Below are 70,609 nucleotides of genomic sequence, written 5' to 3' on the forward strand. Positions count from 1 at the left end.
TCTCTCCAGCCCTAGCCTTTTATTTTTTCAGTGTCAGGGATTTATCCCAGGGTCATGGGCATGCTAGGTAAATTTTAGTCAAGTTCTGAGCCATTCTTAGTTTTTTTTTCTTTTTGAATTTTACTTTATGTATGTGTGTGGGGTGTGTACAGGCATGCACATGCCATAGTGAGCATGCAGAGATTGAGGGCAAGTTGAGGGAGTTTGTTTTTTTCCTTCCATCTGGGTTTCAGAGATCAAATTCAGGTTATTGGTCTTGGTGACAGGTGCCTGTAGCCACTAAGCCATCTCACTGGCCTTGTCCTCAGTTTTTTGAGACAAGTTCTTGAATGTAATTCAGGCTGACCTTGTCCTATTGATCTTGTTGTCTCTACCTCTGTAGTGCCAGGATTACTGGTTAAAAACACCTCACTCAGCGAGGCATTTTGTTTGTTTCTTTTTGTTTTCAGACAGGTTGTTTCTCTACTGTAGCCCAGGTTAACTTAGAGCTCACTATGAAGTCTAGGCTGGATTAGAACTTTGGCAATACTCAGAAATCAGTCTCTTGAGTGATGAGATTACAGGTATGAGTCACCAGGGCTGATTCTTGAGCCAGACACTTAATAAATTTTATTATGTGTGCATGTATGATATATGTATATGTAGGTGTGCACATGTTATAATATATATATGAAGGTAAGAATATGACTTTTGTGGAATCAGTGGTTTCCTTCTGTCTTTCATGATGAGTTCCAGATATTGAACTCGTGTCACTGGGCTTGTGCTGTGCTGTCAGGCTTGCATTTGATACAAATGACTTTACCTGCTGAGACAGGCAATTTTACTTTGTATGAGATTCTGAAATTTTTATACCCTTTCTGGGATGGGTGAACTGTTGCTTAGCCTATTTTAGAGGTTCTTAGGACCATTCTGATAGAATTGAGGGCAATGAATCACAGACTCCTCCAGTGCAGGCTTTTTGGCCTCCTTATGGTTTTAGTCCCACATACCCATATTTACACAGAATGCAGGAAAACAAGTTACATACAGGCCCTTGTACTCTTTTGTTTATTGAGACTGGATCTCATGAAGCCCAAGTCCTCCCAACCAAAACAAACAAACAAACAAACAACCCTCCAAAAACCAAAAAACAAGAAGAAAAACCTGGGCATGGTGCCACACTCAAGAGCAATGGTTCTTAACCTTCCTAATGCTGTGACCCTTTAATACAGTTGCTCATGTTGTGTGACCCGCAACCATAAAATTATTTTCATTGCTACTTTATTACTGTAATTTTGCTACTGTTGCAACCCACAGGATAAGAACCATAGCTCAAAAGAGAGGTAGGAGGATCAGGAGTTCAAGGTCATCCTCTATTACAAAGTAAGTTTGAGACCAGCCTGGCTATATGAAACCCTGTTTCAAAAACAACTGCAACTAAACAAAAATAAAATACACTGAGAAAATGCAGTTTAAAACAAACAAACAGAATCATTAAATAAAAGCCTCTACTTTCCTTTGTTTGTTTGTTTTTACATACAGGGTTTCCTAGCTGTTCTGGAACTCACTCTGTAAACCAGGCTGGCCTCAAACTCACAGAGATCCACCTGCCTCTGCCTCCCGAGTGCTGGGATTAAAAAAGACGTACACCACCACTGCCTGGCTTTCCTTTATTTATTTATTTATTTATTTATTTATTTATTTAAAAATAATCTATTCTTATTTCACGTGCATTCATGTTTTGCTTATATATATGTCTGTTTGAAGGTGTCAGATCCCCTGAAACTGGAGTTAACCGGCAGTTATGAGCTGCCATGTGGGTGCTGGGAATTGAATCCAGGTCCTCTAGAAGAGTAACCACTACTCTTAACTGCTGAGCCATCTTTCTAGCCCCAACTTTATTTTTGTTTCTTTTGAGACAGGGTTTCTCTGTGTAGCTTTGTGCCTTTCCTGGATCTCACTTTGTAGCCCAGGCTGGCCTCGAACTCACAAAGATCCACCTGGCTCTACCTCCTGAGTGCTGGGATTAAAGGTATGTGCCACCACCACCACCTAGACTCCAACTTTATTTTTAACTGCTAGGTTTCTTTAGTGTTTATCAAAGTCTGCAGATCTATTCTCAGACCTATTTCAGTGAATTACCTTTATGTCAAATTTCCATCCTTCATTTTTAATTTAGAGATATGGTGCTTATGTTTCTCAGGCTGGTGTCCACCTTGGTAGATATGACCTTGAACTTCTGATCTTCCTACCTCTACCTCCCTAGGACTGGACTGTCTTCATCTCTTGCTTCTACCCTAGTATTCAAGATCCTAGGTGACAGTTGAGGGTCCCCATATGTGTTTTTATGCCCTGGAGTTGAAGTGGCATCTGAATGACTTCACCTACTCCATCATTCTCTTCAGTATAAGGACTAGAATCTTGGATTTCATTTGAATGTCATCATTTGGACCTTCATTTCTGAATTGTGTGGCTACATGGAGCTGAGGTGGCCTTTGCTGTCTGCTGAGCTTCACTGTCATGGCCCTGAGGTAGAATAAGGTAGAAAAGAGCAATTATTAGACATTGATTTGTTGATTTATTTGGCGATTTACTTAAAGCACTGCTTGTACTGCCTATTTGCCAAGCATGACTTCACTTGCTACCTAGAACAGAATGACCTGGAGAAATAGCTGAAACAATGGGTTGTTGCCCTCAACAACCTGCTGACTGCCACAAAGGCTTCTGTAAACTCTGCTTGTTTGCTCACTCCACCTTGTGGTTTTAGAGTATAAAATGAGAATACAAACTAGACCCAACATTGAAGCCTTTCAGGAAGATATCCTGGCTTTGCTTCACTGGTGACATCTCTCTTCCATTCTCATTGGTGTCAGTGTGCTTATTCCAGACATTCCAGCAACATCCTCATTGTACTTCTCATTCCTGAAGTGCTGTTGGCTTATTGTGTGTTTAGTCCTAGGTAGAGACTCATATCTGAATGATTACCTGAATTTCCTCACCTCTGTCTTGTGCTTCTCTGTGTTAGGACCCTGGAGCCAATGTGAAAGACAACTACACCTGGGCCTTCATGCACTACCATAGTTTGCTTATCCAGAGACAGCCAATGTTGTAGCCCAGACCTAATGTCTCTATTTTAGTGCAGCTACAAACACCTGAGGTGACAATTGACTGTCCCACCTAGAAGTCCTTGATTTCATTCGGTGTAGGCATACAGAGATTTTATGTCAGTTGAACTCCTCAGATTAGGCCATGAATCTCAGCACCAATGTTGGCAGCAGAACTAAGGTAATGTACTGGAGAAATGGCTTAATAGCTAGGTGTGCCTGCTGGTCTTGCAAAGGACCTGAGTTCTCAGCATCCACATCAGGCAGCTCACAGCTCCAGGGGATTTGACACCCTCTTCTGGCCTCCAAGGGCATCTGCATGTGCACATACAGATACATACACATAAATAAAAAAATATGTATTTAAAAAGAACTAAGGTGATGGATGACTCTCCTTAGCATATCTGTCATTTTTTTTCCCATGTGGGTTCCCACAGCTGAGGTGACCCTTAATTCATGAGAATATCAAATCTCCCATCAATTGACTATGCTCACTTGGTCCCTCATGATTGTGCTTCAGTATAGACATTCAGAGCTAAGGTGACCTGTGAATATGTTTACTGAGGATCACATGCCCCTTACCCATTGTAGGTTCATGGAGCTTACAGCCGAATGTCTTCATCAGGCCCCTCATCTCTGTCCCTTATATAATACTAAGAGGTAAGGTGATAGCACTAGAGCCTTGGCTTCTGTTCCAGTGCACATGCATGCACACGCACACACACACACACACACTCACACACAGAGTAGGATCAGGTTGGTCTCCTCAGTCCTTCCTCCTGCTCACTCACAGTCATTCCCATGTCCCTTTTGTGCTTCTTGTTCCCTGTGCTGCCCCTGTATAGGAACCTCTGCTTCAAAGAGGCCATGCTAGCAGGTTCCCTGTTCCCAAGCTCTGTTACATCTCTTGCAGTCTATAAAAGTTGGGGTGCAGTCTGAGCGTTTGTAACAGTACTCTAAGCACAAAGAGCCTCTACACGGTCAGGACCATCTTCTTGTGTCATTGTCTGCTTTCCCTTTCCTCAAAACTTTAATATCATCTGCTGGCTTTGAAGACCCAGTACTATCCATCAAAGTGGTTGAGGATTTAAAAAGCTCTTTTCCAGGAGCAGGCATGAGGCTGGTGCCCCTTGATGATATGTAGAAGGAGGTGTGGAGGCATCTTTAGGGAAAGCTGGGCAAGATTCTGCCATTTTGGGGTTGACCGGCTTTATATCATCACTAGCCTTTTGTAAAACCTTGTCCACTCATTATAGCCACATGGCTGCTGTTCCAGGAGTCAAGAGAAAGCCTCTCTGTATCATGGGGGTAAAGCGAAACTATGTGGCCCTTTGTCTAAGCATGACAAAGTGATAGTCACGACAGTCATAGAAATGACTGTGTGGAGGTGGTATTGAGGTTTTCCTTGCACTTTGTGCCCTGTCTCCAAGAAGGTATTCTTGTTGTATCTGCTTTTTCATGGGCTGTGTAGTAAAAGTGGTGAGGCTAGGCTGGAAAGTCTCTACAGCTCAGCTCAGCTCAGAGCTCTGAGTCTCAGAGGACAATGGGGGCTTGCTGGTACTTACATTCGCCCTGCTAGCTCTCAGGCCCAACCTCAGTGGTACCATCAGCTCACCCATCTCAGCCTTTGCTGTGATTCCTGCTCTAGAAGACTATAGGTACTAGGAGGATGTAGGATGAAGGCCTGCCCCTGGGCTAAAGTCTGGCCTCCAGCCCTGTCCATGGAGCCCTGCTGCCTGCTCTGGAGCATCTTGGTTAGAAGTGTAATTGTCATACCTGAAAAGAATGAAAATATTTTTTTTTAAGCTGAGGATTGAACCCAGGGCCTTGTGCTTGCTAGGCAAGCACTCTACCACTGAGCTAAATCCCCAACCCAAAAATATTCTTTAGGCTAGGTGTGTACACACCCTTAATCCCAATAATTCGGAGGCAGAGGCAGGTGGATCTCTGTGAGTTTGAAGCCAGCCTGGTCTACAAAGCAAGTTTCAGGACAGCCAGGGCTATATAGTGAGACCTGTCTCTCTCCCCCCACCTCTCTCTCTCTCTCTCACACATACACACAGAATTCTAAACAGACACTTGTATCCCCTATTTTGGGGATACAAAAAGACTGAAACAAGGCACCTAGGGAATAGGAATTTTCCCCAGGAATCTCATGCTGGGAAAAGAAAAATGTTGAATTCCAATGTCAGCCAGAGGGAGATCTTGTCTTCAGGAAAGTTTGTCAGACAACCTTGCAAGAGGAGACTGAAACCCAGACAATGATAGGTTAGCGATGAGTGGGACTACACCTTGACCAGGACTGCTTATGTGTGTCTTCTATTTAGACATTAACCTCATGTCAGGACCCTAAATACAGACTTTGCAAAGGGGTCACTGGATCTGTTTGTGGCCACATTGAATAAATCTTTTTCACTATTAACTTGGCTTTTAATTGGCTTATTGAGGACAGATATCTGACCCTGGCTCATTAGGGCTGCCAGGGGCACAGGCTCTGACTCTAAGGTAAATAACAAGAAGGACCCTTAAGAGTCTGTGATTTGTCTCTATCTCCTATCAAGTGCTTTCCCCCACTATTTGGTGCGCAGGTGAAGCTCTCCTTTCACAACCTGGAGGTACCACTTCTACTTAAAACAGGGAACACTGTAAACACTCCAGTATGGGGGTGGGTGGAGGTGCTGCTGTGACAAACTTATAAGGGCCCACATCAACCTTTCTTTTGTGTGAACTATAGCCTATCATGTTAGATTGTGAAGTCAAGCTCCCAGCAATGGGATGAGATGTGATGACCAACTATATCAGGGTTAAAAGACAGAGGACATGTGTGCTCCCTAGTCCAATTTGGGTTCTGGTACACTCTTTTTGCAAAAAGAAACTGCCTTGTGAGATTATGTGACACCAAGATAGGCAAGAACAAACTTGTCAATGTTCAAGTTTCTTTTACCTTCATCCTTTTTTTTTTTTCCTTGCAGGTTTCTGGGAAGGATCTTTAGCTCATCCTTTAGGTCTGAGACCCTGCCTGCCATCATCACCCTAACCAGACTGTATTGCCATCCTGGATAGGAAAGCAGGGAGGGGTGTGGGTGCCCAGTTCTCAATAGCAGGCTAGTGAGAGGTCTTGAAGGTTCAAACAAGCCCTGGATAGGTGGCAATAGAGATAACATGCCTGTAGCCTCAGCTACTTGGGAAGCTGAGGCAGAATTGTTTGAGCTCAGACTGCTTTAATATAGCAAGAACTCTGTTTGAAAACAAAGTTGCCTTCCCAAGTAGGGGACAGAGGGGCCAAGTCCAAGTTGTTTTTCTTCCTATTAGCCTCCTGCTGACTGCCCGAGGGCCTCCTAGTCCTGTAACAGTAGGTCCTGCATGATTTAGATGCATGTTTTTGGCGCTCTGCTAGGAGCAGACTGTGCCTCAACTGCCCATTCTCTGGGTCACTGGTTTGCTTACTGTATAGACCCTCTGCCCTTTGATCATTGGTCCTGTCACCCTTATCTGTTAGAACTAAGGCATGGTGGTGGTGCTTCCTACTATATCCCCAGGACTCAACTAAGAGCATGGGCTCAACAGGCTGCTATGCTCAGGGCCATTGTCTTTGTTGGGTACATTGGCAGTGTGTTGAACCAAATTGCTGTTTCCCAGGCAAAAGGATACCTGAGGGTGTAGTTAGCTGCTATCATACCAGAATAAGATGGGCATCCATTCCAATGTGACAGGTACCCTAAGAGGCAGAAGCTAGACAGCCACAAACCAGGAATTTCTGGAATCCACTGATGCTGGAAGAGACAGAGGGGTCTCCCCTAGAGCCTCCTGAGGAAGCACTGCCTCATCATATCTTGATTTTGAGTTTCAAGTATCCAGCAGGGTGACACTGAACTTCCACTGTTGGAAGCATCTTATTGGTGGTACTGTGTTATGGTTACTGGAGGTAGGTAACTGGCAGCTCAAACAAGCACAGAATTCTGTTTCTTTAGCTGCTGCTTAGGCCAGTTGCCTGGGTAAAGTAACACTTCTATTCCCTCTTCCTTGCTTTCAATGTTAGTCATAAAACTTATAAACCCAACTCTTTCCTAAATAGTGAGTGGATCAGGGACAGGGTCTGGGTAAAGCTAGCTAGTTTGCTAAGATACATAATGATAAAGTGGTAGAGGTATTTATGTAGAAGGTAAAAGGGTGATTTGCCCTTGTACTTCAGGCTAGTCTCAATGACAAACACCCATGGAAGTGATACCAAGTGATGGGAACAGATACAGGGGAGAGGCTAGAAAGACTGGAGGTCAGACCCAGACTCCTGGCTGAACCACTGTGGGACACCTCAGAAGTAAGGATGATGAGAGGCAGAAAAGGAGGGGGAAGCATGGAGAAGGTGGTGGGCTAGGAATTCAGAAGGTAACATGGTATGATGGCTAATCTTGGTTGTCTTTAACTCAATTACTCCTATAATTAACTAAATCCAAGAAGCTGGACATATTACTGAGGGATTTTTCTTGGTTAGATTATTTGAGGCAGAAGACCCACTCAAAATCCAGATCATTTGAGGTCAGAAGGCCCACCCTAAATCTGACCACACCTCCTGGTGGCAGCCCATATAAAAGGTCATGTACAAAGGAAACTTGCTTTTTGCCTGCCTGCCTGCCCTCACTCTTGCTGGCAAGTTCATCTTTCTTATTCATGAACCATTTCTTTGCTGGTGTTAGAACTTATTTCTTTGGGATTGTAACCTAGACTGAAAACTGGGACTCCAGCACAAGATTGGGGCTGTTCAGATATCCAGTCTCACAGACTGAACAACTACTGGATCCTTGGCCTTTCTATCAGGAGACAGCATTGTTGGACTACTTGGATTTCCCTACCCCAACCTTGTTATTAAATCCTCAAATAGTTTTACCTGTCCCCCTTGTCATTTCCTCCCTGCCATCTAGGACCATGAAGGAGAGACTTATTATTTCCCCACTCCCCATGTATATTAGTCAGAGTTCTATAAAGGAGCAGAACTGATAAATGACAAGGGGGACAGGTAAACTGAAGATTTAATGGCAAGGTTGGGGTAGGGAAATCCTAGCTGCTACTTCTGTCTTCCTTTGGTGAGAAGGCTGCCTGTGAGTGGGATGAAGATGACCATGGAGTATGTAGTTGGTGAGGGGACATCTAGGGATTCAAAATGTTGATAGGCAGTATGATATCTCTTCCAGCTGGTGAGGGGGAAATGTCAAGTGGCACTGATGCTGGTGTGGCCATGGGCAGGTCCTCTCACATGGGTATCCTTGAGCACTTTCTTGAGTTTTGAGGAGTTTGCCCATAGACACTAGGGAGTATAGCTTGGTCATTATCCCTCTGAGGCTCAAGGGTCTTCCCCATCGTTCCTAACTCCTGTCTTGAGGAGTCTAGAGACAGATTGATAGACTCTATTGTTCTTCCTTTTGCAGGGGCTGGGGTGAGCAGAAGAGGTGATTCAGGTCTAGTGGAGAGATGGGTGGCTCAGATAGGGCCAGTGGTGGCCCTGAAAGCATTACAGTGAGTTTTGAGCACTTGGTAGTTGAGGAATGTAGCTGGGCTCAGTGGCGGTGGTGGCAGTAGCAGCAGTGATGGCTATGGCAGCGGCAGCAGCAGCATAGGATAGAGCGGTGGCCTGAGCCCAGGGACTGGAATGTGTGGCTAAAGCCTATGGTCCCAAAGTCCCTCCAATATGGGGTCAATAGTCCTAATATAGGGTTAGGTGGTGGGAAGGACAGACACAGAAAGGGTGGACAAAAGGGGCAGAGTGCAGACGGTGTAAGTTCCCAAGGCTCAGAGCTTGTGAGGGTTCACCCACTTGTAGGTACCCTCATACTGGAAGCCCACTCTCTTCATCAGCTCATCTGCCTCTGTAGGGCCGCGGCTGGGAGGCAAAGGGAGACATAAGTGACCCTTGTCCCTGGTAATCCCCACTGCCCTGCTTCATTTGGCTTGACTCCCTTAGGTCCCATCCTTCCCTTACCTGCCATAAACATAGGGGATGGGCTGGGGCTTCTCTCGATCAATCCTGTGGAGTAGTGGTGTGAAGATACGCCAGGCTTCCCTGAGTTCATCACTGAAGGGATACAGTGTAGGATGGAGTAGAGTCACATAGGGAGGGAGGGAGGGAGAAGGCCACCTGTCTTGTCTGACTGTATTAGGCTGGGGGGGGGGTCCCTCACCTGCGGACAAAGTGCATCTGGCTCCCACAGAAGACATCCAGGATGAGGCGTTCATAGGCATCAGGGAGCTTCACATTCTGCAGGGTTGGGGAAAGGGGAATGTTGCTGATACCACTGTACTCAGCCACCCAGGGCCTCCCTTAGGACCTTGCCCAGATGGTCCTCCCTGTGGGAACCTTGTATCTGTTGCCATAGGTCAAGTCCAGCTCTGACTCCTCAGGGTTGAAGAACATGCCAGGCTTCTTGGTCATCATCTTGGTGTATACAGCCTCATTGGGCTGCACACGGATCACCAGCTCATTACGCTTGCACTGCTGGTGGAAGATGTCGCCTGCCACATCGCGGAACTGCAGTCTCACCTCAGCCTTACGCTCATTCAGGGCTTTGCCACAGCGCAGGATGAAGGGTACCCCTGTGGGGCAGGGCTAGCCTCAGGGATTGGCTTTCCTACAGTCTTGTGCTGTGTGTGTGTGGGGGGGGGGAAGGGAGAGCAGATCCCCTGTGCCTATGTACATGTGTGAATGTGTACATGAGGAATAAGTATGACTAGGGTGGTGTCTCACTTGTGCCATCCCTCCTTCTCCAGCATCCCTTACCACTTAGCACCATGTATATGACCATGGTAATAAGTGTATTTTTGAGGGTATATCTATTTAGTCCTGCCATTCTGGGTCCCAGAGGTGTCACCTACCATCCCACCGCTCATTCTCCACATAGAGGACAGCTGCTGCAAAGGTGGCAGTGGTGGACCCACGGGGTACTGTGGGGTCATCTAAGTACCCGTTGGTAGCTTCTCCTTCTCCATTGGGGTTCCCCACATACTGGCCAAGGACCACATTGCTTGTTTCCACTTCTGAGATACATTTCAACACTTTGACCTAGGAGAAAACCAATGTAGAGTGGGCTCCTCAGTGTAGGGAAACAGACATGAGCCCAGTGACTTGTTATAGAGTGGCCTGGCATGGGGCACAGCTCCTGGGGACCTGGTGGACATACCTCTCTACCTACCTTCTCATCACGGACATCATCTGAATCTGTGGAGGCAGGCTTTTCCATGGCCACCAGACACAACATCTGCAGGAGGTGGTTCTGCATAACGTCTCTAGTATGAGAAGAGGCAGATATTCTGGCCAAGTGCCACTTCCAGGGTAGCAACAAGGAGATGACCAAGTTCTAGGGGCCCTTGGGTTACTAAACAAGGCTTTCTAGTGACAAGCTGAGAAACCCTGCTTCCTTATCCAGTGTCTTTCAGGTCTCCTTAGGAGGAAGTAGACACTGACCCTGGAAACCCTTTGGGGTTTAGCTGAATGGGTTGAATACTAGCTCTCAGGGTATGAGGATGAACCAACTTGGAGTGGGATATGGGTTCTTACCTGATGATCCCAAATTCATCAAAGTAGCCCCCACGACCCTCAGTACCAAAAGGCTCTTTAAATGTGAGGATCACACAGGCAATGTTGTCTCGGTTCCAGATAGGGCCAAAGATCCTGTTGGCAAATCTGTGGGAGGTACAGGAAAGAGGCTAGCATGGGAGACATTATGGAAGGGCCCTTAGGTGGATCTACACTTGGGATTCCATAGTATAGTGGTTGTAATCTGAGTCAAGCTAGAGCCTAGCACCCTGGCCAGCATCTTTCAGGAATCTGTCTTTGGGGCAGTGGGGCAGGTGGGGTTCCTCATATTGCCACCCTTGCCCTGGTCCTCTTCCACCCTGTCCCCTTTGCACCTTAGCACCATGAGGTTCTGGACCATCTCCTTGCCCAGGTAGTGGTCAATTCGGTAGATCTGGTCCTCACGGAACAGAGAGGAGATGTGGTTTGACAGCTGGTTGGAGCTCTGCAGGTCTTTCCCGAAGGGCTTCTCCACTATGATGCGGTTCCAGCCTCTGCTGGGAGCCCCCAGTCATGTTATTTCCCAAACCTTTCCCCAGGAATAGGCCCAGGGCCATGTCACCCTAACCCTCACCACAGGTAGCAGGGCTTTCATCTATTCTGTATTCTCAGGTGACCCACGGAAGCTCTGCTGACTGCCATCAATCCTTACCCTGGACAGACAGCATCTTAGAAGCCTTCTTGTCAACATGCTGAGGACTGGATCAGTTTCTGGGATTTGCCTACCTTGGTACTAGAGTAGCATGACTGGTACATTCTTGGGTGGCTTTGTTTCCCTCTTTCCCCATGCTAGATCCTCAGTGGGTCAGAAGTAGCCCAGCAGCCAACAGGGAAGTAGGCATATAGGACATCAAGGACATAATTTCCTTACTAGTTTTACTTTAATTAGTTTGAGATAGGGTCTCATGTATCCAAGGTTGGCCTAGAATTTGCTATGTAGCCAAGGATGACCCTGATTTTGTACCTCCACTTCCTAAGAGCTGAGATCACAGACATGTACCATCATGTCTGGCTTTCCTCATTGGTTTTATATCCCTGTCTGTCTGTCTATCTATCTATCTATCTATCTATCTATCTATCTAATGTATGTGAGTGCTCTGTCTTTATGTACATCTACATGCCCAGAAGAGGGCATCAGATCTCATTACAGATGGTTGTGAGCCACCATGTGGTTGCTGGGAATTGAACTCAGGACCTCTGAAAGAGGAATCAGTGAATCAGTGCTCTTAACCACTGAGCCATCTCTCTAGCCCTTGGTTTTATATTCTTGAGATGAAGTCTTACTATATTACTCAGGTTGGCTTGGAACTCCTGGGCTCAAATGTAGTCCTGCATCATCCTTTGAGTATCTGGGACTATAGTCATGGCCCAATGCAACTGACTTCTATTGCTTTTGTTTTTTTTTAAACTAGCCTTTTTTCTTTTTGAGACAGGTTCTTACTATGAAGAATCGGCTAACTTTAAATTCACTATGTAGCCCATTGCCAGCCTTGACTACATAGTGATTCTTTTGCCTCCTGACTACTGAGATTACAAGTGTGCCACTATACTCTGCTTAAATTTTTTTGTTGTTGTTTGAGACAGTCTCACTCTGTATTTCAGGCTAGCCTTGAACTCCAAGTACTCCTCTTGTCTTAGTTTCCACAGTGCTGGGATTATATGTGTGAGTCACCTTGCCCAGATTTCCACTGATTTAAAAGAGCAGGTTCCTTTCTTTGCATTTCATAACAGAACACTAAAGTTGTTTTCTAAATGCAAAATCAGGAGCAAGACAAAGATGGTGTTCAGTTTGCAGTGGTCTCTTATGAAACAACACTGCCTCCTGGTGGGCCTGCTGGGGAGGGAGGGAGTGGGGGAAGGGAAAAGAAAGGGAGGGAGGGAGAGAGGGGAAGAGGGAGAGAGGGAGAGAGGGAGAGAGGGAGAGGGGGAGAGGGGGAGAGGGGGAGAGAGAGAGAGAGAGAGAGAGAGAGAGAGAGAGAGAGAGAGAGAGAGAGAGAGAGAGAGAGAAATGCCTCACATGAGCAGTTCTGTGGAGCAACACTGTCATCTTGTGGTCATGGTGGGAACTGTTGCAAGGGGTCACTATTTTGTAGTTGAGAGCCTTGGAGGTAATAGCAAAGGTTGTTAGAAAACTCTAGTATTTATAGCTTGTTCCCTTTTTTGGAATGCTAATCCATCTAGACAACAAACCAGGCATTCAGAGTAGCAGAAGCAAGAGCAAACAGGAAGAGAGAGAGAAAGATAGGCCTTACGTCTGACTCATGCAGGTCTCTTGAATGTTCTTGGTGACAGCTTCGTAGACTGTAGGGGGCAAGGCCAGGTAGAATAGGCGGTTGGCCTGTATCCCCTGGTGCAGGGCATTCATATGGCTGTTGAGGTGCTTGTAGGAGGCTGGATCATCATACTGGCCAGCCACATAGGAGTTACGGGCAAAGAACTCCTCCAGCTTGGGTCTTTCCTCTGGGGTGGCCTGGGAGACAGAAAAATGTCAGCTTCTACTTTTCTCTCAGAATCTACACTTGTTCTGCTCTAAAGGAGAGAAGGATCTCATTTTTTCTATAATGCCTTGTTCCTAAGTTGTGTTTCCCTTGAGTCAACTGTCCTGGCTCCACAAGTATAAGAGTTTCCTTCATCCTGGTAACTTTGTGTACCCATGGGCAGGGGGCTGAGGCACACAGCAGGATACTTTACGCATGTAGGGCAAATCATTGGTATACTTTCCATATCCTCAGGGCCCTCATACCTAGAACAGAAATCTGATTTCAGAAATTCTGACCTGAGAGAAAAGAATGTTGGAGAAAGATGTCTCTCCAAAATAATCACAGCAAACTATAGGTGCTGAGAAATGCCAACATAGCATATTTACTAGGGGGAAGAGGTACTTGGAGGAGTCCTTCCAGCTGCTGGCATGACTCAGTGTGGCACCAGAGCACAGCAGGATGGAGCCAGAGAGGCTGGGTCAGAGTGGAGTTGGGAAACAGATCTGAGGCTGAATCGACCATCTATTTTTGTCTTTGCCCAGAGGTCATAGAAAAGGTGGCACAAATAGGTGGATATAGCTTTTGAGTGGTTGGTAAAAGAGAGTAAGGATGTGAGGTGTCAGGGCTTGAGTGTTCTGGGTGGCCCTGCATCTCAGCCAGTCAAATGAAAAGTGGGGAAGGAAGTGTTGCTTATGATGGGAATGGGACATGTCTCCTCATGGGCTGCCTGGAGCTAGTCTTGCTGTGGGATAAAGGAAATGGCAGAACAATGCTCTGGGATATTCCAATGTCACTCACTTTAAAGAAGGGCTCACTCTGCTTGCGGATGTCATCCACTGTGAGACGGGAGCGGGCATAGCCCACAATGAAGGTGTCTTCAGGTAGAAGGCCATCCCGGAACAGCCACCTGAAGGTACAAGGCTGTTTTCAGGCTAGGTAGGGAAGGTCAATGCCTGTCCCTTGTAGAGAGGTTTTTTTTGGGGGGGGGGGGTAGTATAGAGATATACCTACCAGATGGTTGGATAGATCTTCTTCTTGGCCAGGTCACCCTGTAGCAGAGGAAACACATGGTCAGAAAGAGCTGATATGACCTAGGTCATTCACCACCATGGTGATCTGGGTGTCCTCATGTATCATCAGAGGAGCTCAGAGATTCAAGCCTGACCCAGCCTTGTACCAATACAGGTGAGTAGATGAGTCTGCTGGGTTCAAGATGAAAATGCAGACACTGAGTTCATTAGAACTTAAGGATGATAAAGGCAGCACAGACAACAAAAACACAACCTGTGATATAGGACATATGTCACATTAGCATAAAAGGGGTTATAAAGTAGTGAGATGGTCATTCAATTAATGAAGTCAGAAAAATTGGTTACTTTCCTTGTTGCTGTGACAAAATACCTGACAGAAAGTAACTTAAGGGATGAAGGGTTCATTCAAGCTCACAGTTTAAGGGTACAGTCTGACATGTCAGGGAAGGTGATGTCATGGTGATAGGGCTGTGAAGTACATTGTGTCAACAGTCAAGAAGCAGAGAGATGAATATGGACACTCAGCTCACTTTCTTTTGTTTTCTTTTTGTTTAGTCAGGGAACCAACCAATAGGGTGTGCCATGAACATTCATGGTAGATTTTTCTTCCTCAGTTAAATCTTTCCAGAAACATGATTATAGATGCACCTCTGGGTGTCTATGAGGGGATTCTTAATGCCTGCTATTGCTTCTTTAGTTAGTCTTAAACCCTTGCCAGTATCATAAGACAAGAAAATGAAAATGGTATAAGGTTTAGAAAAAAACCTGTCATTAGATGATAGCTTGTTTATTTAAAAATACATCAAATCAACCTACAGACTAATTATTAGAGTTAATGAGAATTTAGCCAAGTTGCTAGATTAAAGAAAAAGATAGGAGTAGGTAGAGATGTTTTAGTATATAAAGTAATAATCATAAGCCAGCATTGTACTGCAGCCTGTAATCCTAGTACTCTAGAAGTAGAGGTAGGAGGATAAGGACTTCAGGGTTATCCTTGGATACATAGTGAGTTCAAGGCCTGCACAGAGAAAGGGGAGATAGAAGAGGAGAGAGTGATATGAAAATACGAAGGGCATGTATGACACTCTAGGTTCAATCTCCAATATTACGAAACAAAGAAAAGAAGGAAGAAAGGAAAATTAGTAGGCAAGCATGGCACTATGGCCTTAGTGGTAGGGTATGTGCTTTGCATGTACAGGGCCCAGAGTATAATCCCTGGCACCAAAAAGACAAGCTGCAGCCTTAGAGATAACATTCACTAAATTTATCTGTATTCAGAATATCTAAATAGCTCCTATGACACACTTTATAAAACAATCTAACTGAAATGGGTGAAGGTTTGGCCAGATGTTTCACCAGAAAGAAAATGAATGGCCATTAAATAATACATGGAAAGTGTTCAAGATCATCAGGTGTCAGAAAATACAAATTAGACAAGACATCACTTCATACTCACTAGAATAGTTGTAATCCGAATGATAATAATTGGACATGTTGGTACATACTTATAATTCAACCACTTGGGAGGTAGAGGCAGGAGGAACTTCATGAGTAAAGGCTAACCTGGGCAACATAGTGAGTTCCAGGCTAACCTGAGCTACATGGCACCCTATGTCAAATAGAACTCCCTCCCCACAAAAAGCCAAACTGTTGGTGTGGAACTCATAGACTGTGGGTAGAAATGTGCAATGGTTAAATCTAAAACAGCTTGGCAGCCTCTTATCATGAGAAACACCTACACTTATGACTCACCATTCCTCTACTAGGTTTTACCCCAGAGAAAAAAAAGCAGGCAGCCAGCCACTCAAAGATCTGTGCATGAATGGTCATGGCAGCTTTAATTTAAAATAGGCTGGACCCAGGTGGTGGTAGGGCACACATTTAATCCTAGCACTTGGGAGACAGAGGCAGGCGAATCTCTATGAGTCTGAGGCCAGCCTAGTCTACAGAGTGGGTTCCAGGATAGCAGCCAGGGTTACACAGAGAAACTGTATCTCAAAAAACCAAAAAGAAATCTCAAATATATTATACTAAACCACAGAATCTAGACACAAGAGACTAGATATTCATGGATTCACTTAAAAGTCCCAGAGAGGGCAACATGGGTCTATTATGACAGAATTCAAGTGAGTGGTTGCCTGGGAAGATAGTAGACTGGCTAGTAGGGGTACCCAAGAATTGTGTGGGGAGACAGAAATGTCCTAGATTAGGCCATCAGCAGTACAGATACCATTTATGCATTGCAATGTGTATGAAGAAAATAGGATAAAAATAATTGAGCAGAGGGTGGAGGGGAGGTTTGACATTACTCCTGGGGAAACAATGACTGCAAAGTGGGAGACTTCTTGGGTGCAGATGTTGCTGTAGTTTTGAGATAGGATCTGGCTATATGAGCCATATTTCCAGCCTGTTTTTGAAGATGGGAGAAATTTACAAGGGTGTGCCAAATTTGTGAAAAGTTATCCAACTGCACCCTTAAGGTCTGTGTTCTTTTTGATATATATTCCAATAAATACTAGAAACATCTGGGGCTAAGAATATAGCTCAGTGGTAAAGTGCTTAGTAAGCATGAGGCAGTGGGTTTGATCCCTAGCACTGCAAAACTAACAAACCAAACAGCTCCCCACAAAAACACTATATATATTAACAGATACAAGTTAACTGCTTTTATTTATTAACATCAAGTAGTTGGCAAAATAAGCAATTTAAAACAATACCATTTACAAAAGTTAATATTATAAAGAACCTAGAAACAAATTCAATAGAATACATGTGTGGGTTTACAGAGAAAATGATCCAACTCCATTAAAGATGACCTATATAAGACTCCATGCTCCTCTCTAAGCCAATGTGCACACCCAGTTCAGTCTCCCAGTAGCCATCAACAGCCCAACATGCTTTCATTTTGTACCCTGCCAAACAAGTTCTAAGGAGGAGGAGCTGAAATGGCTACCAAGCTCCTGAAGAATAGAGTAGGGTGAATGCCCTTTCATCTCAAACCCTATCATTAGGACCATGGGGTGGGTGTGAACCAAAGCTACACAGGGTACTGCTACTCCATGGGAAGAGGTGAGCAAGTGGCACAGGAGTGGGGCACTGGTCCCATCTGTATCCCAACTCACTCTCTATAGAAAAAGCAACTCTGAGTATTAAGGACCTGAATATTTATGTAAAAATAATTTGTTGAAAAATTTACTCCAGGCATACCTAATTAAAATTTCAAAACACCATTCCATCTAACAAAGTATTTTGACAATAATTTCCCAGGCGTTTGGGATGAGTGGCATTAATTTCCTAGGTGTTTGGGATGAGTTTGTAGATGGAGTTGGTCTGGGTGGCATGAACTTTGCCAAGTTTAAACAAGCTATGAAGAACAGAGCCAGAACAATACTCCTTACCTGGGCCCACTGTGACCTGGGAAGATGTTGGGCACCATGGACCAGAGACCTCCAAAAAATGAAGTGAACTGCTGTTCCCTTTAGCACAATAACCAATAAGCAACTTCCTGCCATCATAAGTGAACTAGTATACAACATAGCCCATGCTGACTAGCTCTTTAAAATGAAGAGGCTGGGCTGGAGAGGTGGCTTGGTGATTAAGAGCACTGGCTATTCTTTTGGAGGTTTCTGGTTTGATTTCCAGGACACATATGGTGGCTCACAACTATCTGTAACTCTAGTTTCAGGGGATCTGACACCCTCTTATGACCTCTGAGGGCACCAGGCATGCAAGTTGTGCAGACATACATGCAGGAAAAATACCCATATACATAAAATAAACAAAATCAAAACACTGAAGAGGTAATACAATCTTAGATACAAACTTCAAAAATGACTTAGCCAGATACAGTAGTGTATACCTGTAATCCCAGAATTTGGGAGGTTGGGACAGGAGAATAACAAGTTTAAGGCCAGCCTGAGAAACATAGTGAGCCCCTGTTTAAAAAAAATGGGGGCAGAGCCTCAGGGAGAGGCTCAGGCTAAGGCTCAGTGGTAGCATGCTTAGCATGCAGGAAGCCTTGAGGTATGTTCCCAGCAACGCATTAATAAACAAAAGAGATTGAACTATGTGGCTGCATTGATGAATCCATTTCTATAGAAAATGGCGGTGCTGGGTAAGGATGGTTATGGGCACTCAGGGATTTCCAGTGGCTTAAATGTTTGTCTTCAGAGGTTTGCTGAGTGACAGGTCCATCCAAGGAAGCAGGTGTATGCAGGTCATTTCCAGGTTCTACTGAGTTCCCAAAATGTCCACAGGGGGCTGATACCAAACTTTGGCAACCTGTTTTGGCCTGAGGGAGCAATTCCCTCCACTTAGTGCCCATGTCTGTCAACTGTTCAGGATTAAAGTCCTGAGCACTGTGGAGTGGGTTCACATGATAACAGCCACTTCTGGGAGCCCGAACCCAGTGGCCACCTTGTAGCCCCATGCTATGATGACTATCTTTGGGAAAATGTCTAAGACTTGCCAGCTGGGCTCCTATTGCTCTACAGCCTCCTCATTTGTCACTCCCTCAAGTGATACCTAGCATGGCCACCTGAGTGGCCTACTTACTGTCCTCTAAGTCACTTTGCTGGGCAAAGTTTTTACCCTGTTGTGCCAGATGGCTGCCCTTACAGGTTCCACAAAGGTCAGCTTAGATAAATCCATGCTGGGCCAGAATCTCCCCCGAGGATGGCTCTTGGTTCCTCAGAGTACTCTCAATGCCTGCCTCTGGCATCTCCCATCAGTGGGATGTGGGTTATTGCTCATGTCAGAGGGCTTTGTCCTGGGCTCACACACTCCAGAAAGGGCTGGCTTGCTGGGAAAACAATGAGAGCCCTGGCCTTCAGACCTTTCTAAGCAGGCAGTGTTTGCTTTTGATCAAATTCCAACAGACTGGGAGGAATCAGGACAGACTCCAGCCAATGTATTGGTGGTAAGGGACAGTCTTGCTGAGTCACAGTTGCCCAACACCCAGAGCTGTTTGTTCTTGTTTCCTTTGGGATTAACCAGACATAGAACCCGTTCTCCTTGTTTTAGCTCAGTTCCTGCAACCGACAGTCTGCCTGCCTTCAAGTTACTCAAGGGAGGTGAGGTAGGACTAAGGACAGTGGGGGTGGGAGGCAGCCATTCTTCTCAGGGATGGGGGTAACCCTGCCTTTCCTGCTGGCTTCATGACTCTCACTGAACTCCTCTTAAATAGGGAACATGAAAAGAACTAAAACCTAAATTTACCATGTGTGGGAGTGGGAACAATTAGAGAGGTAGCTGGAAATCTCTCATTTTTGCCACCCCCTCACATTGCCCAAGGATCATGGCAGGGGAAGGAGCTACCTAAGGACATGTAGTGACTTAGGAGAATTAGGGCATGATTAAGATCTCCAGCCAAGCCGGGCGGTGGTGGTGCACGCCTTTAATCCCAGCACTCGGGAAAAGCCAGGCAGATCTCTGTGAGTTTGAGGCCAGCCTGGACTACCAAGTGAGTTCCAGGAAAAGGCGCAAAGCTTCACAGAGAAACCCTGTCTTGAAAAACAAAAACAAACAAACAAAAACAACAAAAAAAGATCTCCAGCCACAACTATCTAGCCAGATAAGGGCAAAGAAATCTGAGTACCAACTGATCTATGGTCAGCTGAGGTTTGACCTCTTGTTTTATAAACCCAAATCATACCCAAGGGTCATTGGGGATGAGGGACCCACCTAGCTTCCCAAGGTGGAGTTCTGGGCTGTGACTGAGGATCAGCTGGCTTCCAATCACTGGAATGAGATAGGGGGAAATGTGAGGTAGGTTTGGGCTAAAAAAAAAAAATCTAACAAAAGGCCTCCTTCCTATACCCTGGGGCTCCATGAGTCACCAGGCTTTTAGAGAATGCCAAGGTCATCATGACACAGCAAGACTCTTACCAGGCCAAGGGAAAAGTCAATTCTGAAATGACTCAAAAAGAGGGATGGGCTTGGACTGCCAGGTCACTCCTCAAACAGGCCTGTCAGTGGGATGGCCATCACATAGTCTAGGTGGGGAAACCGATGTAGAGATGAGCTCTGTAGTGAGCCCATCTGCCCATCAGCCCATGTGGACTCCGAGGCCTACTCCTTTTCTTTTGCAAAAGGGGAAAGAGTCACTTTCCAGCCTCACCAAGGTCCTATTGGCTGGGGAGATGCCCTTTTTAGGTCCACAGTTCCTTCCCCCTACTGGTCCATAAGTACAGGGTTTTCTGGAGTGGGACAGTAAGGATTTCTGTTTCCTTCCTTGAGTGGGAATCCTGAGAAGAGGGGTAGCTACAGTGAGGTGGCACAAGAACATCCTAGGTAGGAAGCTGGGTACATGGGTAAAGACTGGGTAAGGACCTGGGGAGGAAGAAGGGGCAGAGGACAGCTACTTGGGCTCAGCTTGCCCTAGTATGTTCCAGTTTCCTAGGTTTGGGGCCTGCTAGCCACTGGATTCCTTTTAGTTTCTAGATCACACTGAACTTGTTTCCAACTTAGAGGACAATTGCCCTCTTATTCTCAACTTGCCTTGCTTTCTATGTCCACTTGCGACCTGTGTGTGACTAGCTACTCCTAGTTTTGCTCAGAAAAAGAGTCCATTTGTGACTTCTGTCACATACAGCTCCCTAAAATCCTGTTTGTTTGCTTGTTCCTAAAATACACTGTTCCCACAAGGATAGAGACTGAGGCTGTTATGAATTGGAGGAGACACTTGATTGCTACATTGAATGAATGGAGAATTTGCAGGACTCCTAGATCAGCTAGCACCTTGCCTACTTCATGCATTCAGTAAAGTGTCAGGCAGGAGATACTCTGGGGGCTGTCCCAGCACAGGGTCTGTCTGTCTCAGGCCCTCTGAGAGGAACAGAGAGAAATAAATGCTCTTCAACAAATCTCTCTTTCTTCTCCATTCCCTTCTGTTAGAGCTAGCACTTTCCATCTCTACTCTGGAAGCCTTGGTTCCTACTCCCAGAGCAGAGGAGAGTAAAGGGGAACTACATTGATTGCAGTGAAACGAAGTTGCTCAACTTCAGGCTAGACCTCACATAATCAGCCTAGGATAAAGCCAGAGGCTGTCTGGCCCGTGTTTGTTAGGTGAAAACTACTAAGATTCAGAGAAATGTAGACATTTGTTCCAGGTTACACAACAAATTGTCAATGAGGGAGGGTCCTGAAGTTGTAAACTATCTTTCCTGTTTGGGTTATTGTTGTTGCAAGCTTATGAAAGCATGGGTGGGGCAGGGGGAAATCATCCTCAGCTACTTTCTCTTTCAGATGGCCCTTTTGATTGAAGGGCCTAATAGTCAGAGTCCTATATGCCAAGGTTTGTGTTTGATACATGCATGCATGGCTCCTTTAAGGGGACTAGGCTGGAGCCAGGGCTGAGGGTAGGACTGCTGAACTGTGTGTTCTCACTGGGTACTTTTCTTGGGTCTTAGAGTTACAGGGAGTCAGGGGACAGTGCCTTGGGTGGTCTGTCCCTTGCCCTTTCAGTGATAGAGCCCTTCTCCTCTGCTTTTGCATTTCTTTTCTAAGTTCTCCCACTCCTACTTTTGCTCAGAAATACAAGGCTGACAAAGAACAGGTTTGGCAAAGGGGGTGGCATGTTCTGATTTCCTCTTTTTTTTTTTTGGTAGTACTGAGTACTAGGGCCTCATGTATAAGAGGGTGGTAGTACTTTACTACTAGCCCTTAGTGGGTGTTGATGCTATGTATAAACAAAGAACCACAGAGTTCCTCCATCACCGAGGGGCCCAGACTGTGGAAGGTGCTGAGCCAGTGGCTACCCTCTCAAGAACACACTAGCTCTGATGAAGTTCTTGCACAAGATTACACAATAAGTTCATACTGAAGATGGTCACACAAGAGTGAGCTGATTCCAGGGTTAAAAGCAAGCAATTAAGTTTACCTTTGTCATCAAACCCTGGTCACTGAACATGCATGCCCTTCTGCCACATAGCACACAAGGGAGGGTGCCCCCACCTGCCCCAGTCTCACTGTGTACCATCAGTACACCACCCCTCTGACTATGCTTCTGTTTTTCAGTTTTTCCTAACAGAGTACAATGATAGTTGTTCCAGATGGACAACTGGAAACCAGGTGGAATTAACAGAAATTTGCAGTAGGCTTTGGAAGATGTGGCAAAGAGGAGGTATTTGCCTCCAGGGAACTTCATGCAGTAGAGAGAAAAGAAGCAGAGGCAGGACCTCAGATCCTTTCACTGAAATTGACTGTAACATTTGTCAAATTACAGATTTTGAAAAAAATATAGATTGAATAGCATTCCCTGATTGCACCTCAGTTTTTTCCATCCAGGAGGAAGAAGTCCAGCTAGATGGTGCTTTAGAACTTGGATGGTCCAAGTCTGGTCCACATTCAATGGCTGAGCATAGATTTCTGAAATGCCTTGCAAGTGAGAAATTCAACACAAGTACATGATGTATTTATAGCAGGTACTGCTGTGATGATCAGGACACACAGGTGGGAACATATGCCATAGAGTTCAAACTAGTAGAACCTGTGTGGCTCCTTAGCAGTTAGTTAGGAAAGTTGAGGTACAAAGAGAAGTGCCTTGCTACATTTGATTTTTTAGACTCAGGGCCTGAGGGGAGACTCACCGATGCACCCATGATGATAAATATGTGTGTATCAGCTTGGTGGAAGGCATCACCCTGGTACAACTCTTCCCTTAGGATCCCACACACCTGGGTTCGGCTCAGGGCCACCTGCTCTGCCATGATGTTTTCTGGTGAAAGAAAGGCTCATTGATAAGGCAGGAGAACAGAAGAGCATTGACAACCTAACCTTATTTAACGGTCCTTTGGGTTCTCACTACTACTGAAACTACTGGCTGGGAATGCTGTGCGCCCGTGCATGCAGAGTCAGAAACTACTGCTTCTGCACTCTAGCCATACCTTCCTATGTTGTGGAGGCCCACAGAGGTTTTCTACTGAGAGCTGAGCTTGCTTTATCCAGCAGGGCTGCATTAGAGGATTGCTTGACCATGTTGGTTACTAGGTGATTGGAAGGGTCTGCACTTGGCTGAGCTAGGGGGAAGTCTTTGCTCCACCCCTTGGCATTCTTATAAATAACCCTTTAGAAGAGACAGAAGGGGCTGGTGGATAAGGATCCAGGCCCTCCTGAGGCTATCCTGTGTTTGTTTCTCTCCCCTCTATCCTTCTACCTCTGTATTTCTACCTCAATCTCTTATCCCCCTCTCCTCAAGAGTTCCCTGTCATAAAAAAAGTGGGAGCTGTTTTCCCACACTATGTTGTTTTCTCTGGGGGCTGTACATTACGAAATCACTATAAGCATTAATGGAATTCATTAAATTCGGTCAGGGCATCGCACTGTGTCTGGGGCCATCACCAGAAACTCCACAATGAACTGAACATGTTTGATTGTGAAGATGATGGAGTTCAGCTGTAGCTCTCTCCTGGCCAAGCTAGGTGATCCCGGAAGGTCCCTTCTCTTCTAAAAGTCTAGTCCTCATGGGCCCAATTAGGGGAAGTGCGGAGTACAAAGGGATGGGTTAAGACCTCGTAGATTTTCTTCCATATCCAAGCATGACAAATAGCGCACATCAAAAGGACAAGAGGCGCACAAGCGGGAAGCACATCCCTCCACCGGTGTGCCATCAGACCACCCCTTTACCTGCGTTTAGTTGCTGCTGCCAAACAGGTTCACAGTTCTGGAGTGCACAGCTCGTTTCCGGGGGCTGCGCTTAGCTGGCCCATTTAACGCAGGAGGGCGGGTGCTTTGACTGAGCTGACCCGCCTCAGGAGAGGCAGGAGGGGAGGAGCTTCGGACTACTCCATCGGTGAAGGAGGGGAGAGGAGCAGAAGTAGGTGCGCACGCAAGCATCTCTTGCTAGCCCCACCCTGTTGGCCGTCCCTTCTTCCCCTGTTCCGCGATCGCGATACCTTGCTGCCATAGGTGCAGCTCCGCACAGTTCTCCTGTGTCCCCATCGCCACCCCACCCATACCGTATTGTCTGGTTTCCGATGGACCCTCGTGTCCCTGAGCCCTCCTGAATGACCCCACTTCCGCTAGCAGCGTAGCCACGCCCCCCCTTGTGGTGGGTTTGGGATCCTTTCACAGCTTCTTCTAGGCTTTTTCCGGGGTAGGGACCTGGCAGCAGAGGGAAACTAGGGTGTTTCAGTGCGGATGCGACGCCTCGAAAATGGGGTGGGGGCGGGTGTAGGCGTGGTGGCACACGCCTGTAATCCCAAGCACTCGGGAAGCAGAGGCAGGTAGATCTCTGTGAGTTCAGAGGCCAGCCTGGACAGCTAGGAGAAAGACGCTGTCTCAAAAAAAAAGTGTGTATGTGTATGTGTGTGTAGTAATGTTTATCAGTAAGGAGCGTTTGTATGTGTGTGTGTGTAGTAATGTTTATCAGTAAGGAGCGTTTCGCTGTTCGGATGGCCAATGCAGGCTGGGGGTCTGAAGCTTCTCTCCGGAGCAGGATGGACCACTATTGTGGCTACGCATCTTCAGTTAATCTCCACGGCTTCGAGTCTGTGTTTTACTTCCGGATCCCACACTTACGACACCGGAAGCCGGAAGCGGGGGTTTCCACAGCCGAGAAGGGAAGGCTGACCGCCTAACTAGGACTTTCTGGAAGCTCCACTTCAGTCTGAGAGGTCGGATCCGGCTTCTTCCGCCCTCTTCACTTCTGGCCGACTCTGCTGACAGGTGTGGTCCTCTTCTCCAAAGACAAGGCTCTATCGGTGGCTGTTCCGCAGCTTCCGAGGCTCCTGACCTCCTCCCCGCTTCCCTCGGGCGCAGTTTGTTCTGTTGCATGCTTTCGCATGCTTTTCGAGCATGGGTTCAGGAGTGCTGATTCGTGACCCAGCTTACTTGGGCGGCTAGTCGGACTGATAATCTCCTTCCCTCTGCTGCAGCTGTAGCCTAAGGGCTTGGCTCCTAGTGCTAAAACCCTTCTAGTTCAGAGACGTTTTTCTATTGATCAAACTTTGTTTTATGAAACAGCATCTCGCGATGTAGGCCAGGTAGACCTCGAACTCAAGATTCTCCTGCCTCAGCCTTTTCGAGTGCCAGAGTAATAGGCTAAGCTGTTTATCAAACTTGAGTGCATTTGAAGTCTTTAAAAAGTTTTCAAGTGTATCTTGACAGCTAAATATCTTACCTTATGCACCTCAGCTCACTTTGCAAACGATTAGTAATCTATTCGTGTGTTCTCTTACCATTTATCAGATCTGAGAATGAATGTATTGTCTTGGCATTTCTTAAGAAAAAGGAAAGACCTATGGTAGTAGGAGCAGAGAGTCAGGGAGGAATAGTTGGTGGAGAGGAAGTAAGGAAGGGGAATTAGGTGGTATAGGACCTTGTAGGCTGTTGCACAGACCTCCCCCCCCCAAAAAAAAAAAAACTGGGAGAAATCGGATAGGGTTCACAGTAGAAGGGAGAAGTAGTCTGAGTTATCTTTGAGGTAACTGGTCCCAGTGGGGTCGATTGTAAAGGGCAAGGGAAGAAGCAAAGTGTGATGACTTGTAAAGAGATTATTGCAGTAATCCATGTGAAAGACGATAGTGCTGTCAGCTTTTTATTATTGAAAACTTTAAAAATGTTCAAAAATAGAAATAATAAAATAGTAAGTTCCATGTACACATTTCTTAGCTGTCTCTATCAACTCATAGCTAACTTTAATTCACACCCCTTTCAATCCTTTACCATGATTTTTTTCTTCTTTAGAAAATGTTATTTTATGTGTATGGGTGTTTTGGCTCTGAGTATGTATATGTACTACATGCTTGCCTGGGGCCAAAGGAGGTCAGGAGAAGGTGTCAGGTCCCCATGAATTGGAGTTACAGATATTTGTGAGCTGCCATGTAGGTGTTGGGAACTGTCTTCTGCAACACCAGCAAGTGCTCTTAACAGAGTCATCATCTTTCTTGCCCCACCCTTTATGATTTTCAATAACAGCTTTCTTGAGACATAATTTGCATTTAAAAATTAAAAATATTTAATATTTAATATTTATTTATAGTGTGTGTGTGTGTGTGTGTGTGTGTTCATGATGTGTGTGGGGAACACAGGTGCCATGCCAGAATGTGTAGAGGTCAGAGGACAATATTGTTGAGCCAGCTCTCTCTTTTTCACCTTTACATGTGTTCTCAGGCCTGTTTAGCAAGAGCCTTTATCCACTGAGATGTCTCATTTGCCCATAATTCAAAATTTTTGGAGACAGAGTCATGAAGATCCCTTCCTTTTGAGTTCCTAATCCTCCTGCTTTTACTTTCTTAAGTGTTGAGATTACAGAAGTATACCACCACACCTGGCTACAATTCACATATTTAAGGTGTATAATTCAGTGGTTTTTAGTGGATTCATGGGAGTGTGCAAACATCACTAATTGCAGAACATCATCATCACTCCCAAAAGAAACCCTAACTAAGAAACCCCAGTCCACCTCATCTCTCTAAGTAACCATTAAACTACTTTCTGTCTGGATTTACATGTTTTGGATACTTCTTATGAATGGAAGTACATACAATATATATCTTTTGGTGACATTTCTTTCTCTTAGCAATTATTTGGAGCATGCGTTCTTGTTTTAGTGTGTGGCTGAACTAGATTTTGCTTATTCGTCAGTTGATGGACATTTGGATTGTTTCTACTCTGGCTGCTTTGAGTAATGTTGCTGCTGTGATCATTTATATATGGACATGTGTTTTTTCTTTTTTTCTTTTTTCTTTTTTTGGTTTTTCGAGACAGGGGTTCTCTGTGTAGCTTTGGAGCCTGTCCTGGATCTCGCTCTGTAGCCCAGGCTGGCCTTGAACTCACAGAGATCCACCTGTCTCTGCCTCCCAGGATACTGGGATCACAGCGACACCACTGCCCAGCTCTGGACAGGTGTTTTCATTTCTCTTGGGTATGTCCTTAGGCATCTCCCTTTTATTATGCAGTGAATTTCAGACATGTGAGTATTTCATTATGCATCTCTTTCAGAAAGGACTCTAAATAACCATAACTACAATACCATGATCACACTTAAAATACTTAATGTTACAGAGTTTCTTCATGAATTAGAAATGATGAGGGAGGGAGGGAAAGGAACAGAGATACTAGTCAAACAAACAAGCAAACAAAACCCAGAAATGCTCAAGATTTTTGTTCTGATAATTGGGGGATGGATTTGTTTTCAGCTGGTAGTAAGGGAAGTTGTAGGTAGAAGTGGATTTCTTGGGTAGTGCTGGGGATCTGGGGTCTGGTGAATGTTTGGCAAGTGCGCTACTGCTGAATTACACCTCTAGCCCAGAGAAAGTAATTTAGAGAAGATCTCTTTCATTTTAATTTTAAAAATATTTATTTTTAATTTTTATTTACATATGTGTGTGTGCCTAGGAGACCAGAAGAGTACATTGGATTCCCCTGGAGCTGGAGTTTAGATGGTTATGAGATGCCCAACATGGGTGCTAGGAACTGAACTTGGTTCCTCTGGAAGAGCATTGAGTGCTCCTAACAGCTGAGCTGTCTCTCCAGCCCCTTAGTAGACTTCTAAACATCCAAGTAGTTTGATATGTGAGTCTGGAGTTCAGGAGTGAAAACTATTTGGAATATTATCAACATGAAGATTTAGGTTAAAGCCATGAGACTGAATACAATTACTGAAGGGGTGAATGTAGGTAGGGAAAAGGTCCCCAGGCACCTCAACATGAAGGAATGAGAACTTAGTGAAAGGGCCTCAGCAGGATCATCCTTTGAGGGGATGAGAGACACCAGAAGAGGCTTTCCTAGAAGCTGAAAGGAAGAAAGTAGGTGAAGAAGAGGGAAGGGTCAGCTGGGTGAGCTCAAGCAGATGAATCTATGGGTATCAACACTTTCAGTGTAAATAGTCAAGATTCTTCAGTGTAACAGGCATCCTCCCTTACTGAAGGCCCACTTCTGGAAGATTGCATTGAGATTGTCCTTTTCCTGGTAGTCAATCTTAGGCAGGGTTTAGAAAGTCTCCAGGTTAGCTCTGCCCTGCATGTTCTTTATCTGGTTTACAAGCCAACATAAGCAGACCAGGGTCATTTGTCTCAGACTGACACCCCAAGTCCCACTTTCAAATTTCTTAGCATACAGAAGACACCAGAGGTCTCTATCCCCAGGGAACACTCCTTAGGTAGTGTGGTCTCCTGAAGTTTCTCTTACCAAGTATTTGAGTTTCCTGTGATTCCTATAAGAAATGACCACAGGCTTGGTGGCTAAAACAACAGAAATTTGATATCTCACAGTTCTGGAGGCCAGGAGAATAAAATTAGAGAGTCAACAAGGCCACACTCCATCTGCAAATTGTATAAGAGTATCCTTCCTGTGTCTTTCAGCTGCTAGTGGCTCAGTTGTTCCTTAGATTGTGGTTATATCAGTCTAGCCTCAGCTTCTGTCTTCCTATGGCTGTCTCCCTGTATTTCCACCTGTTTTCCCTCTTTCTCCTGTCTCTTTTGTGTATATGTGAGGAGCTGGGAATTGAACCCAGGGCCTTGTGCATGCTAGGTAAGTGACTATGTAGTTCTACCACTGAACTACATTCCCAGTTCTGTCTCATCTGTCTTTCAGAAGGGTACTTGTTATTGGAGTCATGGCCCACTCATGTAATTTAGGATGATCTCAGTTTGAAAGCCTTAATTTTTGTGAGACAGGTTCTTACTATGTAGACCAGGCTGGCCTTGAACTCAGATTTGCCTGACTCTGCCTGCTAAGTGGTGAGATTAAAGACATGCACCACCATGCCTGTCTTGAGATCCCTAATTTAACCACATCTGTAAAGATCCTTTTTTCAAGTAAAGTCACATTCATAGGGAAAGAGGACAAGCTATGAAGCCATGGTGGGTAGGGGGAAAAATGGGCTGTAGGGATCAGTGGGAACAAGTTTGATTTTTCTTGGGACACTAAGCTTTTAGGTGGGAGGGGATATAGATTTCTTGGGAGAGAGGGTTTTTTTCTAAGATGTAATGTGGCCTGCTCTTGAAAAGACGTGGCCAGCTCTGGTGAGAAGAGGTCTTTGAGTTGCAGGGATTAGGACATAGCTATGTCAATGATTCTACTACATTAAGTGAGGAGCCGGGACCCTCTACTTCTACTTGAAGGTTTATGGAGGAGATAGGATTCCCAGTACACTGCCCTTTCCTTCCACAAATAATTCTCTCTCTCTTTGGAACAGGAATATTTGCTACATCTTAGACCCAAACTCCACTTTTGTATCTGGTCCCATCAGATAAAATGTCCAGCCTTTTGCTGTGAATGGAAGTCTAGGGCTTCTGTATAGATTGAACCCCTTTTGCTGGTTGACAGAGCTCTGCTCTGTGTCATGCCCTCCTACTGTCTTTTTCTTCTAGGTGCTGTCTTGTTGGATGAGCAGGCACCTCTGGAAGAATCAGTTGAGTGAGATGGTGCAGCCCAGTGGTGGCCCAGCAGGGGACCAGGACATGCAGGGTGAAGAATCTTCTTTGGGGAAGCCGGCAATGTTACATTTGCCTTCAGAGCAGGGTACTCCTGAGACACTCCAGCGCTGCCTGGAAGAGAACCAAGAGCTCCGAGGTGAAGATTGCAGTATGAGGGAGGGAGGCATGGAGTAAAATATCAGGAGGGGCCTGGCACACTAAGGACAAAATTTATTTTTACCTGCACATCATTATTGGTAGGGTTTAAGGTCATGATGTCCCTAAGAACCAGCCAGCATTTATTTCAAACTTGGTTTCAGGTGGGGTTCTGTGTGAAGATTCACATATAGGAAATGATGTGGTTCAGGGCCAGCACCAGGGAAGGGAAAGGAGAAGGGGAAAGAGGACAAAATGAGAAGCCATGGTGGGTAGAGGGAAAAGTGGGCTATAGGGATCAATGGGAGTAGGCTTGATCTTTCTCAAGACACAGCAAGCTTCTAGGTGGGAGGGAATATCGTTTTCCTTGGGAGAGAGAGGGTTTTTTCTTAAGATGTAGTGTGGCCTGCTCTTAGAAGGGCATGGTCAGATTTGGTGAGAAGAGGTCTTTGAGTGTATCTACTGATCTACTGTGCTGGCACCCTGTCTCCTTTCTCATGTCACCCTCATTTTGTAAGGTGGGTGTTAACAGTTTTGGAATACACAGCTGAACACGAAACTCAGAGATATTAACTTGTCCCATCTGCACCTTCTGGGTTCCTAGGCTGTAGCTAGAAGCTACACAGTGAAATTTGCCTTGGGGACTGTCTTCCTGCCTCCCCAAGTCTGCAGGCATGTTTAGGGTCCCCTGATCCTGAAGACAGAAGTGCAGGCCTGGGAGGAGTGGAACTGAATGCTCCAGGGTAGGGATACCTCCAATGGACCAGCATATAAATGAAGCACTTAAAAAGAAAGTTGCATTTGATGTATCCCTTCAAGTGAGGATGATGTGTTTAGTAATGCATTGCAGACACTTGGGGGCATATCATCAGTGGAATTGGCTGGGAATTGGTTTGACTTCTTTGAGAAAGGCTATCTAGTTTTACAGGGGTGCCTGGCTGTCAGGATCCACATCTCCTTTGCTGTCTTCCCTGTCCCCAGATGCCATCCGGCAGAACAATCAGATGCTGAGGGAACGCTGTGAGGAGCTGCTCCATTTCCAGGTCAGCCAGCGAGAAGAGAAGGAGTTCCTCATGTGCAAATTCCAAGAAGCCAGGAAGCTGGTGGAGAGACTGAGCTTGGAGAAGCTTGACCTGCAGAGACAGAGGGAACAGGCCTTAAAGGATTTGGAGCACTTGAAGAAATGCCAACAGGTAGCTGGTGGGTGGGCAGGCCCTCTGCCCTACATGTGTTTGAAGACCATAATGACATTCATGTTCCCATAGGAGACATGTTATTGGGGCTCCCCCAGGACCTGTTCTGGCTTGATTGCTAGGAGCACTTTCAGAACCAAGAGAAGCCATCACACTCACTGTTAGTTTATTACAGTGAAAGGGTCCATGTTAAAATCATCCAAGGTACAAGGCATGTTGGGCAGGAGCCAGAAGTGGCCAGATATAAGCTCCTCAGGGAGCAGTGCTTTTGCTGTGAGCCATGGGGACAGTGTGCATGGAGCAATGTCACCCAGGAAGCACACCTATGTCTTGGGAGTCAGGGTTTATACTGGGCTCACTTATGAAGGCATGGAGTGCTTGGGTACCTGGCACAGCTTTCTTAGGCCCTAGCCACCCTGAGGTCCAGCTGGCACCATACCATGTGTTCCAAGGCCCTCACTTATACCCTGCCATCAGCCCAGACAGTCTAGTAGGACCCTAAACCCCTGATAAACCAAGGTACTCTCATCAGGCAGGATTTCGCAGGGGGCTCAGAGATGATTCCCCAGGAGCATTTGGAGAAAATATGTGGTCCCAGGCCTATAAGTTGCCCCTGTATTGCACTATCCCCAAATGATGGTTTGCTTAGTGTGGGATAATAGGGTATTTCAGGGCCTTTTTGGACTGGTGGGTTTCAGGACCCCAGTGACAGTAGTTGAGCAGGAATTGTGCCATCTAGGAGTGCTGACCTGGGGAGAAATGATAGGGAGGACCTGCCACCGTCGGGTTTTACAGTGTAGAGCTAAGTTCACAGTGCTGCTGGGAGTACCTGGGCAAAGCATTTGGTTCTTATCTGGGGAGATGGCAACAAGGTACCACATACTGGGCTTAGACAACAGAGATTGTCCCTAGTTTTGGAACTCAGAAGTCTATAAGATGGAGGTATGGGCAGGTGGGTTCCTCACAAGGGCTATTTCAGGTACTTCTCCAAGTATATTATCAGTCTTGGCAATCCTTCTTGCTCCCCAGCTCTCTTGTCACATGGCCTTTTCTCTCTGTATTTTCTTAAAATTTTTTAATTACATTTTATTTTGAGTAGTGTGTGTGTGTCTGTGCATGCACTCACATGTGGGCATGTATATGCCATGGTGTGCACATGTAGGTCAGAGGACAACTTGCAGGAACCACTTCTCTCTTTCTACCATGTAAGTTCCAGGGATTGAACTCAGGTTGTCAGGCTTCATGGCAGGTATCTTTACCTGCTGAGACCTGCTGAGCTGCCTCACAACCCTCCTCTCTTTTTACAAGGGTACCAACATGAAACATAAAGGTGGACAGTTGTTAAAGTCATGGAAACAGATTTTGTTCAATATTTGATGACAATGAGAGTGAAAGAGCTAGCTGAGCTCTGGTGATCTGCAGAGGTGACTGGGTATTTAATCCTTTTTTTAAGATGTATTTTTAATTATATGTTTGGATGTTTGTGTCTGTGTCTGTGTATGTAACATGTGTGCAGGTGCCTTTGGAGGCCAGAAGAGAGTGTCAAATCCCCTTGAACTGGAATTCCAGATGGCTGTAAGCTACTAGATGGTCGTGGTGCTAGGAACTGAACTCTGATCTTCTAAGGAGCAGCAAGTACTCTTAACCACTGAGCCGTCTTTCTACCCAATGACTAGGAATTTTAAAATGATAATAGGGGCCAGACTGTGGTTCAGTAATAAGAGTATATACTTTGCATGTGTAAGGCCTGGAGTTTAGTTTCCTGTACTTCAAAAAGTAAGATAAAGACAGAAATAGAGATAGAAAGAAAATGAAGGATTTGGGCAGGGGAAGGAGCTCAAGTGAATGACGAAGGACTCAATGTGATGAGGCCAGTGTATTTACAAGCTTGTACAAATCAAATGTAGGTTTTTACCATACCAGGAGACTGGGAGTCTGAGTCCTATCCTTTCTGATGATTCCATTTCAAAGGAGTAGCATTCAGGTTTTTGAGACATGGTTAGGATCATAGAAAATATGTGGACTTTGAGGGATAGAAGAAGGAATCATGGCTGGTAGTACTTTCCAGCCTATGTCAAGCATTGGCCAGAATAGTCAGTTCCTTAACAGCTCTGAGCCTTTGCAAGTAGGAACAAGGAAGGGGCCTGGGACATTCCAGGGATGTGATCTTAAGCTGTTTGAAGGCATGTTAAAGTTTGGTCAACCTTAAAGTTTAGCTGAGCTTAGAGTATGGTTTAATCCCAGCACTCAGGACAGCTTGTGGGAGTTGATTCTTTCCTTCCACCATGTATGTTTTGAAGATTAAAATCAGGTCATCAGCTTTGGTGGCAAGTACCTTTACCCCATGAGTCTTCTTGCTGGTTCAGCTCTCAATATTTAAAAAAAAAATCAGTATCTTCTCTCATTTTTTACAGCTTCTCACCTGTTGTTTATATGGACTAGGTTGTTCATTTTTGTTGCTGTATTTGAGTCTGGTCTCCTTTTACAAGCGTTTTAAAGAGACTGAGGTTGGTGACTAGGGTAGGACAGATAGCCATTGGGCTAATAAGGCTCCATTGTACCTGGGTTTTTAAGTGCTGAGGGGCAGGAGAAGCCCTTGGTACACCAGCTGCTTGCAGGCTGCCTCAGGTATTGTGAATGTCAAAAGTGGGCATCATGGGAGAAAGTAGTACTGATAGGAAATGTCCTTTTCTCTTGCAGCAAATGGCTGAGGACAAGGCCTCTGTGAAAGCCCAGGTGACATCATTGCTGGGGGAACTCCGGGAGAGCCAGAGTCGCTTGGAGGCTGCTACCAAAGAACGACAAACTTTAGAGGGAAGGTGAGTGGGGAGGGGAAGCTAGCCCAGGAAGCCCTTTCCAGGGTTTTCAATGAGGCAAATGTAGGAGCCCCTAGGAGTTCTGCTCCCTTCTGAGAGGAAAGACTCACAGTCTTAAATTCCCTGGGACCCTCATGGCTGCCTTGGGAGAGCCCTGGCCAGATATCCAGGAATCTAGTTCCTCTTTTGTTTCCAGTATCTGACCCTTTACTGGGTGTCTTAAGGTTTCTCTTGCTGTTGAGAGACACCATGAGCATGGCAACTCTTATAAGGAAAACATTTAATTGGGGCTGGCTTATATTCAGAGGTTTAGTCCATTATCATTATGGCATGAGGCATGGCAGCATGCAGGCAGACATGGTGCTGGAGAAGGAGCTGAGAGTTCTACATCTGGATTGGCAGGCAGCAGGAAGAGATAGCGAGCCACTGGGTCTGGCTTGGGCTTCTGAAACCTCAAAGCTCACCCCTAGTGACATACTTCCTCCAACAAGGCCACGCCTACTCCAACAAGGCCACATATCCTAATCTTTTTAAATAATGCTGCTCCATATGAGACTATGGGAGCCATTTTCATTCAAACCATTACACTAGGGTTCACTTTATTCTTTAGGAAGTATTGCAGGGCCTCCTAAGACCACACTCAAGATCTTACTATCCAGACTGAAGTTCATCATGGGAAAGTCATGCAGTGGGATTCCACAAAGGCAGAAAGTCCTGGGTGAAGAAGGCTGGATACATTCCATAGCCACCACTAAAAACACAGAGCTGTCATGAACTATTTCTCTCTAGAGATTCTGAAGCCCATGTTTCTTTTGGGAGTTGGTCACATTGGCATCCTCTGCCAGGCATGTACCAACATTTCTGACTCTGAAATAAAAGTGAGTGTTTGATTGCCTTTGACAACTAGTGACCTTAAGCCTTGCCAAAGGGATTGGGTTGACATGTGGGACCATTGGGTCACCAGCATGGGCACTTTTGTGCCTGTCTTACTGCCTTGTTGCTGTCCTCCAGATAGCTGATGAAGGGTAGCCCTGGCCCTTGCAGTGCAGTAGGTAGTCATTATGTTTGTGGAGTTGTAGGTTGGGGCTCTTGTCCTGTGGGAGGGAGGAGAGTTTTGACTTGGGCTCAGAGACCACTGCTGATGGTGGATGAGGAGGGGCAGTGTGAGCAAAGGCCGAAGGGGAGCAGGCCCAGTAGTCTAGATCTGCCTTGGCAAAGTTGGGGTAACCTACAGTAAGAGAGGCTACCTCAGAGACCAGGAAATGTCCATCATTGCCTTTGTAATGGGCATACAGGGAGGTACCAGGGTGATGAAGCTAGTGCCTGGGTATTGGGATTTAAGGGAATCTATGGGGTACTGTGGGCCAGGATCAGAAGATATGGGGGCCATGAGTGATATAGGTGAGACAACTTAAGCTTTTAAAGTGAGAATAGAGAGGGAGAAATGAATTCTCTGAGACTTTGATGCCATATCCTATTCATGAGGCTGTATAACCAAGGTATGGTACCTGAGCCTCCAGTGAGGGTGTCTGGGACTCCAGCTGAGTTTTAAGTAGTGTAGTAGTTCCTGCCTATCCCTGAGGTCAGTGCTAGTGAGCTCAGATTGTAGTCTTCCCTGCAGCTTCTAGAACAGTCTCTTGATATCCCTTTACCCAGACTGCTTTGGCACCTTCCCCCAGGGACTCCTCCTATCTGGTCCTGCAGCAGCTTAGGATGCAGGTACCTAATCCTTTTCCTAGTCCACCTTCTTGCCAACTGGTCTGGTTCAAGGCCTCTGATTTCTACTATACTATCAATGCTGGACCCTCACTAGGACTCTTCCTGGATATCCTGTTGTTGCCCCATGTCATGGAGATTCTGCAGCTATGGGTCTGTGTGGCAGGTCCCTTGACATGTTCTATCAGATCATAGATGGCATGGGTATTGGGGCAGGCCTAGTTATAACCCTGGATCTGGCCCTGGACAGCTGTAGGGTTGGTCCACCAGCCAGTTCTCCCCTGTCACCACTCCAGGGTGAGCTCTCTAGCATTGGCCTGGCTAATTCACCTCTTGCAGCAATGAGTGAAGGGTGGGGCCAGTTCTGCTTTCGCACCCTCATGGTTGGCTCTCCTACATTGGCACCATCAGGGCCATCTCTGTTGTGTTGCCCAGGTGAGATACAGGGGCCACTCTCCTGAGTACTGCAGCTGGTGAGGGGTAGGGACAGCCCTCCTGCTCTTAAGATCCCAGGGCTCCTCCACATGTCACACGTGCTGATGGGCGGGAGGTGGGGCTACCATATGCCAGATGAATAATGGGGGCAGATCCCCTTTGCTTATAACATCAGGGCTGGGTCACCCTAACCTCCGACTACCGGGGAGCTTTGCTGTGCTGCCTAGGCAAGGGGCAGGGTCTGTTTCATGAGTGCTACAGCTGATAAGGGGGAGGGCCAGCTTGCTAGTCTCTTGCAGGCACTAAGGGGTGAGGGGTAAGGGAGTTGCATCTCTCCCCCACCCACACCACCCCATGACAGGCGACTAGTGGGGACAGCTCTCCCACACTTACAGTGTTGAGTTGGCTCACCCACACCTCTGCCAACAAGATTGGCTCTATTGTGGTACCTAGGTAAGATGCAGAGTCTGCTCTCCCAAGTGTTGCAGCTGGTGAGGGGCAAGCACAGCTCTCCCACTCTAATGAATGACCTCAGGGCCAGTTCCAGGAGATGCTTCTTATTTTCCATCTTCTGGCTGCCATGATACCTTTACTTTGCCACCAGAATCAGCTCTCAGACACAGGCTATTCAGGACCTGACCCCTTCCCCAGGCTGTCTTGCTCTAGCTCCCTCAGTGTGTTCTTTTTCGTTGCATGTCAGGATGCGAGCAGTTAGTGAGCAGGTTAGACAGCTGGAGAGTGAGCGGGAGGTGCTACAGCAGCAGCACAGCGTGCAGGTGGACCAGCTGCGCATGCAGAACCAGAGTGTGGAGGCTGCCCTGCGAATGGAGCGCCAGGCTGCTTCAGAGGAGAAGTGAGTGGCTGGGAGGGTTGGTACCAAGAGATCCCAGATCACCCATGGTGCTTTCTGCCTTCTGGGAAGCCCTGGTAGGGATTGGCTGTTTAAAGAAGAGCTGACTTTCTCCCTTTGCCTTGATAACGACAGAGTCAACTATTATATGTAAACAGAAATATTTTCCATTCACATTCATAGTTTATTATGTGTCCTACATGGGTTCTTTTCACCATAGTTGAAATATGCTCTTGATGTAAGGAAAGCAAGGAGTCATGGTGCCTTCAAGCTGGCCCTCAAGACTCATCTGGGCCCACAGTGTCTGCACAGCTCTAAACATGCTATTGGCATCTGGCTCAGCATCCTTTTGAGTTTAATTTAGAACAATTTCCCTGACTCTTTGTTTTGTGCAGAGTGCAGTCAGGTGCCATTTTATTACAAACATTTTACCTATTTATTTTCTTTTTGGTGCTAGAGATGGAATGTTGGGCCTCAAGCACACTAGCCAAAGGTTCTACTCCTGACTTGTACCTAGCCCTTGTTAGAAACATCCCAAGATGTTGACTTTAAGGAAAACATGAACTATGTAGCAGCCAAACCAGTTGCTATGTATCCTTGCAGTCAGGAAAGCCTTAGAGTTGATAGCCTCAGGAGCCCACATGTAATCCAGGAAGCCCACATTTCAGGTTTTTTATGGGACAAGAAGGAAGAGGGTGAAGCTGTACCAGGCAAGCTGTGGCTGTACTGGGACAAAGCGGTTTCTCCAGTGACAGCTCCTTTTGCACAGGCGGAAGCTGGCTCAGTTGCAGGCAGCCTATCACCAGCTCTTTCAAGACTATGACAGCCACATCAAGAGCAGCAAGGTGAGTAGAGAACACAAGCTAGTAAGTATGGCTGCCCTGGGCTGTCCAGGGAAAGGCTTTTCCCCTCTTTCTCAGGTGTACCTGAAGCGGGTAATGGGGCCTTTGAGATTGAGCACATCTAACTTTTGGAAGGAACTTTCAAGTTGCCTGACACCTTCATTGGGGCTGCAGCTCTGACAATTTAGAGATGGCCACAAGGAGATGGGATGCATCCATAGGATATCTCCTGGGTGTCTGTGTCTAAGACCTTTAGATACTTGCTGTATGGGATGAGGCTGCTTTTCTGTATGGCTATTCCTTCATGCTCAGAGCCAGGGAAGTCTCAGAAACATTTATTTTCTCTACAAACATTTTTTATATTTATTTATTTTATCTATAGAAATATTTTGCTTGCATATATGTATGTGTACTATGTGTGTGCTTGGAACCTGTGGAACACAGAATGATGGATCCTTTGGAACTGGAGTTATGGATGGTTGTGAACCTTTTCCTTTTTGTTCAAATAAGAAAGGTTTTAACTTTAACATAGTAGAACTATACACAACAAAAACAGTTATCAAATAAGAATTTATAATATTTAGTCCATTTGCAAAATTAATTATTTAGTCTTTAACTCTATCAAAGACCTAGAAGGATGTAATATTGCCTCACAACAGAGACATCTTGCCACTTGGACAGTCACCCACAGTTCCTCTGCAACATTGGGGCATCCATCTTCATTCTACAGGCCAAGAGTATCTGGAAGGCTTTTCAATGAAGCAGGAATTTTGAAGGACTGTCCTGCCTTGTATTAGCAAACTTCATCAGTTGCTTTCCTCTGTGTCCTGCAGAATATCTGGCAGACTCTTCTGTGAAGCAGGAATTTTGAAGGACTGTCCTGCCTTGTATTGGCAAAGTTCAACAGTCTTTTTCCTTCATGTCCTGCATGTCCAGTCTGCACAGCACATTGTCAGCAGTCAAAGGCAAGAGCAGTTCCCTTGCCCAGTGTCTAAGCTTGCCACAATGAAAATAAACTCCGTAAGGAGTTTCTTCAGTGTTCATCATCTCTGGTGCTGCCAGGAGCAGATGTGTCTCATTGTCATGAAAAACCTTAGGTTAACAAAACATTTTAAACGCCATATTCTATAGGTCTTTGAAGTGTTTGAAAACCACTTATCTATCTAAAATATACCTCTATATGATCTAGAAAACATGCCTACATCTACAAATTTGACTGTTACAGATGACTAACTACTAACCTATGTTTCTTGATTATCCTAAATAGTTTATAATAATAGCTTTCAAAAACTTGAACTTTACCTTACATTTTTAATGAACTGCATAGGCACAATACCCCTAACAAGAGTAGAAACATATAAACAATTATGTTGTAATAAAAATAACCTTAAATTTGTATCAATATACAAAAATCCTTTAAACAAGAGTAGAAACATATATACAGTGTAACAAAAATAACTTTAAATTTGTATTAATATACTATATTTCTCTAAATGATAACAGACATTCACAACCCACCAAATAACCAAAGACCATCCACCTCATCTCTTGCGAATGTGGGTGTAGTTTTCTCCATACTGCTTCCTGCTGTCTGTGGATAAAGTGTCTTTAGGGTCTCAGAGAGAAAATTTGAGATAATGGCCAAGTCCTGGGAAGACCAGCTATAACCTTTGTTGATAGATATCACCTGTCAAGTTTCAGGAGGTCTCACCTGATCAAACCTGATCCATATTATTCCTGAAGGAATCCATAGCCTCTCATCTCCTATGGGAACAAAACTCCAAAATTGATTTCCATTTGACAAATATATTTTTTGACTTTTTTAAAGTTAAGATAGCCCTAAAGTATCTAGGTTGGTTCAATTTTGCAGTCCTGTTCACAATCCCCTGCTTCTTAGCAGCTATTGTTTGCTTATCAACATTCAAAAAATTCAAAATCAACACAATAGCATACAGGATCCAGATTCCTTATGTGTTTCCCATCTTATGTGGCTTATTCTTTTTTTATATTATTTTACTTCTTTCTTTAAAGACTATTTTTAAATTATTCATTTTTTTCTATGACTATACCTGCTGAGGGCCATCAGTATACAGCATAGTGACAACTAGTGTTTGACAAGTTGACTCACTAGACATATAACTCCCTGATGGGGAGCCCCACCTGGCGAAGCTGTGGGGTCACTGGCTGTAGAAACCAGTTGTTTTCTGTCTGTAATTTTCTCATGTGTCACCACGATACCTCCCTAAAAAGAACAGCTGTGGGTTTCCTTCCACAGCCCATTGATAGTGTTTTACATTTTTGGGCACACATTTAGCTGTGGATGGTCAGGAAGATGATTTCTGTTTAAGCTGTATAATTCTGATGAATAGTAATAATACCAGAATATTTTTCTTAACTGACACAGGAAAGTAACAGTATTCTCAGTCATTAAGACAGCTAATTTTAGACTTCAGAACAAATTCAAAACAGACTAAGCTGCCCCTGCAGAAAATACATAAAGACAAGATCCCAGTTGTTGTTTGTTGATGATTCAAGGTCAGAATTGAAGCAACTTTGGTAGACATAACTCCCTGCAATAATTCTCTTTCTGCACATACCCCTATCACTCAAGGTTCAGCCTGCTACTGTTATGGTTAAGTCCTGAATTTCAATGTCATTCTCTGTCTGGGAAAAAGTTACATGCAAGGCCAAGTTTTTACTTACTGTCTAGTCTTTGTGACTTTACTAGCCTGAGAAAAACTGTGTGACTTATCATGTGTTACGAGAATGGGTTGGACCCCTGAAAATGTAACATATAATTATCCAGAGTTTGACTGTGAGAGGGGCAGTGGCAATGTAGACGAGGAAGCTATGCAGAATGTGAGTGAAGTGTATGTGTGCTGAGTAAGAGATGAAGAAGAAGAAGCATTAGAGAAGGTGAGAGAAATGTGAGAGGATGAATGAATGAGAGAGTGAGTGAGCAAAGAGTGAATGAATGATGTATATATGATATAGAAGAAGCATGTGTGTGAGAGTGAGTGTGTGAGAGAGAAAGCTGCATGAAAGCTGCTGCTACATACAGGAATTGTGTAAAGAGCTGTATAAGAGTGTGAAGGAACTGTGTAAAGTGCTATATGGTGAGAGAGCTATGTAAATGAGATGTATATTTATGGCTGTGTGGAGAATTGTAACTGTGTAGAGGCAAAGAAGATGATGCCACCATAAAAAGAGATGTAGAAGAGAAATGTATGTAAAAGGTGTATGGTCATGTGAAAGTAGATGTAACTGTGTCTAGAGATAAATGGCTGTATGTATATAAAGAAAGATATGTAGCTGTATGTATAGAATGTACCTTTGTGGAGACAGAAAGAGTCAGAGACCATTTTTTAAGATGAAGTAAAAGAGTAAGTTACCATCAGAAAACATGTGTGTTTCCCTATTTTACTAGTCAGATAGAAACTTATTTCTAAATACCCTCAGATAAAAAAGTTTCCTAAGCCCATGCTACTCTGAGGCATTCTTTTTATTTGCCCTGGTGCAGATCTTGGAGCTGGCCTCCCACAGTCTGTGTTATATACCCCTTTGCTTTTCTTAAGCCTATGTACATTGTTAAACACACTGTAACCTGTTTAGAGGGTTTTTTTTCTGTCTGGACCTCTTTTACTGCATATCTTTTAGTCTTTTTTGACCATGTGAACAAACCTTTAAACTGCTAACCTACATCTGGATTCTCTGCGCAGCTCATTGGCTGGCTCCACCTGCTTGTTGGTTCATGAGCGCCAAGCCAAGCTCATGGCCATGTTAGAGGTAAGGTGACTAGGAACTGCATTCAACTTTCCTAGGGCTCTAAAATGCCAATGATGGTGCTGTCACAGGCGTTTTTACTTAGTTTTTTGTTCCTACTTAACATACTGGCTTTTTAAGGACTCACCAGTAGGCAGAAACTCTTAAGCCATATCCTCTTTGCCGTATGTGGAAATACGACCCCACATTGGGAGCAAAAATGTTCTTGTTTTTACTCCTTTGGGGGGCCTGCCACCCAGCTCCCAAATAAATGCACACAGAGACATATTCTTGCTTATGAATGCTTGGCCTTACCTTGGCTTGTTTCTTTACAGCTTTTTTTAACTTTAAACTAACCCATCTGTCTTTGCCTCTGGGCTTTTACCTTTATTTTTGTATACTTTTCTTTCTTACTCTGTTGCTGGTTGTGTAGCTGGGTGGCTGGCCCCTGATATCTTCCTCCTTCTCTGGCTATTACTTCCTTCCTCCTCCCAGATTTCTCCTATTTATTCTGTCTGCCTGCCAGCCCTGCCATTGGCTGTTCAGCTCCTTATTATTCATTAGACCATCAGCTGTTTTAGACAGGCACAGTAACACAGAGTTAAACAAATGCAACATAAACAAAAGTAACCCAGCTTAAAATAATATTCTACAACATGAACCACCATGTGGGTTCTGGAAACTGAACCTGGATCCTCTCCAAGAACAACAAGAGTTCTTAACTGCTGAGCCATCTTTTCAGCCTCTTCTTTCCTCCTCTAGAAACATTTTTGATTTGTAGCTCCTTTTGAGTTTATCCTCATCAGACCTAAATTGGGTACAGTTTTTAGTGATCACTTTGTGTGTGTGCATATGCACAAATGTATGTAGAAGTCAGAGGACATCATTGGTGTTATTCCTCAGGAGGTATACCTGTTCAGCTGTTTTTCTTACATTGGTTCTGGGGCTTGAATTCAGGTCCTCACAAGTACTTTACTGACTGAACTATCTCCCTAGCCTGTTCTTTTAAAAATTTTTAATGACAGGATCTTGTATAACCCAAGCTGGCCTTGAACTCTTAAGTGGCTGAGACTGGGCTTGAACTCCTGATCCTCTTGCCTCCATCTTCCACATGCTGAGATAACAGGTATGTGCTACCATGACCAACATTCTAGTGGTCCTATTTTTTTCCATAATAAAGTTTGTTATCTGTTCTCTTTCTCATAAATAGGATGGATAATGTTGATAATTCTTTACAACCTAGTACTCATACAAGAAATTTTAACAAGGTTATCAAAAGCTCACATATTGATGCTGGGTATGGTGGTGCACATCTTTAATCTCAGCACTCAGGAGGCTGAAGCAGGCAGATCTCTGTGCATTTGAGGGCAGCTGGTCTACAGAGCAAGTTTCAAGACAGCCAGGACTACACAGACAAACCCTGCCCTGAAACAAAACAACACCCTGAATAGCACCCCCCCCCAATTGAATAAATAACTCCACAGAGCAGTGGGAAACCAAATGATATTAACAGACTAAAGAAACTGATTTGTGAAGGCATTTCTGACTTTTCACTAAATTTCTTAAAATTGTTTACCATAAAGATCTGTACACAACGTAAGTGTCTGAAGGATTCACAAAAATGGCAGTATGTCTTTTTCTATTAATAAAATTAGGAGAACTAGAAGGAAAGACAGTTGAGCAAGATCAAACCCCTCTGTGTGTGTGTGTGTGTGTGTGTGTGTGTGTGTGTGTGTGTACAACTGTGTAAAACCTAATTTTATAGTTGCAGAGTTTAAACAAAATTTTATATTTTTATGTATTTATTTTATTATAACAGAATAGGAAGTTATTGTGGGTAAAATAGTCATTAAAATCTGATCACTCCCTAAGTATGTATTTAAAATTTTAGGCTATGAACTGGATGTTTCCTCTGCCATAATGATTACTACATCCCCATGAAAACAGTTTTTTTCATCTGCAATTATGACTATGAATTTTTTTTACCTTCTGTGTAAAAGGTGAGCTCCTCTAGCACTTAAATATGGCTTTAATTCAGAAAGTGTATGAACAATTTTTGAAAGACACTAGAGTGTTGCATAAGTAGATTAAAGATATTTGAACATTATTGCCATAGCAAAGACATTAAAGGAGGGCTCAAACAATAAAAACATGAAGACCTCTATGCATAAAAATTCCTCATGAAATGATTTAACTTAGATATTAATTTTAAAATAAGAACCTATGTTTCTTATTTGTCTAAAATTTAAATAATTACTTTAATAATAGAAGTCAATTGAGGAAAGAACTTAAAAGCCAACACGAAATTGTGCTTAATTACTCAAAGTTAGTGGTCATTTTTTTTTTCCGAGACAGGGTTTCTCTGTGTAGCTTTGCGCCTTTCCTGGAACTCACTTTGGAGACCAGGCTGGTCTCGAACTCACAGAGATCCGCCTGCCTCTGCCTCCCGAGTGCTGGGATTAAAGGCGTGCACCACCACCGCCCGGTTAGTGGTCATATTTTAAGAAGGACATTGTCAACCATAATGTACCCAGAGATTTATAAGGATTAAGCATTAAACTAGTCACATGATGAAGAATTATAAAAATGTCTGCTTAAGGGATTGGAAAGCTGGCTCAGTGGTTAAGAGTACTTGTTTTTTCAGAGGACCCAAGTTCAGTTCCCGGCACCCACATTAGGAAGCTAACAGCCACCTGCAACTCCAGTTTTTGGGGATCTGATACCATCTCTGACTTCTGTGGGTACCCACACCCATGTGGCGCGCGCGCGCACACACACACACACACACACACACACACACACACACACGCACACATATTAAAATCTTTTTAAAATTATTTTTATTTTTCTATTCATCTATTTATTTTACATCATGGCCACAGCCTCCTCCCCATCTTCTCCCAGGAAAGGGCAGGTCTCCCATGAGTATCAATAAAATATGTCATATCAAGCTGCAGTAAGACTAAGCACCTCCACAATGCAGTATGAGGGGTAGAGTTCCAAAAGCCAGTAAAAGAGTAGGAGACAGCCTCTATTCCTCCTGTTAGGAGTCCCACAGAGGAAAAGGCTGCACAACTGTAACATATATGCAGAGTACCTAGGTCAGTCCCATGCAGGCTCCCTGGTTGTCGGTTCAGTCTCAGCAAGTTCCTATGAGCCCAGGTTAGTTGATTGGGTGAGCCTTCCCATGGTGTCCTTGACCCTTCTGGCTCCTACCCCCATTTCTCCTTCTCTGTAGGATTCCAGAATTCTACCTAATGTTTGGCTGTGGGTCTGCATTTCCCTCCATCAGTTGCTGGATGACACCTCTCTGATGACAATTGGGTCAGGCACCAATCTGGTCGTGGGAGAGGCCAGTTCAGGCTACTTATCCACTATTGCTAGGAGTCTAAGCTAGGGTCCTTCCCATAGACTCCTGGGAAAGTCCCCTCCTCCAGGCTTCTACCTGGCACCAAAATGCCCCCCCCCAGCAGTCCCCCTCAGCACTTTCTCCCTCCATCCCCCCCAACCTGATCACTCATGTTTTTAACCCTACCTGCCCTCAGTCCACTCTCAAAATCTCTTCTAGTTCCCCTTCCTAGGGAGATCTGGGTGTCCCCCTATGAGCCCTCCTTGTTACTTAGTTTCTCTGGATCTGTGGGTTGTAACATAGTTATCCTTTTTTTTTTTTTTTTTGCAGCTAATGTTCACTTAAGAGTGAGTACATAATATGTATATTGTTGTCTTTCTCAGTCTGGGTTATTACACAAATTAGAAACAGAAGGAACATTACTGAATTCTTTCTATGAGTCACCCTGATACCCAAACCACACAAGGACCCAACAAAGAAAATTACAGACCAATTTCACTCACGAACATTGATGAAAAAATACTCAATAAAATACTGGCAAACTCAATCCAAGAATACATCAAAAAGATCATCCACCATGACCAAGAAAATCTTTTAAAAATGGCTGCTTAGCCAGGCGGTGGTGGCACACACCCTTAATACCAGCAGTTGGGTGGCAGAGCCAGGAGGATCTCTGTGAGTTCAAGGCCAGCCTGATCTACAGAGTGAGATCCAGGACAGGCACCAAAACTACACAGAGAAACCCTGTCTCAAAAAAAAACAAAAAAAAAAAACCAACCAACCAAAAACAAACAAAAAGGCTGCTTAATCTCTGGAGGGAATTCTTGGTTGAGAGCATGGGTGCATGTGTATAGTGTGTATGTGATAAGCAGACCTTTGACCAAGTTGCAGATTGGAAGGACCCATGGGTTGCAGCCTTGCCTGGTGTATGGTAGGCCTGCAGTATGTGGAGGGTTAGTGCATAGTACTTACTGTGGAGCAGGAAGCCTCAGAAGGGAAGGTGGCTCTTGTCCTTGAAGAGTTAAGAGGAAGGCTGCCTAGCTGGGACTTCTCTGAAGGGGATGACACAGAGTAGGAGGCAGTGCCTTATATATCCTCAGAGTTCCTATCAGTCCTAAGATCTTTGTGTATCCTAAGAAAGACCTCAGCATTTCTTTTATACTATAGGGCCACAGCAGGATGCAGCCTTTTCTTTGTACACATTGAGACTCTGTCATTTGCCCTGAAGTCCAAAGGACTGGCTTTGCTCTCCAGCTTTTCCTTCTTAGTTCTTAGAACAGTGGCCAGCCATGGAGGTAGTTTGGCCCCACTGTGGGCCAAGAGACTCTGCCAGCACCCTTTGTCCTTCTCTAGGGCATGCAGCTGGAAGATCTGAGGCAACAGCTTCAGCAAGCTGAGGAGGCCCTGGTAGCCAAACAGGAATTGATTGATAAACTGAAAGAAGAGGCTGAGCAGCACAAGATTGTGATGGAGACTGTGCCAGTCCTGAAAGCCCAGGTGAGAGCCCTGTTCCAGTCTGCCTACCACATGAGTGGCCCACCCTCCCAGGCAATGGGGTTTGGTGCACCTCTTTGGCATCATTTTTTGTTGGCCTCTTTTAGTCTTCTTGAGTCCTTTTCATTGGTCCTTGACCTCTTGGTGCCCTTGGGATCACAGGCTTTCTTATCTGTTCCTGGTGTGTGTACTATCATGTGGTCCTGGGCAACAAGACAGGACTCTGTTCCTCTGGGGCATGGCATAGAATACTTGATGGGCAGCTGATGGGTGCTTGGCACACCTTTGTTCTATTTGCCAGGCGGATATCTACAAGGCTGACTTCCAAGCTGAGAGGCATGCCCGGGAAAAGCTGGTGGAGAAGAAGGAGCTTTTGCAGGAGCAGCTAGAGCAGCTGCAGCGCGAGTTCAGCAAGCTGAAGGTTGGCTGCCATGAGTCAGCCAGGTGGGCCTCTAAGAGTGTAGCCAGGAGCACAGCCACACACAAAGCAGGCATATACTAGCAGCAACCAGTAGTAACTACAGGAAATTGATGGCTCTTGGTGTTTGTGTTAAGTTCCCTGTACCTCTTGCTGCTCTCCCTGTGTCCTATCCCTCTAAGAGTGACCTTTCCTACTGGTCTAACTACAAACTTCACAGAAAGTATGTATTGAGAGGTATCCAAGGCTGGAATTTTTGTGGGGATATATTAGGTTTTATAGTGATTTAGTTTGGTTTCTAATAATTTCTAATAATTGCTGTAATAAAGATCATGACCAAAAACAACTTGGGGAGGAAAGGGTTTATTTCAGCTTACAGTTTATAGTCCATCATGGAAAGAAGTCAAGGCTGGACTCTGGAGGCAGAAACTAAAGCCTAGGCCACAGGGGAATGATGCTTACTGACTTGCTCAACTTGCTTTCTTATACAACCCAGGCCCACAAGTCCAGGGGTTGCACCACCCATTGTAGGCTGGACATTCCACATCAATTATTAATCAAGGAAAAGCCCCACTCATTTCAATCTGTTGGAGTCAATTCCTCAATTGAGATTCTTTCCAGTTTGCGTTGATAGAAGCCAACCAGCATAATTAATCCCTTGTCAGCTTGACATACAAACACACCACTATTAAACCATAACTTTTTCTTTCTTGTTTGTACTCCAATTTATGTTAATATCACAATATAAAACATAATTTAGTCTGGGTGTGGTGACACACATCTTTAATCCCAGCACTTGGGAGGTAGATGGATCTCTGAGTTTGAGGCCAGCCTGGTGTACAGAGTGAGTTCAGGACAGCCAGAGCTGTTACACAGAAAAACCTTGTCTTAATAAACAAAAAACAAACAAACAACCCCTCCATAAATTTAAAAGTCCCACAGTCTTTAAAACATTCCACCACTCTTTAAAAAAAAAGTCTCTTTAAAAGTCTAAATTCTCTCACTGGGCTCCTATAAAATAATGTTACATATTTTCTTACTCTAAGAGTAAAGAACCATGGCATAATCACAGTCAAAGCAAAACCAAAATCCAACAGTGTAAAAAATGCAGTGCTTGATGTCTGGGACCCGCTCGTGATCCTCTGGTCTCCAAAGGGCTTGAGCAGCTATACCTCACTCTGGCTTTGCCATTCACAGCACACATAGCTAGTCTCATAACCTCAGGCTGGCTCCACTCCACAGCAACTATTGTCCTGGTGATTGTCCCATGGTACTGGCATTTCTAATATGCTGGGGTCTACTGCACTGAGGATGGATGCACCTTCACCAATAGCTTCTCTTGACCTCTCAAATAGTGCAAAGCCTCAGCTGCTTTCTATGACTCCTTCATATTACCCAGTTTGACTGATAGCATGAGATGCAGCCTTGGCCCCCTCTGGACCAGAGCTTCTGTGTACTGACCCTGAGGATAGACTCTAGATTCTAGAGTCTAGAAGATTTTACCTCAGTGATGCTGGTCTCTTAATCACAGCTGCTTTCTTGATTTCAGCTAACCAGCATCAATTGTCCCAGTAAAGCAAAGGTTTTACTTCAGTGCTGCTAGTCTCTTGTTCATCGCACCCGATTCTTCAGCCCCAGATGACCAGAACTACAGATTCTTAATTCAAAATAACACATAAATGGCCGTGATAGAATCTTTGCTTCCCTCTGAAACTTCCCAAGCTGGGCCTTCATCATCTGCATTACTCTCAGCATTTTTACCTTCTTTGGCTTCCACAGAATAGCCCATTAAGCTCTAAATACTTGATGGCATTTCCAGCCCAAAGTTCCAAAGTCCTTCCACAGTCTTCCATGAAACAACATGGCCAGGTCTGTCTCAGCAATTTCCCAAGAGCCTGACACTAATGTCTGTTTTAGTTTGGTTACTGTTGCTGTGATAAATACCATGACCAAAAACAGCTTGAGGAGGAAATGGTTTATTTCAGCTTACAGTTGTAGTTAATCATGGGGGAAGTCAGGGCAGGAACTTGAGATGGGAACTAAAGCAGAAATCATGGAGGAACTGCTTTTTGGCTTGTTCTCCATGGCTTGCTCAGCTTGCTTGTTTATACAGCCTAGGTGCTTGCTTACCCAAGGGGTGGTGGCATCATCCCTAGTGAACTAGGCCCTCCCACATCAATGATCAATGAAGAAAATGCCCCATAGGCTTGCCTCTAGGTTAATCTAATGGGAACATTTACTTAATTGAGGTCCGCCCCCCTGCTTTTTGTTTTTTCTTTTTTCGAGACAGGGTTTCTCTGTGTAGTTTTGGTGCCTGTCCTAGATCTTGCTCTGTAGACCAGGCTGGCCTCGAACTCACAGAGATCCACCTGGCTCTGCCTTCTGAGTGCTGGGATTAAAGGCGTGCGTCCGGCTGAGGTTCCCTTTTAACAGATGACTCTAGCTTTTGTCAAATTGACAAAAACCAAAACCAAAATAACCTAACCAGTACAAATAGAATTCCCCCAAATTCATGTCTATCTAATACCTCAGAATCTGACCTCATTTGGAAATAGTATCTTTGTATATGTAACTAGTTAACATAAAGTCACATCAGGTTAATTAATTGACTGTGGTCTTTATAGAAGCACCACATTGAGATACAGAAGGCAGCCACAAGAAGGCCAAGGCAGAGAGACTGGGATTCAACTACTAGCCAAGAAATGCCAAGGAATCTGTTAACTACCACCAGCTATGGGAGAGCATGTGTTTCTGCCTAGTCCTCTGACATGTTGATTTAGGGCACTTGGCCTCCTGCATTGTGCACATTTCTGTTATTTTAAGCCATCAGGTATGTGGTAGTTTGTAGTAAAGTTCTGAGGAAACTGATATAGGGGGAACCCAGGAGTAATTGCAAGTACAAAGTTTCCTTTGGAGATGGTAAAAATATTCTAAAATTATACAGATGATTGGACATGCTAAATATAGTAAAAACCACTGAACGATACAGTTTAAATTGGTGAATTGTGTAGTACATGAATTATATCTCAATGAAGATGTTTATTCATAAAAAAACTCTGCAGGTATTGATTGAATGGTTTTTGTTTTCAAAGGATTGAGGATATGAGGAAGCGGCATGTAGAGACTTCCCAGCCCCCTTTACTTCCTGCTCCAGGTGAGTGAACAGGTGGTAGGTAGTAGATAGTGGGAGGAGATGGACAGGGAGGGCAGAATATTGTGCTGAGGGAAAGCATGCATTAGCCTCCCTGCTGCTCTGATTTGGGGAGCCCTTGTTGGCCAACCCTATCAGTAGCCTATACCACCCTGAGGCAAAAGGAGGAATGTGCTGGTAGAGGTGGCTCCCAGCCACAAATGTATGGTGGTATCAGTAGGTCTCAGTAACTTGTTAGCCTCTCCTTCCCATTGAGGTCTACCCAGTCTGTGTATGAAGCCCATCCAGCTAGCCTTTGTTCTTTTTTTTCTCAGCTCACCACTCCTTTCATCTGGCCCTGCCCAACCAGCGGAGAAGCCCTCCTGAGGAACCACCTGACTTCTGTTGTCCCAAGTGCCAGTATCAGGCTCCTGATATGGACACTCTACAGATACACGTCATGGAGTGCATAGAGTAGGAGCAGCCGATATAAGGGCACTTGTAATAATGTGTCCTGAACTATGCAACCTGTGCTTTCCTGTTTCACCTATAGTCCACAACTAAGGACTTAATGTCAAAGAACTGGCCCTAGGACCTAGCAGGACCCTTGCTTTAGCCCTTTGGTCTGCTAGTTTCCCTCTAGGGTAGACAGCCCCAGTCAGGGCTGTTTTTTCCCTTTTCTTCTGTGCTTGAGCCACTTGCCTCTGGTGGCTTTTTCTGCCCTCTTCTCCCACTCTCCTAGGGAGTCTAGAATGGAGGCCAGGGGCTCTCAGGGAGCACCCCTTCTCCAAGCAGGGCTGGATGCAGCTCTTCTTCCTTCCAGCTGTTGCCTTTCTTGCCCTGAGCTTTAGGCTGTCCTCCCAGGGCATGTGGCACTTAGGGCCATAACATGTGTTGCCTCTGGTGGACATTTGAGAAGTCTTTTTGCTACCGTGAGTAACAGTGCAGTGAAAGTACTTGTGCACTGATCTGTGTGTGCCTTTAGGACATGTGCTTATACATAGCATTGCATCCTTGCTGTGGAGGAGGTGGGTTAACCTTTGTATTCCTGCCATCTGCTAGACATGCTGTTCTTTACTAAAGAGGTCTTTTTCTGGGGTATGTGGGCTCTTTTTAATCTACTGATGTAACTTGGATTTTCATATTTTCTACCCATTTTTTTGTTGTTGTTGCATCATTGCTATTTGTTCCTGGGCTTTGGGTAGCTCTTTGATCAGCAGTCGGGTTAGCTTTTGTCTATCACAGAAAATGCACACCTTGTTTTCACTTTGATTATTGTTCCTATTTGTGTTATACCCATTCTTTACTCTCATATTTTGGCTTTGGAGTTATGACTGCTTTGTTGTTTGACGGAAGGCTATTTCACACACATGCTTTTTTTGTTCTAGCACCAGTGTGCTCTTGTCTTTTTGAAACACATTGTTGTTTTGTGTGAATGGTGGTTTCCATGCTTCATCACACTCCAGGAGTTTGTGATGGCATATTCACCAGCCCAAATGTTCTGTCTTGGGAACCATTTAGTAGTGACTGGCAGATTGTGAACAAGGGAACTCTTCACTTGTTTTGCAAGGTTCTAGATGTTTTCTGGGATCTTAAGTCATTGGTATTAGTCTTGCAATTCTAGTAAAGGAAAGGAAGTTGGAATTGAGAAGGCAATAGATGTGCCTTGCTGACTCCTCAGACCTGAAATCCTTTCTGCCGTCCTGCAAGCTTTCATGGTTCTGATTGAAATCTGTAAATCCATTCCTGCCTGGGCTTTTTTTTATTCACAGGGATTCTTGTCCATTAAGAATGGAAAGGCTGAGTAGAATTAGGATTTAAAAAAATAAGCTTGAGCTGGGGGCTTCTTCACAGCTCTTAGGGGATGGGGAGACAATTTTCTATTTCCTGATTCCCAAGTATCTATCAGATAGACCTTTAGGAAAATGTTAAAGGAACAGACATGTTTTTTGCTCATGAGTCCTTCATTTAAATACCTAATCTAATTTTTCTTCTGTAGTACTATTGGTTTGGTTTGATTTAGTTCATTTTTGTGGTGGTATATGACTTTCTTATAGCTGATCTAAAAATTCTCAGAGACTTGAAGCAGCAAAAAAATCACTCATGTCTAGAAGTCAGATGTTAAGTTTCTTCTGAGAATCAGTTCCAGGCTTTCTCTCAGCTCTTGGTTTCTGACAGTCCTTGGTGTTGCTTGGCTTATAGACCCATCACTCCAATCTCTGGTTCTAGGGCCTCATGGTCTCCTCTATTTCTGTCTCTTAAGAACACCAAATTGTAGATGTGAGGTCTATCTGATAATTAAGGAGGATCTCCAGCTCAAGATCCTTACTTCACTACATCTACCAAGACCCTTTTCCCAAATAAAGTCATGTTCTCAAGTTTTAGGGGTTTGGACTTATACAACCAGAGTAGGGATATCATCAGAACCTGAGTAAATGCAGCCCAAAGGCAGGTGCCTTTAAGCCTTGCAATTCTGTTAGAGAGACTTGGTCTCTAGGTTAATGGTGACCACTAGGCTTCAGAATTTGGAGGAGGTCAGGCTGTTATAGGTGCTATGCTCCTCGCAAGGCCAGTGGGTGTGACTGAGAAAGGCAGGTTGGCTGCAGCAGGAAAGAACTGTTGGACTGTCTGCAGTGACTGTATAGGCTTCATGCTTCTTGGATAAATAGAGATGCATAGGTACATTTCTGACCAGTACTTTATCCTGAAAGGGGCTCAGAAAGCAGGTGTGACCCAGGTTGCACAGCTTGAAAACATTCTGGTTTGGGCTCCATAGACTGGTCAGGACAAAATCTGAGGGTAGCCACAGGCAATGGTTGGGACCTAGTACCCTTCTCAGAAGGTAGGAGCCCTTGATATTTCCTTACCCTGAAGTATGGTGTATGATTAACCACACATTAGATATCAAGGATTTGAGATTCTACCATCTTCCCTGACATGGGACATGTTTCTTTCTTTTCAGGAATTACTTAACTAGACCTTGAAAAACTGGTTATTAGTTTTTTCCCCCAAAGGGATTTAGCCTATTTGGCTTTTATGAGCTGTGGCCCCTGGCAGACAGCTTCTGGATCCAGACATCTAGAAGCATGTCTTTCCCAGAAGTCCTTTTACTGTTACTTGTGTGTTCTTCCTGTTGGCCCATGACGAAGAGAAATCTAGAGAGTCTTATTGACAGTGCACAGTACTTCACTCACTGCAGTAACAAATGATAAGGAGTAGCTCAGCAGGAATGCAGCTACAGATTGTAAGTAGAGATGATGTCGAAATAGGAACAATTTCAGCCCTGTGTGTGAGACATCCTCAGGCGTGGTGAGACCTTGCAGCATTTCCCCTTTTTTTTGGGGGGGGGTGTTTGGTGAGATAGAATAAGCACTTTGGAAACATCCTCAGCCTTCTTTACCTGACAACTTGGTCCTCACAGTGACTACTTCATTGGAGTGGCTCTCATGGCACTGTCATTTGTTACCACAAAAGCTGTGATGAAATTGGCCATATACCTGATGACACAGGCCTGCACAGCCAGTATCTTGAATATTTTGTTACATGGAACATTCTCTGTAGTATGGTATAAAAAGGCCAGAGGCTTAAATTATGTATAAAATGTAAAATAAAGAAGTAAGACCTGCAAGCATGCATCCTGTCCTCACTTGGTGGATATAGGGGTAGAGTTGCCAGTAACAAAGTTTTTCTTTTGTGCTATTTCTATGCCTTTAATTCTCATGCATTATATAGGAAGTAGCTATTACACATAGCTTTGAGGTTTCCTCTGCCTATGACTGAGGAAAGCTCATTGTTGACACAACAGAGTGGTGCAAGGGCCAAGTCAGTCAACTAACATGGGGCCTGGATTTCCTGTGACTGTAGTAACAAAGTACCACACATTGGGGTCTTAGGCAACAGAGATTTCCTGTCCCCCTGTTCTGGAGGGCAGGCATCTGAGATAAGTGTGGGCATAGTGGAATCCTCATAAGAGATAACCCATTCCAGGCCCCTCTCCCACTGTGTAGCAGGTCCCAGCAATTCTTAGTGCTCTCTAGTTGGACCTGTATCTCTGCCTCTGCCACTTTTGTCACATGGTCACTTTGTATGTTTCCTTTTTATAAGCACACCAATATCAAACAAAGGTGGATATTTTGTTTAGTATCTGGTAACAGTGATGGAAAGAGCCAATCTGCAGAGATAATCAGAATAGCATGAGGGTTTGGGGAATGGAGCTGCGGCCATAGATATGGAGGAGAGAGGAAGAGGCATCTAGTGACTACTGGACTTTTGGCTTCACACCTGGGTACCTGGGCCATCTGTCTACCACTGGGAGGACTAGGGAAAGGGACATCAGAGTTGCAAGAGAAACAGTTCAATGTTCAATTCTGATCCAGCCAAGCTCAGTGTGAGATGTTCCTGGATCCTCTCATCTTGCCTTGACTGTTAGTGGTGGTTTCACATTTTCTTGTAGGCTTTCCATTATCCATTGCTTACCAGTAACCAGTGTGATCTGGAAAATCTGGTTTTCACTTTGCTTAATCTCCTCCACTGATTTTCTGTTGCTTCAGGTCTAAACTCCAACCTCAGCCTTGTGTTGCTCTAATTTCATGTCATCTTCCCTAAAAGCCCAGCCATTTCACACTGGCCCTTTTTCCTTTCTCAAACCCACTAGCACTTCTGTGTCTTAAGGCCTTTGCTTCTGTTGTCTCCTTTGCTGAGAAGGCTCTGTCCCCTAATCTGCACAGTTGATTTTTTTTTTTGTCATTCAGAGATCTAAGTGTAAACAAAAGTTCTTTCATCTGGTCTTCATCCTAAATTACATTACATTGTTTTAACTCACATCAAAACCTGTGAGCTTTTCTATTCTGTTGTTTCTTCCTTCCCACTAGAGGGAGACAGAAGTCTTGTCAATCCAATTTAGTAACATACTATATAGGAGCTCGGCTCAGGGATACTCTGTGTTTACTGATGGCTGAGCTTGTCTGACATGAAATCAGGATTCTTTTGCCAATATTTTCACAGACATCACCTGTCACCATAATTGGTGACTTATAGAAGTTATTATATTAATGTACTAGGAATAATAGTACAGAAATCTTATTTTAGAACTATAGTAACTATAGCTTTTTTTTGGTGCTGAGGATGGAACCCAGGGTCTTATACATGCTAAGCATGCATACCACCACTTAGTTACAATCCCAGTTTATCAGCTTTTCTCTGTACCTCCCTACCTTTCTCTCTGACAGTCCTGTTCTGTAGCCCTGCCTGCTATGTAATCCAGGATGGCCTTGAACTTGCAGCCATCCTATTGCCTCAGCCACTTCAGTGCTAGGATTACAAATATGTTCCACTATGCCTGACTGTAGCCAGAGGATTTCTCAGGTCCTGCCTGGCTCCATGCAGATCTGCAGCCACTTATAAAATAATCACTCAGAGGCTTAATATTATTTATAACTACTCAGCCATTAGCTCAGGCTTATTATTGACTAGTCCTCACACTTAATTTAACCCATAATTCTTATCTATGTTTAGCCACATGGCTTGGTACCTTTTCTCAGTTCTGCCTTGTCATCTTGCCTGCTCTGTGTCTGGCTGGTGACTACTGACTCAGCCCTTCCTCTTCCTATTCTCCTCATCTGCTCACCCCACCTATACTTCCTGACGGACTACTGGCCAATCAACGTTTTATTAAACCAGTGTACAAAAGCATTATCCCACAGCACCTGACTAGCATTTTTCATTTTGTTCAGAATTTGAATGGGTATCTGGGCATAAGTGGTACACACAATTCCGCACTTGAGAGGAAGAGGTAGGGATAGTACTATGAGTTTGGGGCCAGCTTTTGCTATAAAGAAAGACTTCATTTCAGATAAGAAAAGCAGGATTTGGAAGGATGGATCATGTGACCTTCATAATATATAGTTCAGGAAACCAAGTCTGAGGTTATATGGACAAGCCCCAGTCTGGACATTAATGAAATCCCTGAGCCTTGGCTTCCTCATCTGCAAAACTGCAAATCAATTTTAGTTTAGACCCATGTCTATATTTCCCAGTAGGTTTTGAGTGCTGGAAAGTCAGTTGGGCCTATCTGTGGTAGAGCCTGTATCAGAAGATGAAGCAGGATGCTAATGAGTTCTAGGCTAGCCTAGGCTGCATAGCAAGATTCTCTCTCATAACACAAACAAAAAAGTCAGTTTGTGAATGAATCCCTGGGGATGAATGGGGTGAGGGGAGAGTGATAGTTTTGGGGCATAAGGTTCTTTGGGCAGGAAATAGGGATGTTCTGAAATTAGTCACAGTGATGCTTGCACATCTGTGAATATGCTGCAAACCATTAAATTGTTCACTTTAGATCGACATGTTGTATATGGATTAGGCCACAATAAAACTGGCATTTAAAATGTTATCTAAGCTCTGTGCAGTTTCCCAGAACCTTTTGTGACAATGCAGATGAAGATACAGAAAGAGTTGAATATTTGCATTTGAAGTTGTTTGACATGTGACCTATTGATGGACGTTGAATATTTGCATTTGAAGTTGTTTGACATGTGACCTATTGATGGACTCTTGGTGCTGTTCCATTAACTAGAAAGGCAGAGCTGGAGGTGGGGCATGTATGATTGACTTTGTCTCATGAAATAGACTGATCATACAATGTCCTTTCTTCAGAGTCCCAGGGTTGGAACTAACTGAAGACTAGCATCTGCCTCTCAACCAACATGGGCCTGGAAGGCTGGGCAACAGGTGGACACTACTCCATCATCAGAGGAACAGAATTTAGGTGGGCAATTATGGTAGATACTGGCCAGTGGGGAAGCAGGGACCCCTAGGCATAGCAGCTTTTTAGAGATTCCACTGGTGCCAAGTGTCCCAGGATCAGGACTAGGGATGGAATTTGATTTGTCAGTCTGGCAGAGCCATGGTAGACACATGTCTATCAGACCTAGAAGTAAGGCCTTACCCCAAATTCAGGGGTTTCTGGCAGCCGGTGTGAAGGGCTATGTGTCTCTAACAAGTACTGCAAACAGTCACTGCATGGACAAAGCCTAGTATTAAACAGCAGCAGCAAATCCAGTGAAACTAAGTTCACAATGAGGTGAGATGCTCATAAACAGAAGTTTCTATAGTGCAGATTTATGTCTAAAGAAAAGAGGCCCAGTCAGATGGCTCAGTGAGTAAAGGTACTTGCTGCCAAGCCTGACTACCCAAGTTTAATCCTCAGGACACATGGTTGAAGGAGGACTCTGATTTCCACATATGCTCTCCCATTAATAAATGTAACGTTAATAAATATAACATAAATATTAAAAAAACATTAAGATGGGCTGGAGAGATGGCTTAATGGTTAAGAGCACACTCTTCAAGAGGATCCAGGTTCAATTTTCAGCATCCACATGGCAGCTCACAACTGTCTGTAACTCCATCTCCAGGGGTCTAATACCCTTATATATACATACTTGGCAGGCAAAACAATAATGCACATAAAATAAAAATAAAAAGAAGTTAAAAGAGTCTGAGGATGGGGCTTAGTGATAGAGCACTTGCATATACTTGGTATCTGTCTCAAGTACTGCAAAAAATATTTGAAGAAAAAAGTTTGGAAACCTGTAAGGATAAGAAACTAAAGAAAGTAACTATAAACACAAAGTAAAAACACTTTTTTGAGTTTGAAATATTAGCATGAACCTGATTTATTTTTCTTTTTGAAAAAAATAGGTATTATTTTTCTTATCTTGAAATGGCCTCAAAGCAAGAATAATACAATAGCAGGTGGCACCAAGTATATATATACACTCTGTGTGTATGTATATATTTACAGATCAGAGACAAACTTGAGGGAGTCAGATTTTTCCTTCCATCTTGTGGGCTCTGGAGATCAAACTCAGGTTATCAGCCTTAATAGGATGTACCTTTACCTACCGAGCCATCTTGCTGGCCCAGTATAGACTATATATAAATTCAAATATTTAAAATATTCAAAGATTTATTGTAGCATAATTAAAAAATTAAATAAAAACAAAACAAAAAGATTTCCTTGGGAATATTCCTACTGAAGGAAATCAGAGCCTCTTTGAGAAATGATTTATTTTAGGGATGAGATGTGATCTACTCAAGGTAAAAGAGACATTTAAAAAAAAAATGACCTTTATGTGTGCACATAGGCACAACATGGCATGTTTGTGGAGGTCAGAAGAGAACTTGTGGAGTTTGTTCTCATGTGCGTCTTGGGGATTGAGTTTAGGTCATTGGGATTGGAGACAAGTGTCTTTACCCATTGAGCTGTCATGTCAGCCCAAAATTATTTATTTTGTGTGTGTTAGGCTTATATGATAAGCACCTTTATCTGCCAAGTCATCTCACTGGAACAAATCTGAGATACATTATAAAAGAAAACAATAGAGGCTGGGGAAATGGCTCAGTGGGTAAGAACACTTGCTACATAAGCATGTAGACCTGAGTTTGAATCCTCACCACCCATGGGAAAAGCTGAGTATGGCTACATTTGTCTTGAACCTCAGAACTGTAGAAGGCTGAGACGGGGTTGGCTGGGGCTTGCTGACTGCCAGGCTAGCTCCAGGTTTAGTAAGAGACCCTGTCTGAAGGGAATAAGGAGGAGATGGTAGAGCAGGACACCTGGTATCTTCTTTTGACCCCTGCATGTGTGCAGAACCTCCACACATGTGCACATACACTAGTACAACATAAGACACACAGAAAACTATCAAAGATCTTGGACATTTGCAAGGAAGACAGCTGCCACCTGAAGTCACCACTGGATAGGAATATGAGATCATTAGGAAAAATAACAACTCTGCAGACTTTCCTGCCAATCTCTCCCAACTCTGTCGCTTGTGCTTGTGCTTCTCAAAGCCCTTATGTCTGTGAGCCTCAGGGGAGAGCAGGAACATTGGGAAAAGAGTTGGACTGGTATGAAGAATGGTTCCTTGCTGAGCACAGCAGTGTCCTGCCTGAGAAAGATTTGGAGGATTCAGAGACCTGTGAGAGAAAGGCATACTCAACAAGAATGACAGTGTCTTGGTGGCCTGATGGATTCTGAAGAGTAAATACATTAGCGGAAAAGGGGCCTAAATGTGGAAAAGGTAAGAAGACTTGCTTTAGGTATTTGTGTGACTGAAAGAAGAGTTCAGGATGAGTTACAGTGTCACAATGGGCTGAGTTCCATCACCATTGTCTAGAGCAGTGGTTCTCAGGCTGTGGGTCGAGACACCTTTGGGGGAGGTGAATGAACCATTCACAGGGGTCGCATATCAGATATCCTGCATATCAGATATTTACACTACAAATTCATGGCAATAGCAAAATTATAGTTTGGTAACAACGAAAATAATTTTATGGTTGGGTGTCCCCACAACATGAAGGGTATTAAAGGGTCGCAGCATAAGAAAGTTGAGAAACACTGATAAAGAATTGCTGAACACTATGTGGGGGCCATTGTAACTATAAAAGGGCAGAGTCACAGAGATTGTGAGTTATATCTGAGCTAGAGTAAAAGATAATTATACTATCTGGGAATCAGTGCATTAATGGGGAGACTTCACAGCTGAAGATACAAACTAGGGGTTCTGAGCTATAGAAGATCAGGTTTTGTAAGAGAAAGGGGTTTACTAGAGAATTGACAGGTTCCAGGGTTAGGGCAGAGAAAACACAAGATGAATGAGCCAAAGCATCTTGTCTCAGAAATATAAGGAGGCTCTCAAAGAATAACTGAGACACATTTAGCTACACTAGGGAAAAAACTCAAAATGACTGCCAGCAGAAACAAAAGTAGTCACATAATTACTAATATTGTTATTGAGCCAGAATTTCACTCAGTGTTTATTATCTTAAAGGGAAGAATTCAGCTGAGAAACAGCTTAAACAATGATTTAATGAGGGTTTAGCAGGGCGAGACCTTGGATTTGTCATTAAAATATTTGTAAATTATTTTGAATTATGCATGTGTGTGTGTGTTGTATGAGGTATGTGCACATGAGTTCAGGTGCCTGCAGACGTTGGAGGATCAGATTCCTTGGAGCAGGAGTTCTAGAGAGTTGTGAGCTGCCTGGAGTAGATGCTGGAAAATAAACTTGGGTCCTCTGAAAGAGCAAATGCTTTTAACCGCTGAACCACCTCTCTAGCCCCATAGGATTTGTTATTTTTATTATTTCTAAATTGTTTCCTTTTTGAGATAATATAATTACATCCTATCCCATTCCCTTTCCTCCCTCCAAACCTCATATACACATCCTTGGTCTTTCAAATCTATGGGCTCAGTTTTCATTATTAAAAGCTGCAAAAGAAAAGGCCAAGTAACATATAGAGGTAGAGCTATTAGAATTACACCCAACTTATCAGTGGAGACTCTAAAAGCCAGAAGGGCCTGGACAGATGTGCTGCTGACTGTGGTGATATAGTGTGTCCTCCAATATATTGTGTCCTCCAATACGTTGTGTACCCTAATAAAACTTACCTGTGGTTAGAGAACAGAACAGCCACTAGATTAGACATAGAGGCCAGACAGTGTATGAGTTACATTTTGAGGCTCATATTACATTTCTTGAGTAAACAATAATCAGAGCCATTCTGATAACACACATGAAATAACATGGTTTCTCTTGGGCTTGGAATGTTGCTCTGACTATGCAGCTGGCATGGCTGGGAGTGGGTAACCATGGCAATGCTCCACTGTCAGCCAAGCTCCCTGGTATGCAGGCTGTAAAGCAAAGAAGGGAGGCATGTAGCGCTTGAGTTCTCCATACTTTCTTGAGGGACGGTGACCTTAAAAGCATCCCAGGACCTAAACATAAACAGTTAGATGGCTGAACCTTGAGTTTTGTATCATAAAACTGAGATTAAGAGTTCATGCATAGGGTTAGTGTTTGTGTAGGGAGTTATGTCTTTAATATTATCAGCCAGAGTTTTGCAAGTGAAGAACTGGAACTAAAGTTGTTCTGTGCTTGACCTTGGTTGAACAACCAGACACCTGGGGATCTGTCCTTGTGCAATTCATTTGCAGGGGCAAGTAGTCTACTTTGAATTTGCTCTGAGGCCTAATTAGTCAGCTAATTGTATGTTATTGTCTTGAAGCCATGGAATAAAGGCCTGACTATGAAAGTACATTTTACTCACCAAAAGTACACAATGTAAGAAGTAATAATCTTTCTGTTAATCTGCAGACATAATTGTGCCCAATAAATGTAAAATACATTACCAATAAGCCGTGGGAAGAGTCCCATAGCTGTTTTAAGGGAGAATTGTGGTAGCACACAAGAAAATTATAGGCAGAAGAAAACAACATTCATAGTAGCCTGTGGCCTTGTAAACCTTGCTTGACGAGGTTCCTCCCTCAGAGAGTTATTCATCTGGTGGGTTGACCTTATGAGTGTCAGTTGTCATGTGCTGCATGTTCTTATGGCCTCTGGCATCTGGTGCCCTATTCTGGCATACAGGTGTATATGCAGGAAGAACACTATACATAATAAAAATTTAAAAGAAGAGAGGCCTTGAATTAGTAGATTCAGGAATGAACAGGAAAACATTGTAATAGATACCAAAGAATTTTAGAATATTATAAGAAAATATTTTTTAAATCCTGTACTCCCTTATGCTGAAAACCTAAAGGAAATGGATCAATTTCTAGATTCAGCCAAACCACAAAAATTAAACCAAGAAGTCAACTACCTAAACAGACTCACAACAAATGAGGAGACTGAAATAGTATAAAAATCCTTCCAGCTTAAAAAAAAGTTTAGGACCAGACGGATTTACAGCACAATTCTACCAGACATTCAAAGAAGATTTATATAGCCAATTCTTAAATAAAAAAAGAAACAGAAGGAACACTTACCATTGTAGTCAGATGTTTCTTGGGTCCTGCCAAGCCCCTGCAGTCCTGTGGCCTGCTTATAGAATAATCACTCAGAAGCTTATATTAATTATAACTGCTCGGCCACTAGCTCAGGCTTATTACTGTCTAGCTCTTACATTTAAATTAACCCATAATTCTTATCTATGTCTAGCCATGGCTTGGTACCTTTTCTCAGTTCTGTCTTGTCATCTTGCTTCCTCTGTGTCTGACTGGCAACTCCTGACTCAGCCCTTCCTCTTCCCAGAATTCTTTTTGTCTGCTTGTGCCATCTATACTTCCTGCCTGGCTACTAGCCAATCAGCGTTTTATTTGTCAACCAGTCAGAGCAACACACATTCACAGCACACAGAATGACATTACACAGCCCTTCCTCTTCTCTGTCTAAAGTAAAGGAAGGTTTTAACTTTAACCTAGTAAAATTACATATAACAAAATAGGGTTGGGGAGTTAGCTCAGTGGTAGAGCATTTGCCTAGCAAGCGCAAGGCCCTGGGTTCGATCCTCAACTCAAAAACAAAACAAAACAAAACAAAAATACATATAACAAAATAGTTATCAAGCACCACCCATTACCCCCAGCCCCAATTTCTTATTTCAAAAATAATATCAATTGATGATGAATGTGATGCTTCTTTCTTGCTTAAGTCTCCCCAACAGCCTTGCACCAGAATCCATGATGAAAATTTACTTCAGACTTGCCCATTCACTGGCTGTGTGCACAGTGATTTTGAGGCTTCATCTTAGCCTGGTGAGAACCACAAACTCATGAAGCTCCAGTCCTGCCTGTCAACTGAGGACAATGTACCCATGAGGTTTTAGTTCAACCTGTAGCCCCATTGAGGACTGCATGCCTGTGAAGCTTCGGCCTACCTATTTCCTGGGTGAGGTCAGCATGCCTGCTGAGGTTTCAAACACTCACCTGTCCTAGTTATTATTTAGGCAGGCCTGCTGAGGTTCCAACTTCCTGCCTCCCCAATCCTGCAGGGACTCCAGTCTGTCATAGCCTCTGACTCTGTTTGGTTTGCAACCACCCCAGGTACCCTGCCAATCTTTGAATCAGAGCTGTCTCAGCTAGTGGATAACATGTAGGAGTAGCATTGGGAATTTAACAGAAAAAAATAGTTAGTGAAAAGTAAACTTGGAAAGTACTAGAGTTTGAGTCTGGTGCCCCAACTACCAGTCTAGTAGAGGGGAAAATAACACTCCAACAATCTGGTCCCTCTTAAACAGTGTACACATTCACTCTGAAAAATTAAAGGGAGCTAAATAAGTAAATAAGTAAATTTATTCATAATGACCTAGTTCCAAATGTGTGAATACCAATGTAAAACACAAGTAACATGAAAACCCAAAGCAATGTAACTCCTTAAAAAATTACTAACCCAGGCTGGGTATGGTGGTGCATGTCTTTAATTCCAGTACTCGGGAGGCAGAGGCAGGTGGATCTCTATGAGTTCAAGGCCAGCCTGGTCTACAAGCAAGTTCCAGGACAGCCAGGGCTGTTACACAGAGAAACCCTGTCTTGGAAAACAAAAAAACAAAACAAAAAATATTAATCATACACTAACAGTCTCCAATGAGAGTGAACTAGGTGAAATCCCAGGGAAAACTCAAAAGAATGCTTATAAGTACGTTCAAAGAAAAAGAATAGGGATGGAGAGATGGCTCAGCAGTTAAACAGCACTGGCTCCTCTTCCAGAGGACCTTAGTTCAATTCCTAGCATCCACATGGTGGCTTAAAACTGTCTGTAACTCTAGCCCTAGGAAATCTGACACCCTTTTCTGGCCTTCACATAGATGTACATGCATGTAAAACATTCATACATATAAAATAAAAATTAAACAGTCAAATAAAATACCCTCTGAATAAATCCCAAAAGAACATAAACATCTGAATGAGAGAAGGAAGTAAATTCAAGGTATTAAAGAGGAATCCAATAAAGTGATAGAAATACTGCAGAAAATCATACTGAAATACATAGTAAATGAAATAAAAAAGTGGTGGAGGGCTGGTGAAATAGCCCAGCATGAAGGAGAGTTCACACAAGTTGTCCTCTGACCTCCACATACATGCCATGGCACAAATAAACCCACATTCACACAAAATAAATAAATAAATGTAAAAAAACTCTGTGGAAAGCCTCACCAATAGAATGGTTCAGGGAGGGCCTTACAAGCTTCATGATGTGAGTTTGATTCCTGGGACCCACATAAAGGTGGAAAGAAAGATTTGACTCCACAAAGTTATTTTCTGATCTTCCCACATGCACCCTCATGCACATATCACATACACATAATTAATAAAACAATAACAAATGAAGGAAAGGACAGAATATTTGAGTTTGAAGACAAGATAGAAGAATTTGGAATATGAACAAGAAAAAAGATAATCCATGGCCCTGCTGTGACCAGGGTCTGTGTTGTTGTCTGTAGCTCCTGTTACCATTGAGGGCCATGCTGATGCCCGGGGTCTGGGCCACCACCTGAGATCATGTTCATGTCTGATGGTCATGCTGCAACTAGACGATATAGATCTGAATGGTCTATAATGCTACCTGGTGCTATGATACCATCTGGGCCAGAGCTGTAGCTGAGGGCCGTGTCTGGGTCTGTGGTCTTACTGAAGCCAGGGTCTGTGTTGATGTCCATGGCCCCTGTTACCACTAAGGGCTGTGTGGATGCCTAGGGTCTGGTCAGCCACCTGAGACCATGTTGGTGTCCAACCAACGTGCTGTTGCTGAGGCCATACTGACCTGTGTGACCTGAGCTGCCACAGGTGCCATGGTGCCATCTGGGCCTGAGCTGCTGCTGAAGGCCATGTCTGGATCCATGGTCCTGCTGCAGCTGGGGTCTGTGTTGATGTCTGTGGCCCATGTTACCACAGGCCTGTGGGGGCATAAGAACCATGCATGCTGAAACCCTAGGGCCAGGCTGAGCTGGCCCTGCCCTTTGCTGGCCCTGGGAAAGCTGACCCTGACCCACTTCAGCAAGAGAGCTGGCCTTGACCCTCATGGGAGAGCTGACCCCAATGACCCAGGCACAGGACAGCTGGCCCCTTTCACTTGGGAGAGATGGCCTCACCCTTCACCATGGACCTGGGAGAGCTGGCCTTGATGGCATGGGCATAGGAGAGCTGCTTCCACCCCATGCCTGAGCAGGTCTGACCAGCTCAACTACCACACAGACCCACATCTAGGGCCTTTGGTTGGCCCACCCTAACATCTACACCATCCAGGACCTACTGGAGTGTGTGAAGGGACTGGTCCTGTGGAATGATACTGGCAGGATCTCCATTTCTTGAGGTGGCCACTGGATAGCTGAGAGGAGTTTCCATGAAGGTCTGAGGCCTTGAACCAGACCAAAGACTCACTGCAATGAACATTTGCAAATAAAGCTGATAGGACAAATGGATACCTTTCATGACTCACCAAGGTTCCCAATGCTACTAAGACCAATGCAGAGGTGTTTGAGAGGTAGGAAAGACAGAGGAGCAAAGTGGGTTTTTTTTTTTGGGGGGGGGGGTTGGTTTTAATTTTTTAAATTTCCTTTTTTTTGGGGGGGAGAATGCTGCAAAAGTGAAGGGCAGATATGGAAGGACTGGGAAATGAGCAGAATTGGGGTGCATGATGTGAAATTCCCAAAGAATCAAAAAAGAAATTATGTTAAAAAAAGAAAAATTACTAAGAAGATAAATACAACTTCCAAGATATTCTGGATACTATGAAAAGACCAACTTTAAGATTCATAGGATCAAAAGATGAAGAATTCCATTCTAAAGGCATAGAAAACATTTTCAATGAAATAACAGAAAAAAATTTCCTAAATTAGAACGTTGTCAATCCAGGTATAAGAAGCATTTCTAACGCCAAATAGACAAGACCAGAGAACTTTCTTTCCTCATATTCTAATTAAAGCCACTAAATATACAGAACAAAGGAAAATATTGAAAGCAGCAAGAGAGAAGTGACAAGTCATCTATAAAGGAAGGCTCATCAGAGTAGCTGCAAATTTCTAAGCAAAAACTTTAAATCCAGAGAGCTTGCTATGATATTTTTCATGTTTTGAAAGACAACACTTGCCAATCCGGACTACTATACCCAGAAAAGCCATCTGTCATAATTGAATGAAAAAGGAAAACTTTCCATGATAAAAATTAGACTTAAGGAATTAATGACTATTAGACTAGCTCTCTCTCTCTACAAGATACTTGAAGGAGTTCTTCAGACTGAAGAGATAGACAAACACATATGAGGCTACAGGGAAGAACAAACATTTGAATAACAGATGAGGATGAGAGGAGTAGGAAAAAATAGAAAGCATTACAAAATCAACAAAGTGACGGGTAATAATAAGCACATTTCAACAATAACTTAATGATCTCAATTACTACACTAAAAGACAGACTATTAGACTGGATTAAAAGGCAGTGTCCACCTATTTGTTGTCTCCAAGAAATGCACATCACCATAAAAGATAGATACTTCTTTAGGGTAAAAGGATGAAAAAAATGAATTCCATGCAAACACTATTAGGAAACAAGTAGAAATTCTAATAGATGACAAAATAGGGTTTAAGCCAAAACCAGTAAGAAGATACAAAGGAGATCACTTGACACTGATTATAAGAACAGTCTGGCAAGAGGATATTACAATTCTAAATGTATATGCATCAAAGTATTGTAAATTGTATACAATTTCACAGTACAAACACTACTATAGGTAAAGCCACAGATTAATCTCAGCACCACAATAATGGTGGGTAACTTCAATACCCTATTCTCATCAGTAGGCAGGTCATCTAGATAGAAAGTAAACAGAAACATTGAAGGTAAATGATTCATAGCACAAATGGACTTAAAAGACATCTAAAAAAACCCCAACCCATCCAAACACTTCAGAGTACACATTGTTCTCAGCAACCCATGGACTTTCTCTAAAATAAATCATATAGGAGGAAAAAAAACACATCATAAAATATGGGAAAATTGTGATAATTTCTTATTTTCTAGCTGATCACAATGGAGTAAGACTACAAATCAACAGCAAGAGAAACTATAGAACATTCACCAACTCATAGAGATTAAATAACACACTGATTTTTTTTGAAGTAGGGCCTCATGCAGTCCATATTAACCCCTAACTCATTATGTAGCTGAGGCTGTCCTTCAACCACAGGTATGTGCCACCAAGCCCAGCCTAAACAACACACCATTGTATGATGACTAGTCCTTTGAAGAAATCAAGGAATTCAAAAAATTACTAAAAATGATTGAAAACAGTATTCTAAAACCCAGCAGATAGGATGAAAGTAGTCCTAAGAAGTGAGTTTATAGGTCTAGGGGCCTATGTTAAGAAAGATGAGTAATCTCAGGGCTGGGTAAATAGCTTAGTTGGTAAAGTGCTTGCTGTGGGAGCCTGAGGACCTGAGTTTGTAGCTCTAGTATCTGTGGGGAAAAAAAAGTCAGGTGCAGTGGTCCATGCTCTAATCTCAGAGGTGAGAAGGCAATGATAGGAGGACTCTGGGAGCTTGCTAGTCAAGGAATTCTAGCTAAATTGGCAAGCTCTATGTTCAGTGAAATCCTGTGATAACAATCTCCGGCCTCCACACTTGAATGAGCACAATTCCCTGTCCCCCTTTCTGTAAAATTGGAGATCACAAATAAATAACTTCATGATATGGTCCTTGGAAAAAGAACAGGCTAACCCTAAAATCAGTAGATGGAAAGGAAAGAAATAATCAAGATCAGGGCAAAGGGGGGCAAGATGGCTTATTGAGTTAAAATTCTTGCTTCACAAACCTGACAACTTGAGTTTGATACTTGGGATTCATGTAAAGGTGGAAAGAGAGAATAAACTCTACAAAGTTGTCCACATATACATCATACACACTATAGAAATAAGTAAAATAACAATAAAAGATTTATTTAAAAAATTAGAGATGAAAAGGGAGCTATTTTGACAAATACTAATGAAATTCAGAACATCACTAGGCTAAACCTTAAAAACACATGCTTCACCAAATTGGTAAATCTAAAATAAATGGATGAATTTATAGATGTATATGATCTACTAAAATTAAACCAAGATGAGACAAATAATTTAAACAAATCTGTGACAAGTTGTAAGATTAAAGAAGAATTAGTAATTAAAAAACCCTCAAGACTAAAAAAGTTCATGCCCAGATTGCATCACTGCTGAATTCTACCAGATCATCAAAGAAAAACTAGTATCAACACTTTTCAAACTGTTCTGAGTTAGGAAAAGATACTGACACAGGTAAGGGCTTTCTGAATAGACCCCCAAATGATCAGGAAATGAGGCTAACTATTGGCAGATAGGACCTCACAAAATTAAAAAGCTTCCATATAGCAAAAGAAAGTCAAATGAGAGAAGAGTTAGCCTACAGAATAGGAGAAAATATTTTTGAACTACATACCTGAGGATTAATATCTAGAATATACAAAGAACTAAAACAAAACAAAACAAAACAAACAAGAAAACAAACAACCCAACCAAAAAATGGGCTAGGAGGATGGGAAGGAGTGCTGTGAAATGCTGTCTTCTGTGCATGACATATCTGATGCCTCCATGAATTCACAGCAGAAGCAGCTAGCTACCTGCATAAGACTTAGATCAGAAACATTCCATCATAGACATGTGAGAGACTTGTATGGGCCCACATTTTCCTGAGGAGCTACAGGCAGATAAAGGTTGCTGAGGGAGGATGAGTCATATTTGTCAGAGGTATAGGTTATATGAAGTTGCCTTTGCTTAAATAAATAACTCATGCTCAGGCAAACAACCCTAATTAAATTCAGTCACACACACACACACACACACACACACACACACACACGACATGAAAGTAGGAGGGGTAAGGAGGTAACAGAACAATATTATCAAAATATATTTTCTATGTAACATGCATTTACATAAAATTGTGAAATAAGTAAAAATTTCAGGATGGGTTAAGGAGCTGGACAGAAAGTTATAAAGAGAAAAAAATACCAAACGACCAATAAATATTTAAAAATTTATTCAATATCATCACCACCAGGGAAACAAATTAAAACTGCACTGAGAGTCTGTCCCATGAGCCCAGTTAAAATGGCTATTATCACCAGAGAGTGGTGGCACATACCTTTAATCCTAGCACTTGTGAGGCAGAGACAGGAGGATATCTGAGTTTGAGGCCAGCCTCATCTACAGAGTGAGTTTCAGGACAGCTTGGACTACACAGGGAAAAATGAACAAACCAAACCAACCAACCAACCAACCAACCAAAACCCAAACAAACAAACAAACAAACAAACAAACAAACAAACAGAATGGCTGTTATCAAGAGAACAAATGATAACAGATGCTGGTGAAGATTTGGGGAAGGGGGAAATCTTTGAATGTTAGTACACTAGTGTGCAGTTTTCTCAAAAAGCTAAAAATACAACTACCTTAAGACTCTGATAGCACCCCTGAACAAATACCTAACAGATTCTACATCCTACTACAAAGGCACTTCCCCGTGTTATTCTTGTTATTTGCAATTCTTTTACAATAGCTAAAAATTGGAATCAATAGCTAGTTGTCTATCAACTAATGTACAGATAATATAATTAAGGTTCATATACATATGGAATTTTATTAACCCATTAAAATGAAACCATCCAATTTGCAAGAAAATGAATGGCGCTATAAAATATATTAAGTGAAGAAAATCAAGGCTCAGAAACAAAAACCCAACATGTTAAATATTAAAAAATTACCTAATTTCTTATATAGATATATTACGTGGGACGTAGTGTGGATATAGCCAGTAAAGTAGAAAGAGGACAGAGAAGTGAAAAAAGCTTTAAGGAAGAGGAGTGGGAAGGGTGAATGAATATATATGACATAAAAATAAAAGGGAGAGGAATATAGGAGATGATAGGGTTAAAGTGGGAACAGCTTATGAAAACAGGGAATGAAGGAAAGAGAGCAATAAAAAAGCATGTATGAAAATGCCACAAGCCGCCAGGCGTGTCCCAGCACTCAGGAGGCAGAGCCAGGAGGATCTCTGTGAGTTCGAGGCCAGCCTGGGCTACCAAGTGGGTTCCAGGAAAGGTGCAAAGCTACACAGAGAAACCCAGTCTTGAAAAACCCCCAAAAAAAAAAGAAAGAAAGAAAAAAGAAAATGCCACAAGGAAATTAGCTACATTGCATGCTAAAATAAAAAAAAATCAGATCAATTAAATACTCTGAATATATTTAAGTAATTTATCTTTCCTCCCATATCCTAAGTTGTCCTAAATTCTTTTGGACTGTTCCAACATTTAAATCCCAGAATTTCTCCTCCACAAAAGCACACGGATGAGAAAATCTGGCGTTTTTTTGCCATAGTCAAAAGTAAAGTCAGATGAAAAATATTTGCTAATTTTTATTTTGTCTAATAACATTTAAACACCCACTCCTTCAGCAACTGGGAAACAATCCAACCATGAGACATTAACGTGGCACACAGTATTGAAACACTGAACCTTTATGGGCAAAATAACAATTACTCAAAACATGAAACACCTCTGACTTTTCTTGTATCTGGCAACACGTTAGGATTCACGGCTTCTTCTTCGTCCTCGTTTGACAACAGCAACAAACTCCAGGCGCTGAATGTTTCTCATCACCAGGGAGAGCTGGTCAAGGAAAGTGTTGATGGAAATTCTGAAGAGGACAGGGTCTTCAGTAGTCCACCTACTGAAATTGAGAGAAAGAAGCACTGTCAGGGAAATGATGAGGGACCTGTTTAGGTCCACCACACTGTGCTTTCCTGCTTACATTAAGTTCACCAGTGTCTCCATTAGGGCACCCCTAGAATGCACACTGCCTCCCAACCCGGAGGCACCCCTACTCCAGACTTTAGGAATACTGACACAGCCAAGATACTGTCATTCACTGTGAGCTCCTGCTGAACCATCACTTGCTGGCGACGGGAATTGGAGACCAGGGATCTGCGGGCCATGTCTGCCTCCACTGCAGACCTGAAAGGCACTGTTACAGAGCTGGGAGGAGATAAGGTTAAGGTACCATCCACTACTTAGTTTCCCTTTGCCTG

The 70,609-nt window shown here is 43.7% G+C and overlaps 3 protein-coding genes across 6 annotated transcripts in view; 1 reads left to right on the plus strand and 2 right to left on the minus strand.

The window, feature by feature from the left end:
• Positions 1–8,082: 8,082 nt before the first annotated feature.
• On the minus strand, positions 8,083–24,035 carry G6pd (glucose-6-phosphate dehydrogenase). Of its 3 annotated transcripts, none has more exons than XM_036173954.1 (13): positions 23,783–24,035; positions 22,747–22,874; positions 14,139–14,176; positions 13,926–14,034; positions 12,900–13,117; positions 10,983–11,144; positions 10,630–10,755; positions 10,265–10,358; positions 9,948–10,134; positions 9,433–9,668; positions 9,257–9,333; positions 9,058–9,150; positions 8,083–8,958 (listed from the first exon to the last, which is right to left on the minus strand). In XM_036173954.1, exons 2-13 carry the CDS (start codon positions 22,864–22,866, stop codon positions 8,868–8,870), a joined length of 1,551 nt encoding a protein of 516 aa, XP_036029847.1. In that variant the 5' UTR covers positions 22,867–22,874; positions 23,783–24,035; the 3' UTR covers positions 8,083–8,867. The 3 variants fall into 3 exon arrangements, with proteins under 3 accessions (XP_036029847.1, XP_036029848.1, XP_036029850.1); XM_036173955.1 differs by having other exon boundaries at positions 10,983–11,141; positions 23,783–24,020; XM_036173957.1 differs by lacking the exon at positions 10,983–11,144.
• A 168-nt stretch (positions 24,036–24,203) lies between these two features.
• Ikbkg (inhibitor of nuclear factor kappa B kinase regulatory subunit gamma) lies at positions 24,204–55,078 on the plus strand. 2 transcript variants are annotated; one of them, XM_036173958.1, is made up of 11 exons: positions 24,204–24,251; positions 24,594–24,823; positions 29,473–29,674; positions 30,655–30,866; positions 33,567–33,685; positions 36,534–36,686; positions 37,453–37,528; positions 45,990–46,133; positions 46,432–46,574; positions 49,641–49,702; positions 50,014–55,078. In XM_036173958.1, exons 3-11 carry the CDS (start codon positions 29,488–29,490, stop codon positions 50,154–50,156), a joined length of 1,239 nt encoding a protein of 412 aa, XP_036029851.1. In that variant the 5' UTR covers positions 24,204–24,251; positions 24,594–24,823; positions 29,473–29,487; the 3' UTR covers positions 50,157–55,078. The 2 variants fall into 2 exon arrangements, with proteins under 2 accessions (XP_036029851.1, XP_036029852.1); XM_036173959.1 differs by lacking the exons at positions 24,204–24,251; positions 36,534–36,686 and having other exon boundaries at positions 24,477–24,823.
• Positions 55,079–70,106: 15,028 nt separating this feature from the next.
• Positions 70,107–70,609, minus strand: part of LOC118573679 (EKC/KEOPS complex subunit LAGE3-like) — a 1,126-nt gene continuing 623 nt past the window's right edge. Inside the window, exons 2-3 of the mRNA XM_036173978.1 lie at positions 70,428–70,556; positions 70,107–70,251 (exon numbers count right to left, since the gene is read on the minus strand). Of these exons, the coding sequence (XP_036029871.1) occupies positions 70,107–70,251; positions 70,428–70,556 (274 nt within the window). The remainder of the gene's footprint in view (positions 70,252–70,427; positions 70,557–70,609) is intronic.

The sequence above is a fragment of the Onychomys torridus genome, chromosome X (genome assembly GCF_903995425.1).
Source record: "Onychomys torridus chromosome X, mOncTor1.1, whole genome shotgun sequence".
Classification (NCBI taxonomy): domain Eukaryota; kingdom Metazoa; phylum Chordata; class Mammalia; order Rodentia; family Cricetidae; genus Onychomys; species Onychomys torridus.

Bases quoted from the DNA above. Each gene is read 5' to 3' on its own strand.
- Ikbkg (XM_036173958.1), top strand. From the start codon at position 29,488: ATGAGCAGGCACCTCTGGAAGAATCAGTTGAGTGAGATGGTGCAGCCC. The intron at 33,686-36,533 runs GTGAGTGGGGAG...GTTGCATGTCAG, and splicing joins CGACAAACTTTAGAGGGAAG to GATGCGAGCAGTTAGTGAGC. The intron at 46,134-46,431 runs GTGAGAGCCCTG...TCTATTTGCCAG, and splicing joins TGCCAGTCCTGAAAGCCCAG to GCGGATATCTACAAGGCTGA.
- G6pd (XM_036173954.1), bottom strand. From the start codon at position 22,866: ATGGCAGAGCAGGTGGCCCTGAGCCGAACCCAGGTGTGTGGGATCCTA. The intron at 13,118-13,925 runs GTGAGTGACATT...TCTGTCTCCCAG, and splicing joins AGAGTGAGCCCTTCTTTAAA to GCCACCCCAGAGGAAAGACC. The intron at 8,959-9,057 runs GTAAGGGAAGGA...TTTGCCTCCCAG, and splicing joins ATCCCCTATGTTTATGGCAG to CCGCGGCCCTACAGAGGCAG.